A 72,089-nucleotide genomic window follows, 5' to 3' on the forward strand; every position below is an offset into this window, starting at 1 on the left:
GATGAACTGAATTCCAGGAAGAAATAAGACTTTCACAAGTGAGCAGAAAACCATGGCAGCTTCTATACCAGGAGTAGTTTCCTGGTCCAAGTGGGGTGAACGGAAGAACCAGCCTGACACCGGTAGACAGACTCTGCAGGGATAATGAGAAATCAGCTGAGCCCCAGATGAAAAAGTGGGCCCGAGGGACAGATTGGAATCTGAAATAGTCACAAATACAAAAAAATAAATTACTTGACCTGAAAATTTTCTCCCCACCACAAATTTTGCCAAGAAAGCAGCAGTGAATAAAGATTTAGAAAAATGGAGAGAAATGGAAGACTTCTGCACATTCTTGGGGTCTGAATTCTAGGACTTGCTTACGTTGAATTGAAGGAGAACCAAAAGTATCTTAAACCAAAGCCCAACTTCATCAAAGCTAAAATATTGACAAGATCAAAAAATTAATTTTGGCATAGAAAGTTGGAATTTGGGCTAATCATAGATGAACTCAATTTAATAAAAGCTAAAATCTAGTCCCAGATCAACCTGATTCTATAGAGAAAGTGGTTTACAATCTCTGGAAAATAAGCAAAATAAAAGAAAAATAATTACGTCTCGGTTTTTACTCTACTATGTTCTAAAAATTACAAGCTATGTGAAAAGGCAGGAAAATGTGACCATTATCAAAAGCAAATATGGTCAACAGAATAACACCTGGAGATGACCCAGTCATTTGAATTACCAGAGAAGACCTTAAAACAACTATTACAAAAATGATAAAGGGATTACAGAAAAAAGGGAGATGTAATATTAAGGATATGAGATATTCAAAAAAACAAACGGAAACTCTCAAAAAGAAATAAATGGAAGTGCTAGAAATGAAAAATAGAATATCTAAAACCAACATTTTATTGGATGGAATTTACATTAAGTTGGATAGAAAAGAAGAGCATCAATGAGTGAAACTTAGGATATATCAATTTAAAAAGTGTCTAACTAAAACAGAAAAATATTGAAAACAAACATAGCAATATACTTCAGGGACAATATATACAGTCTATGAAGTCCCAGAAAGAGGGGAAATCGAAAATGGGGGGGGGGGAAATTACTTGAAGAAATAATGGCTGCAAAATTTTCCAAATATGATGAAAAGTAATAATACACAGACTGAATACACAGCTAACCTCAAGCAGGATCATAACCAAATTATTGAAAAATAAAAATAAAAATTTAAAAGCACTTGTAGAAGAAAGACACATTATATAGAAATAGAAATATCATGTTCACAGATGGAAAGGCTAATCGTTGTTAAGATGTCAATTTTCCACAGCTTGAACTATAGGCTTAACTCAATTTCAGTCAAAATCCAAACAGGTCTTTTTGAAAGAGTTGGCAAGTCAAACTTGAAACTTGGAAATACAAAAGATCTAGAATAGCCAAAATAATCTTGAAAGAAAAGAACAGATTTGGAAAATTTGTAGAGTCTAATTTTAGGAATTACTATAAAGTCAGCGTGAAGACAGCATGGCAATGGTGTGAGGATAGACAAATATATATTAATTGACTAGAATAGAGATGTCAAGAATAGTTCTATACTTGTATGGCTAATTAATGTTCAACAAAGTCATTAAGAAATTTAATGGCAAAAGGAAAAGTACTTCAATAAATGGTTCTGGAAAATCTGGATAATTGGTGGAAAAAAATAAATCATGATCTCACACCATATGCAAACTTAATTTGGGATGGACCATAGAGTTTAACAAAAAAGTTAAAATTCTAAATTAAAATTCTAGAAGAACACAGGGAATATTTTCATAACCTTGAGTTAGACAAAGATGTCTTAGCACATAAAAGACACTGACCATAAAAGAAAATAAAAGATAAATTAGATTTAATCATAATTAAAATTATTTACTTATCAAAAATACTCAGAAAATAAATAGACATCTGGAAGAAAATATTTGCAATATGTGTATTGACACAGGACTTGTGTCTGGAGTGTATAAAGAACTTCTACAACTCAATAATAAAAAGAACAAAGAACCCAATAAAAAAAAGAAAAGATTTGAATATATACTTTATAAATGAAGATTCAAAAATGGCTAATAAGCACATCAAACTTTATTTAAGATCACAAGTCATAGGAAAAGGCAAATGAAAACTACGATGAGAGGCAAATTCACACCCACTAAAATGGCTCACTTTAAAAAACTTACAACAGCAAATACTGGAGAGAGGAACTTATCATACATTGCTAGTGACAATGTAAAACAGTATACACACTTTTGGAATCAATGCAAGAGTTTCTTGTAACGTTAAATACCTACGTCTACCCTATAACCTAGTAAGTCCATTCCTAAGTATTTACCCATTAGAAATAAAAATGTATACCCACTAAAATACTTGCATAAGTGTTTATAGCAGCTTCAGTCATAACAATAAAGAACTGGAAACAAATTAAATGTACATACAAATTGTGATAGATTCATACAATGGATTCAGCAATAAAAAGAACAAACTACTGTTATAACATCAATGAATTTCACCGACATATGTTGAATGAAAAAAGTCAGATTACGGAAGAATACATAACATATAATTCCATTTATCTGAATTTAAAGAACAGGAAAAGTTAATGTATGGTGACAGAAATTTGAATGAGGGTTGACTCTGAGGGCTGAAGGTTTGATTGACAAGAGGTATCGGAAAGCTTTCTGGGTGATAGAAATGTTCTATATCCGTGTCTCAAACTGTACACCTATGAAGCTGTGTGTTTTCTGTATTTTAATTATCCCTCAATGTAAAAAAGACTTAATCTCTACCCACATGGAGTTTCATATTAGCATGGAAGAAAAAACATCATCAAAAAATCACATAAATACAGAGTTACAAACCATGATGAATATTAGGAAAGAACCAAACAAAATATTAAGGATTAAAGGGAAACTAATCTAATCTGGAGAATCAAGGAAGGTTTATCAGAGGGAATCATTTTTGAGAATGGAGAGCTGCAGGCTGAATATATGATAACTAGGCAAGTGTATAGACGGGAGGCAGAAACAGTATTCCACACAGAAGGGAACAACCAGCTGTGCAAAGGACCCGAGAAAGGAAAGAATATTGTACATTTGGAAAGAGAGTTGTTTGACTGGAAGGCAGACTGTGAAGGGTAAAAGATGGTAAGAAATGTGGCTGATGTGGCTAAGTGTGCTTTTAAGGTCATGTTGAAGATATTGTTCTGTACTAAGGGCGCTAGTAAATGACTCAAGTGTTTTACACCGGACCCTGGAATGATCAACTGCCATTTTACAATGTTCTCTTTTGTAACATGAAGTGGCCAAGAATGGATATGGGAAAATCAATTAGGAGGCTGCTGCTGTAGCCCAGGAGTCAGCATGCCTACTTGGGCTAGGATAGTGACAATAGTGACAGAGATTTTCAGGGGATCGATCTGGCAGGATTTCTTTGGATTAGATTGAGGATCATAGTGAAAAGTTGTTCCACACATAACTACTAGGTTTCTGGTCTGTGAAACTAGAAGGAATCTAATGCTAGCCACTAAGACATCATGCATAAGAAACTAAGTTGTAGTTACAACACAGGAGATGACATTTGGATAGGTATACATTGATATGGCTTTGAGAAATCTAAATGGCTATTGATTAAGCAGTTGGAATGCACAAAAATGGTCTGGGCTGGAAATATATTTCCTGGAAATTTGGAAGTCATGTACTTATGCTGATAAAGTCACAGGCTTTGATGATGTCACTAGGGAGAGATTAAAGACTGGCAAAGCTTATAGCCAAGTGCTGAGATACTCCCAACATTCAGAGGCTAGCTTGAAAGGGATGAGCTAGGAAACTGAGAAGGAACAGCCACAGGACTAGGAGGAAACCCTACTGTAATATCACACAAGCCAAAGAAAGAAAATGTTTCAAGAATAAAGGAATGGTAACCAGAGTCTAATGCTACTGAAGAATCAAGCAAGAGGAGAACTAGAAAATGCCTATTTGGCATATTGATAAAATGGACAGATTTAGATGACCACAGCAACTAAAAAGTTCCAATGTAGTAGAGATTCTAGCTGACATTGTCTACAAATGAGTTATGCAGGCTCAGGAAACTCCAAGAAATTGTCTGTAAATGTTTGTATATAGGCACATGCCTTTTTTACTGTGGAAAAGGGTTGTAGGTTTCATCACATATACTTTAAGAGGGTTGACTATCTGCTTCCTCTTGCTTGGTATGTAGGGACGTGTGTATTCATTTTTAGATTCTGTCTCCTGCAGATCTTTGCTGGGGAATACTGATATTTAATGTATCTTTCTCACATTAGCAGAGAATGAATATGAAACTGGTTTTATTTCTGTCTTCTGATGAGCAGCATGAAGGAATTCTGGTAACTGTTCAAGTAGAATCTTTGGCATTGGGGAAAGAGTGTTAAATTTAGGCTCAGAAGAACTGAAATTTTAGATCCTTCCTAGCTATGAAATCTCCAGGAGATGCTTAAATGCTCTATATCTCAATTTCTTTGTCTGTAAAATAAGCAAAATAATATTAATATAGGAGGGTTATTGGGAAGGTAAAATGAGATGATTTAGGAGGTGCTTTACAAATTATAAAATGATATACTGCCATAAAATTATTCTTTACTACATATACTTTATGTGAAGAGATGTGAGAAATGGGAGAGAATATCTTAACTACTGTTGTGGTAGATACAAGGAGATAGGTAAAGTAGAAGGCACTTTCCTTACACCTTGAGAAAAGTAGTCTCCAGGGCTTTTCATCCTACTAGTATTCACCACACTGACTCCAATAAAAACAAAGTAAAACATTACAAAACTCCTTCTATTTATGGGGTCGATCAGAGTACATTATAAAAACTATGAAGTCAGGTCAAAGGTCTTCATTTTTTTTTTGGTAAATAGAACAATCTAAACAGAATCAAATATAATACATTTTACGCAAAGCGGAGTTCCAGGTGAAATTTAGTTTGGAGTAAAATCTTTCAAGGTCTAAATATTGCCTCCTCTTTTTTTTTTTTTTTTTTTTTTTTTTTTTTTTTGCTAAATATTGGCTTATCAGTTTCTCATGTTTTCATTTTAGAAGAAGTTTGTATTCAGGAATAATGAGGGTGAGAAAATGCATTTTCTTTTCTCAATAGTAGAGTGATTTTTCTGTGCCTACCTGTCCATGTAAACAATGCACTCTTCAGTGCTGGAAAGTCTAAAATGCTGACTCACATCTTGTTCTTTTCTAGGGGGACTTGTTTTCATTAACTTTCTTCATTATAGTACAAATCTGTTGCCTGATTGATATGTTCTATGAAATTGCCCTATTCAACTCAAATCTGGAAGTCCTCCCCCACAGCAAGTGTTTTGAGATATTGCTTCTGATTCTGCAAAATAAAATATGATTCAGATTTGACAAGTCAAGATGGAGTGGGTCCCTGGCATCCCCTCTCTTCATGGCTGAAGAGAAGCCCAGGATATTGTGGGCTGAGCAGGTTCTGTTATTAGAGAAGCCATCAAAATTATCTTCCCACTTGTTGAGCTGTCTTTGGCTTGTATAATTTGTTATTAAAGCAGCTAAGGAAAGTTCTAGAGGTCGTAATGGGAAATGATCTCTTAGACAATATTAGTTCTGAATCACAATTAAAAATCAATGCAAATTTGCTCAAAATTGAAATGCATTTTTAAAAATTTCAAATGTAGATAGGCTTGAGAAAATCTTGCTATTCAAAGGAATTAAACATAATTGTGTTAATTATATTAATTGTATTGACTTTTTTAAATGTTGGTTAAACTATATTAATTTTTTAAAACATGTTGGGTTGTGCCTATAAACTAGCAAGTCATTTTCTTTTTTCTTTAAAGTTTATTGGGGTGACAACTGTTAGTAAATTTACATAGATTTCAGGTGTACAATTCTGTATTACATCGTCTATAAATCCCATTGTGTGTTCACCACCCAGAGTCAGTTCTCCTTCCATCACCATATATTTGATCCCATTTACCTTCATCTCCCACTCCCCACCCCCCTTACCCTCTGGTAACCACTAAACTATTGTCTGTGTCTATGAGTTTTTGTTTCTCATTTGTTTGTCTTGTTCTTTTGTTGTTTTTGGTTCATATACCACAGATCAGTGAAATCATATGGCTCTCTGCTTTTTCTGTCTGATTTATTTCACTTAGCAAGCAAGTCATTTTCCTTTGCAATTATTTCCTTTCAAAGTAGTCTCAGGAGAGGATTTGTCTTATTTCAACAATGTTATCAATGCTTAAAATATTTCCTGAAATATATTTTAGGTTTGGTATCAGAGTATTTTCCTGCTTGACCTTCTTTATCAGACTTATCTCCAAACAAGTCTTGACTATTTAGAGAAATGAAATCTGTCTTCAAAGATGATTTTCTACTACAAAGGACATTTTCATAAATCAACTCAGGCTTTAAAGGCTATATTTTAAAACCCTATTCCAAACATGGTTTTAGAATTGTCAGTAATACTCTTTTACTGTGTCAAAGGTAGGGTGATACCTTACCCTGGTTCACCCAAATCTTTCTCATTTTTAATACTGAAAGTCTTGTATCCTAGAAAACCTCTCAGTCCCAGGGAAACTGAAAAGTTAGAACACCCTAGGAAGGGGACTATTTTTATTTGGATAATGACGATTTTAGAATCTCTTAGACTCTAATAAGGTATATAGAATTTATAGTTACAAAACAGTCCAGAATAAAGACTGTATCTTCTAGCTTCCTTTCCAGTGAGGTGTGGTCATATGACTAAGGACTAGACAGTGAGACATAAGTGTAATATATGGAACTTTGGGGAAGTGTCCTTAAAGGGAAGGGATGTGCCCTACTTGTCCCTTCCCTGCACCTGTCACCATAGTGGATAATGAGATGATCATGAGGAGGAAAGTCACATCTAGTGGGACTTGGATGGTTGTCACAGCACAGTGCCATAATAGTCCTGGATTGTTTACCGCTGTACTTCCGATCAAGAGAGATGAAAGTAAATTTCTATCTTTTTAAAGCTGCTGTTATTTGAGGTTTTTCCATTACCCAACGCAGAATCAATTCCTCTGGTAAGATAGTAAGAAGTTTTAACAAGAAAGGTGATTTTCTCAACTCCTTCAGTGTCAGAAGAAAACCCAAACCTGAGATCACAATTCCTCATCATAGTTTTACAATGTTTGTTTATCCTTAGAGTTGCAAAGTTCTAAATTTAAAATTAATTTTAATTTATTTGTGTTTAAAGTATAAAACACGGATCAGAGGGAGGTTTTACAAAGGAAGGGGAAATCAAACCAGACATTCACTTTTTTGATGTTTTTGTAGCAGCCTCTCCCATGAGCTTGTTGGAGATGGCAATTTTGTAGAGTTTGGGGGAGTCTTGAAATTTTACCATCCTAGTCTTTAATGACAGATCACTCTCATAGCTTTCCATGTAACTCGCTCATTATTCCTTTTCAAATTGCTTTGTGGATACTTCTTGCTTCACCTATTTTTTTTTTAATGTACCTCAGTGCCTCATCTTTAATCTAATTCTTGTTTCCTTTTATACCATATTCTTAATTGATTTCATCTACTTTTTTATCACAATAAACTTAAGGCCAAGTTCTATACACATTGACATTTTATGTATGTATGTATGTATGTATGTATGTATGTATTATTTATTTATTTTTCTTTTGCTTTTTGTAGTTCCTGGCTCTTCTCTTAACCCTTAACGTGTTTGCTTCTGCCTTAATTCTGTTTCCCTAAATACAAATGTGAATCCACTATTGAATATTATCTTGATATTTTTAGAGTTCTCCTTATTTTCTCTTTCCTATGTAAAAGAGACCGCTTTGAATTTGAATTTCTGCAGTCTAGTGCAGAAATTTCAAATATTTTTAACCACAATACACATATACAATTACTTACAATATGAGATGCACTCTGTTTTCTAACCTCTTCTTTTCCAGTCTATTTTACTTGGTTCATAATGAATATTTATCAAATCAGCAAAATTAATTTCAAAATCCATTATAAGTCATGACACTCAATTTGGAAAATAATCACTAAAATATTCTTATCAGAAGGGAGGAGAAATGTTCCTGATATTTTTCAGGGACCAAGAAGTATTCTAAAAGGTCAGCTAAAATAACAATCATTGGTGGCTGTGTTTATGGAAATAAAACTATATTTTCATTGTCAAAATGAGGTAGAAGGTTGAGTCTCATTTACTTTTGTATTTTAAACTACTATTATAATGTTGATCATTTACACAATTTTATCTTTCGCCCAGACTTTCTGCTGTTTCAAGTTCTTTCTGGTAGTGAGATACTCTCTGTATAACTCATACTGTTCAAAAGTCAAACTAATTGAAAAGAACACGTTCTCCCTAAACCTGTCTCCCATTGTGGATTCTCTACTTATCTGTTTGAGTGACATAAGCAGTCACCCAAGTTAGAAACCTGTCATTCTTGACTCTGCCCTTTTCCTCACCCTCCAACCCCAACACCTATTTTTCATTACTCACTAACTCTAGCCAATTTCAGAGCTTAAATATTTATTGAATCCACCTCATGTTCTTAAACCCTATTGCTTCTGTCCAGCTTCTGACTATCCCTGTGTCTCGACTGGAATTACTACCACAACTTTCGAATCACATTCGCACTAGTTTTGTCTGCCTCAAATCCCGTTCCTCCACGCAGGCAAATCTGACCATGATGCACTTTTAATTAAAAACTTTCCATGACTTTGCATCACCTACAGGACGTAATCTAAGTTCCTTGGTGTGGCCCACAAGTCCCTGGGGCTCTCGTCCTGGCTTATCACTCCAGACTCATTCATTACAGTTCTTTGCCTCGAAATCAGTGTTCTGACAACACAAAACTGGCCTAACACACACAGTCTGCTGAGTCTCACATTTCCACCTTTGCTAATGTTTGCTCTGCCCCTCTTCATCGTCAACCTTTAAAACTAATATCAGGGGTCTCCCCGTTTAAAAAGGCTTCCCGATATCTCTCTCCAGGAAGAATTAACTACCTTATTCCTCTGCTCCCAAAATATCTTGTGATTTTTCTCCCATTTTACTCATCATATTGTGCTAGTTATCTCTTTAAATATGTGTCATAGACACATAGTAAGCCCTTAGTAAATATATGTTTAATGACTTCATGAATTAATTGATGCATTAATGAGTGAACTAACATAGTAGCGACAGTGCATGGAACAAGGACACACAATAGAAATAAATTTTATTTCATTCTGGATATGAGATGAACTAGAAAGGTCCTCTGCTATCTGAAAATTTTAACTCATCTGATTTTGCTAGCTGAATAGGTGTCCTTTGCCTTCCATTCTTCTACATATGATCTTCCTGAATTAGAGAGTCAGATGGTGGTGTTTGGCTTGAGGAGACAAAAATCCCAGTACACATTGTTTTCAGTAGACTTTAAGCAGGGTTGATTCAACAATATTTCAGGAGATAGTCAGTGATCATATTATTCCTGACAAAGGAACTCATTCAACCAACTTGACATTTTGTTACATTATACAAATTACATAAATTCTTAAAAAACTCATCCATTTGAATGGTTCAAAGATTAATTTCTGATGGAAAAGAAATTGGGTTAACGCACTGTGTATAATATCTGGCAGGAAGTTAGCTAGCTTCAGAATGATATATATATCCCTAGCAAATATAAAACACTCTTCTAGAAATCACTTTAACAAAATGTTAAACAACTTTCACTTTTATTCACAATAGTATAATTTGCTCCAACCTCTTTATTCTTTCTGCATAACTATTCAATTAGAGTAAAATCTCTATCACATTAAAGTATCTTTTCATTTTCTTTAAATTGTGTCAAGACATAGGCCAGGTGTTACTAGAGATAACGTTTAATTAGAAGAAATACTCATGTATAGGAACAGTAAAACCTGTATATTACTAATGCTTGAGGTATTTGGGTTTCTAATCCTCTTAGCAGACCTCAGAGCTAGGGCCACGTGTCACAGAGGAGGTAGATGGATTAGCTCTTGAGCAGGCTACAGAGGACAGTTTCTTTGTGTGTCAAGGCTAATTTGGCTAAAGCAATAAGAACATGGGGACGTTTGGAATGACGTGAGGTTGTAGAAGTATCTGCCTGAAAGGGTAAGAGTGATTTTTGAATGGGAGATGTAGTAAAATAATTATATGTAGAAGAAGACTTAGGCAAATAAGCTCATCCATTTTGTTTCTTTGGGTCACTTATAGCGAGAACAGTATGACATGGCTAGGGTAACATCTGTCTTGGAATGAGACGAGGCTACTCTTGAAAAGCCAAGTAAGAACTAGAGAGGGGCCCAGTTTGGGGGACACTAATGCTTGAAGGGACAAGAAGAGCCTGTAAAAATCACATATGGTCTGGTCTATGTCACTAGGATAGAAATTTCTACAGTGAATTGAAGATAAAGGTATAACTAGTTATAAAGAGTATATGTTTGTTTGGAGATTCCTTTGGGATTGAAATTTAGGATACTGTTATTCTTTTCACCTGTTGCAGCTAAAATTAAACACAACTACATTTACCATTTTAAATAACCATGTCGTCTTTTTTGACATAGCTACGGTGTGAGCAAGAAAAGGTGAAAGAGTGCTAGATATATAAGAGTGCTTTGATTATATATACAAATCTCTACATACTTATATATTTAATATATATTTGACAGTGAGATTTAATATTTGTTGGCATTTACTCCAGTGTTTTTCTTTCTCTTAAAAAGGACTGCAGTTGATTTTCAAAATGATTTATCCTTATGGCTCATACTAATACATCACCACTTTAAAATTTTGCTTCATACAGCTGTAGCATTACCCATATGCCACAGGAAAACAAACCTCTTTAATATATGAAGGGTGTCAATGCTAGTCATGTGATTTGTAATGCTTTTGCTTAAATATTGATTTTTTTCAAATTCAATTTTTATTGATTTCTCTTAAATATTAATCATTTCTAATGACAGCTTAAAAAATAGGCTGAACCCCTTGAACATTCTAGCTATCCACTCCTTTTAGAAATAGAGTACAATTTTAGTACACTTCAAATTAAGTCAAACAAAAACATACTGCTTTTTCATTTAAAGGTTTAATGTTATAAATCAAAATTTTATTTGTGCCAAATCAACAGATTTATGCAGAGTGTTAACTGTGGCTATTCAGTTTCTCCATGAACACACCAATGCCATCTGCAATCTCTAGTCAGTTTATCTGTAATTTGCTGCCATCCTTGCTTCATGGAAAACCATTCCTGGCCTTCAAAACATCAGTGTTCTGTCGTATTGGTGAAGTTGACTGGGCCCCAATTTAATATGATGACTAGAAAGTGGCAGACCACCAACAGTTCCAGGGGATTAGACTTCAAGGATATTACTGTGTGGAAGAGGCTCTGATTCTTTTAGAAAACAAAAGAAATGTCACTTCCTCACCCTGGCTATGTTTTAAATTTTTGATTGGAAATCAACATTTCTGACTGAGAGAGTTAAATTTGGCAATGATTAGCTGTGAGGCTTCCGAACATTATTTAAACCCCTCTGACCTTGGTTTCCCCATCCAGAACATGGAGAAAATAATGCCTGCTTCTGGCTGTCAAGGACTCAGCATGGACAAATGAATTACCATCAGTGGCCCCTTGAGAGAAGAGCAGGACAGGCAGTTAGTTTCCAACTTGAGAGGTTTTGTCTTCAGAGTTTTTCTTTTTACATGAATTGAGATTAGGGGATATATTTATCCATACAAGCAAGTTGTAAGTGGTGGCTGGATTTCAATACAGTTTCACAAAGCCTTTTAAACTCCTAAAGCCACTAAAAGTAAAATATTTTTATATGAATTGAAGATGAATGAATTAAAATATTTTGACCTTTAAGGTTAAAAAGGCAGAAATATTGTTGAAGTATTAGAAATTAAAGAGAAATGCAATAAAGCAAAATAGTTTTTTTTTGTTGTGTTTTCAGTGGTGATGTTTGAGAATAATAATTAAGGGACAATGAGGGTGGGGGTTAATGACAAAATGAAAGAATATTCTGTACTATGAATTCTTTAAAGTTGACAGCAGGTTTTAAGAAATACTTTTTTCTGAATCTAATGTTTATTTACATCTGGTATAGAAAATTTGGAAAATAAAGATAAACCTATAAAAGCATATAAAAATCATCCCCCAGCAGTCAGAGATACTTGTTATGAACACTTTTGGCTTGGTTCTTTATTTTAACTAATCACAACATTTAATTTGCCCTACTTGATACAAGAGCTTCACCAACACTCCTTTATTTAATCATCCTGGTAAAACTTGTTTTGTCTCACAAATAAATCTAAGCTAAAATACAGCATAATAAGTAATGTATGAAAGCATCTGGTGTGGTGAAGGAGGAATCCTGATTGGTGAGAAGAGAATCAGGCAAAAGTCTGGAGTTGGTGAACTGAGGAAAATAATATGGAAGAAGAATCATGCAGCAAGGATGTACCAAGGGCCAGAGTTAAAAAGAGAGCGCTATGTATTTGGAAATACAGTTAGTTCTGTATTTGAACCACTAATGAATTTACAGACTTCATCTTTAGTCATGGGCCTGATTTAACCAAACCTGGGTTCCAGTCTAGGCTCTACCATTCGCTAGCTATGTAAGTCTAGACAAATTTTATTTAACTTCTTGTTTTTCAACTGGGGTAAAGTTTACATAACATAAAATTAATCATTTTAAAGTGTATAATTCCATGACATTTAGTACATACACGTGTTACCATTACCTCTAGTTCCAAAACATTTTCACCATCCCAAAAGGAAACCTGTACCCACCCATTAAGCCATCGCTCCCCATTCTACCTTCCTCCCAGCCCCTGGAAACCAGTAACCTCCTTCTCATTTATGTGGATTTACCTATTCTGGATATTTCACATTAATGGAATCATACAATCTGGGACCTTTTCTGTCTATTTAACTTCTTTTTGAGCCCCAATCTGCCCTGCTATCTTCTGGACTTACCATGTAACTTATTGGGTCATCATATGAATTAAAATGAGGTCATATACATAAAATACCTAGCACGACCCTGGAGCCATCCAGGGTATCTAGCCATCCTTTGTTCACTGTTTGATTTTAAATTATTGCGCATATCTCTGTTTGTGTATAGATATTACATTAATCTGTGAAGATTTACTTTAAAATAAGCTTTTCTTTCTATCATAATTAACTGCTTTTAGGTATTTTCATCTTGACCCTTGGTGCTGCCCTGTTCGCTCCCCACATCTCCTGCCTTCTTTTCTAAACATAGTTGTACTTCCATCCATTTGGTGGGTCCTGGGAATTTTCTTTTCATATCTATGAAAACAGCAAGTTGACAAGCTTCTCCTTGGCATGACACAGCATGTGTGAATCTATGTCATGTCCAAGCAACTTTGTTCATAGTTAATTTGTTAAATTCCTTTGGAGAACAGACATGGCATTCCCCACTGAGCAATCAGCACAGCTGCGAAGCCAGGCAGTGACCAAACAGCCCAGTGTGAAATGTGTATTCAGAGCTCAGAGACAGCGGTCATGGCTGAGCCCTTGAAAGTTTACTGGCCTCTTTTGGGGAATATGCTGCATAACTTGCCCCAGAGCTCCACATTACCTCCAGCTCTTAGGTATATAAGATGCATGGCTGTGAAAGTTTAAAGGACAGAAACAAGCAGAAGGGGATGCCCAAGAGTGATGCTATAATCCCCCCGCCCCACTCTACATTCTTCCCTCTTTTGTTCTTTCTTTCTTTCTTTCTTTTTTTTTTTTTTTTTTTGTTATCCTAATATTTCTCTTCCATCTCCACAGCTGCTTTGATCTTGGTATGGTGCTCCTTTGACAATTAAGTGATGGGGACTGCCCCCTGACAAGTCATTACGAAAGGAGCTGGACTTTTAGAAGAAATAAACTAAACTTTAAGCAGCACTCACATGAGTCAGAAGAGACCACGTGCCACTACCTTGTCTTGGGCAGACAGTGGGTGGGCAAAATGACAACGTGTGCACAGTCTTCAGTAAGCACTCCTAACAAAGTTCGCCCCAGCTGAGATGATCAAAGGCTGCTTTTCCCAAAGCTAGCCTGTGACACGTGAAAGTCAGCCATCATTCAGAGGTCAGAATCACACGTCTCCCTAAAATATTTCATACGATCCAAGAACTGATCCTTGCTCTCATCGATTGGAAAACAAGCACAGGCTGGGCATGAGGGTTTCAAGGCAACGGGCCTAGTGAAATCACTAACAAACTTGGTCTCTCTTTGTGTCTACATTTTTTTTTTCGGTTCTCTTAGGAAATGATGTGGCTGAAAAGAAAATTGGACATAGAAAAATGTGAGAATCTCATAAAAAGTGGTCCTTCATCATTCCAGGGGAAGTTCATGGAATTCTCCTGGAATTTTCCAATCTTCCTGCTTGTTTGAAAGAACATCTGCCCACATGTTTGTCCTATAAAGTTGTTTAGGAATATTGTGTGTGGAAAGAAGTTTCTGGAAACTTCTGATTCAACCTATATGGGTGTGTACACATGGGGTGCTCTAAGAATTATGCATGTACTTTGCATGTGATAGCCTTTATTTCCAACAAATGTGAGGTAGGCATTTGGGAAAATTGAGATTCAGAAAGGGAAAGCAACATGCCTCCATTGGCCCTGTAGCTAGTAGGTGTCAAGATCAAATGTCTGTCCACTTTCTACTGTGCCACCTGCCGTTATACTGTCAAGTGAGTGCCAACATAACGCCTAGTTTCCCTTCCTCTTACTGATTTTCCCAGAGCGCACTCATTCAGCAAGTACAGGTTTGATCATTTGTACATGCAAACCTCTGGAAGGCATGAAGGTGAGGAGCACAGTACCTCTTCTCAGGGAGCACACAGTAGTTAGGTGAGGAGATAAAATGTGGACTCACAACTGGAGCACAGGGCAGAATGAGCTGAAGGAGACCCTGGGAGGGAGACAATCCTGTCAAGCTGGGAGCACCCAGGAGGTTTCACAGAGGAGTGGCACTACAGCTTAGCTTTGAAGGGTGGGAAGGATTAAGAAATGGGAACTGGGGGAGAATTCCAGCCTAGAAGAACAGAAAAGAAAGGTGCAGAGGAAGGAACTCATCAGTGAGTCTTCCAGGTTGCCTGGACTGTAAAGTAAGACCAACTACCTAGATGTCAGTCTAAGGACTTTGGGCTTTGTGGTTTTCTTTTTGTTAGATACTCACAAGGGAAGAAATAAATAATGATGACATATTAGGCCAGAGGTCACAAGTGGATGATTGGCAAGCAGATTACTAAAGGTTGAAGTATTTTATTTGACTGACACAATGATTTTTTTTTCATTTGAATAATTATTTAAAACAAAGGGACTTCACATACAAATCTGGATTTCTAAATTATGTTGGAAATTGGCTGGCATTTGATGTGGCAACAATTGGTTGCTACTGAGTAGAAGCTGCCCTTTCTAGACAAGCCATGTACTTCTTCAGTTTATCAGAGGCCCTGCCTAATCCAATACCTGAATTCCTTCATTCACTTATCTAACCTACCTAGTCCCTGTGGACATTTGAGTTGGCAATCTCTGTCTTCGGTGGTCACCTATTAATTGTCTATTGTCACAAAGTAGAAAAGTTAGAGATTTAACTTAGTGGCAATAGTGAGGCTACTATAGTCACTTCTAATTGCCAGACACTATCTGGAAGCCAAAGCAAAAGGCTCTGGGAAATATGGATTGTAGAACCTGGCCCCAGTATCCCAGGGCAGAAAGTAGAAATGTGAGCATAGAATGACAGACAATAGATAAATTACCAACATTGATGCTGAATGTGTTTTATGATACCATTTATTTATACTTACTATGCGGTAGGCATTTACCAGCAACATTTATTTAATTTTATAATCTTGTGAGGCAGGTGTCATTATCTCTATTTTGCAGATGAAAAAATGAAAGTACCCATAAGTGGTAGAATTAAATGGAAATCATCAGTATACATTTACTCATACGTAACATATTCTTTTTCCAATATTCTCTTCACTATGCCTATAAACCCCTCACTAATCTTTTCTTTCATCTTCCTTTCTGAGCTAATTTTGCAACTTGAATTCTATTAATAACATATTTATGGGAACACAGAATCTTTTTAAATAACTGGATGGCTTACTGAACTAAACTATTGTAGTAGCTAAAAGACCATATCCTGGATCCATACGGTATAAGTATCAACAGTGTTTCATTTCTTGCCAGCTATGTATCTTTACAAAATTCTATGACCTCACTGTGCCTCCGTTTCCTCATTTGTAAAATAAAGATAATAATAGTACCAATCTCATAAGGTATTTGTGAAGGTTATGTGTGTTAAAGCATGGAAAAAGCTTAGAAGATTTCCTAGAACTACATGGTAGCCTTTTAAAAATCATTATAATTAGGATCAGTAACAATCCTTAAGAAAAAATGTCTATTTTTTGTGACCCTTCCCCTGACTCCAAACACACTCTCAGCAAACAAATCATTTATATTCCTTGATCGGGTTGATCCTCTAGCTTTGGTCACAAAAGAGAAATGGGGATTGGCAATGGATATGAGCCGTGGTGAAAAAGGATGAATCTAAGCTGACTCCCACATTTTGGCCAGACAACTAGGGTACTCAGTGAGGCTTTCACAGAAATAGGGAATGTAGAAAAAGGAACAAATTTCAAACGGAAGACAGCTAGCCTAGTTGAACGCACGTTGAGTTTAAGAAGTGTATGAGACTCATGAGGATATCTCTTATACTGGTTTGAAGCTAGGAGAAGGGTATGGTCATAGAGAGTGTAAGTCTCTGCCTGTACAGTGCCTTTCATGTAGTTGGAGCTTCATAAATGCTGCACCTTCAAATGCAGTCACTGAAAACAAGTTACCCAGAACTTGAATGCAGGTTAATCTATCTCCAAAACCCACACTCTTTCTGTGACCCATGTTACCAGTTCCCAGGACAACACCATCTGCAATTGTTTATGCTGTTCTTTATACTTAGAATACACTTTCTCTCTATCACAGTGTCCTGAGATCCTAGCTGGTCTTCAAATCTCAGCTTACGTCCCACGTCCTATACAGTCTCCCCCACATTGGTCTGGGCGGCATAAATCGTTCCTGCTCTATTCTTCCATTGTCTGTTTTTACTCCTCCAATAAAGCATTTAGAATCTTAGAGACCTCAGAGGGTCTTGAGGAATCACGTAGCCCCAGCCTCATTGTTGCACGAACCCCTTCTTCAACCGCACCCACAAGTAATCTTAGACTTTCCTAACAATTCCATAAGCAAGCAATTCATGCTTTTGAGAAGCAATCCATTCCAGTTAAAGCCAGTTTCAGTTGCCAGAAAATTCTCCTTCTGTCCAGAGCTGTTTGTTTAACTTCTACCCACTGTTACCTGCTTTGCCCCCTGGGGTTCACTCCCTCTTCTTATGGCAGCGCTTCAGTTCTGTAAAGACATTTATCATGTACCACTTTATTGCCCTTCCCACAACAAAACCTCCTCAGGTCCTAAAACTACTTTTCAGGACACATTTTGTCAGTTTCTTCCTCATCTTTTACTTTCATTTTAAGATACTCCAGTTTTTTTATATCGCTCTTAAAGCACAATACTCAGAGCTCAACCCAATAATACAGATATGTTCTTACCACTACCAAATAGAGCAAAATTATACACTTCATTGTTCTGAATATTTTTACCACTTTAAATATAGCATAAAATTGTACAGGTAGTCTTATGGCCCTTATTATTGACTTATATTGAATTTAGAGTAAATTACTTATTATAATTGTTATGGATCATGGTTATTTCCCCTCTCCTTCTGATTATAAATCTTTACGTTTATCCAAAAGCAGGTATTGTTTTTTTCTGTAATCACTTCCTGGACAGTGCCTTTCATGTAGTTGGAGCTTCGTAAATGCTGCACTTTCAAATTAACGTCGCTTGGGGTGATTTTCTTAAGTGTGTCTCCTTAAAAAGCCACAGCCAAAACAGCTACCCCATTTTGTCTCTGTTACTGAGTAATGAAACTTTTTTGTCTGCTTGAATTATCAAAAGAAGGATTTATTGAAACAATGTTCTGCTAAAAGAAGATGAACTTTAAATTTGAGTTAAAAACAGAGTGAAAAGAAGAGTGGATTTTCTCCATGACAGAATGGAATTTATGCTTCTGCTTTTTCAGATACATGTCTGAACTCAGCTTTGATCTCTCCGAGTCTCTAAGAACCCTGTCTCTGCATTTTTCTATAATTAGTTTCTAAGTCAGCTGAGAGTATGCTCTACTCATCTGTCTTCCTAGCAAGACTTTCTTAATAGAGTACTGAGAATTAATGCAAAGAGACCCAGTTCTGGTTTTCCAAGAGTAAAACGATTGGAGGTTCAAGAAGAACACACATGCCATAATAATTTTTGGGAAAAGTACTCTAGTGAAAAAAGCATAACTGAGTAACTCAAGAGTTTTTCAACATGAATTTAGCTCTTCACTTCAAGCTAAATGACAGATGGGGAATATGACCTTGTGTTTATCTGTAGTCAAAAAACCTAGAGTCTTCAGGTTAAAAGATCACAATAGGCTCTTTAATCCAACATTCTAACAAAAGACTCCTAACATTCTAAACTGTGGTGATCTAGTCTTTGAGAACTGGCAACTCTAAGGACTGCATTAAACAGTATAGTTTTTTTATCTCTCCTACCTCTAGAATTGAGATCTTTTCTTAGCTATTATGGATTCAGGATTATCTCTGACCTGCTTCCTAGCCTGGCAGTACCATCAGAATGAATCATTCCCATTTCTTCTGCTGTTGTAATCACTTCCTACTTTTACTCCATGTGCAGTCTTCCCTAGAGACAAATTATTTGTTAATCACAATGAAAATAGATCTTTTCCAGACTAAACTGGTTAGGGCTTCCCTAACCTTTGTTATGTTTAAGGGCAGAGGCAGTGAGAGGCCAAAGTGAGACCTGGCCAGGGACATGGACATCAGAATACTGATAATCTCCAACACCAGACCAACCACCCTCTCCAGCCACCATAAGTAAGTAAACAATGTAATTAAAACATTGTGTTTGCAATGCAATTTTCCTAGCACCTAAAACATTGCCTCTCTTAAGCCCTTCCCCTACAGAAATTCTGGAATCCTCACTGAACAGAGACTTCTGATTCTTTTATGAATACACAAGGCACTTCCATTCATGTTACAATGTTAGTGGACATCAGAATCAGGTATTGATATAATTGGAGAGCTCACTTAAAAGTAGATTGAGGCCATGTATTTCATGAAGACTCCTTGGCCCTTGTCTACCACCTTTTCTAAAATGTTCTCCATTCACATTAAACAGCTCCCATATTCTGGGTTGTCTCCATGATGCATAAGAAGTCATCCAACTGTAGTGGTTGTGAATGCACCTTAGCTTTCAAAGATAACAGAAGAAATTATATATTTGCTGAACATCCATTATTCCACTACGTATGAAGCTTGCTGTTGGCTGGGTTCTTTACATACATAATCTTAATCCTCTAGAGATCACTTTCCCTCTGAATGAACATAAACCCATGCATTCTTAAAAGAGTAGTCACAAATATGAATCCACCAATCTTTTCTTTAAATTCAAACATTTTCAGCTAACTCTAATGTCTTTGTCTGGGGTTTAATGCCACTGTTGCCTTTGATGGTCTTGACACCATTTTCAAGAATGGGTAGTTATTTGCTTCTCATACCTCAATAGTAACTATAACAAGATCCCTTGCTTTTAGGACATTAGGAACCAAAGGAGGGGGATGGCAAAAAATTCATTATTAAGCAAAAGCAAAGATGAATAGTGTTAGTATCATGCTTATTAAATAATTTAGCAAGTACTGAGTATGTGTGTGTCAGGCCTGGGATGAGGTGTTGGGGTATAGTGGTTTCAAAATCTTGGTCTCTGATCTCATGGAGCTAACAATAAAATACTTTTTAAAAATGACCATTAAACTAAAAAATCAGAAAGATTTGCGTTTCAGTCCTGGCTTTGCCTCCAGCTACCTTAAGTCAGTTGTTTAGTCTTCCTGGGACTCAACTTTCCCATCTATAAAATGAATGAATTAGCTAATACTAATTCTTTGCGGATTTGTAATTCTATGGATTTTATTTTTTTGCCTTATGAAAATTGATTTTGCCTCTCTAATATTAGGTACCTTCCAGTTCTCTAACCTAGAGATTTCAGGTCTATGTTTGAAGTATCTGCCTAGTGAGAAAATGTTATCAATTACAGATATTTTTTTCTCTCTCTTAAGAATCCATAAAAGGAAATTTAAGAATTTGGCTGGTAATTAGAATAGCTCCGGCTCCACCCATTCCTATGATTTCCCACTATTTTTTTCCAACATTACATTTTAATGTTGTTATTTATGACTCTTTAGTTAATTTTGAGTAAATAACTGTAGTCTTTATCCAGCCTATCAAGAATAATTTTGAATACAAAATGTTCATGATATTTAATATTTATATATGCCTACTGTATTATCTGACAGCCTTTTTATTGTACATACAAATTGTTGACTTCTCTGTTTTTGTAATCTTATGAGGTTTCATAAATATTTTTATAAGATTTCTTTAATAAGTGTTCTGTTTCCTTTGGGTTATTAAATAATTTAAATATACATTATAATAGCTAGAATAATTTTTTATGCTTTTCAAATTCTTTCCTTAAATCCATTTATATTTGCCATCTTCCATTTCCCTCTCTCTGCTCTCAGTTTCCTCTTAGGCCTCACAATTCTTGAAAACAATGGTCTGCAGTTTAGTAACTTCATTATTGTGCTCACCTCTGGACTCCAGGATGCATATTTCCAAGTCACCCTGATTTATTCAGGTTTCCTAAGCATTTTTTACCTACCTTATATTAATAGCTATTTTTACAAGGTCTTCATTACTTCCTAATTCTGCAATTCCATTTCCTTATTTATCTTGCCAAAGACAGAGTTGAAAAAGGAGTTCATTATCTCAGCTGTTTTAGAGTCATTATTAATTTCACTCCTTTCCTTATTTGTTAATGGCTCTACATATGCTCAAATATTTCTTTCCCCTGGTACAGTTGTAAAACACCTTCTTACTCCCTTTAATGTATTTGGCCAGCATTAGCTCATTATTCCTTTTGGCTGTCCTTCTCATTCTATTCCTGGGAGTCCAGAGAGATTTTGTACCCTTTGGGAGAAGAGGTAAGGAGCGGGGGCAGATCCAGAACTTTGGGCCACCTTACAAGAAAAGATTATAAATTTAAACATAAATATATTTATTTAGAACAAAGCTGGAAAACAATCATGAAAACTAACAATGATTTTCTCAATTAACTGCCTGATATACTTCTATAATGCCTTCTTTCTTGCACTTTTTGGCTGCATTCCCTTTGTCATCTCTTTATATACTAATGATTTTTTAATTTATAGGGTTGCCAGATGTAGCAAATAAAAATACAGGATGTTTAGTTATATTTGAATTCCATGCGATATTGGGAATATGCTAAAAATTATTTGTTTATCTGAAATTCAAATTTAATCAGGCATCTTGTATTTTATCTGGCAAACATAGTAAGATAATTTTCTACAAAAAAACTTAGAAAACTACTTTAGTCTCTCCTCTGGAATAGTCAAATAATTTTTAATTTAATGGCAGTTTAGAAGCATTTCTTCAGATTCATAACTTGTTACTAGTAATATCATGCAAAACTTTAGAATTTTAAAATTTGGAAAAACCTGTATCAAGATTCTTTCATATATGAACTATAATATTTTGAAGATTTTTCTCCAAAGTCAGCTTCTGATCTTTTCATATTAAACATCCTTTCTCCTTCCCCAGCCATATTTTTCTAGTGCTGGTACCATGGGACATATCCATATGGCAGTATGAACTCTGGCCCTGTGACTGTGAACTTCATAAATATATCCCACTGAATTCAAACCAAAGGTATCTCTAATTTAACTTCCCTTTAGTCTGATACCAAAATGTGCACGGTCCCGCCAGTGTCACTTCACTAGAGAGGAAGATGGAGTGGAAAGAGCCAGTGTTCTTGACTGACTGTGGTTAAAAGATCTTAAGTTTGCAAATTTATATTTTTATAAATTTAATAAAACATGATTAGGAGAACAGACAGCTCGGCTTCTTCTCTGAGTCTTGGAAAGGGACTTAAGCAAGTGAGGGGCCTTAAAATGTAAACTTTATTAGATTCATGGTAAATCTGCTTTTGGATTGATGGGTATATGTGTGTGTGTGGCACAGGAGGGAGCCTTATTGTCTTAATTTGTCATTCCCAGTATAGTACATTCTCATTTCTCATCTGCTCATTTCCCCCCTCTTCTTTGTTCTCTCTCTCTCTCTCTCTCTCTCTCTCTCTCTCTCTCTCTCTCGCTCTCGCTCTCGCTCTCGCTCTCTCCTCTCTCCCTTTTGTTCTCACAATCTCTCCTTTCCCCGTCATCTGCCTTTCTCTTCAATAAACTGCTCATATCTCAGAATATAATCTTACTTTTTCGTGGAAAGAATCTACTGAAACTCACTGATGTTATCTTTGAAGATTCTTCAGACTTTCCCCCAACTTTTGGATTTTAATGTATTCTCTCAATGTTCCTAATGCACTTAGTTCTCCAAACTGTAATTCTTTGAAACTTGACACTCTTCTAGGACTGGGAACTTACTATGCTGAATTCAGGTTGCTCCTTCTCAGGGATATTAAGCTTCCTAAATAGTCTTACATTTTCAGTAGATTTGTTTTAGTTAGGAAGAATCCATCTCAGTGGGGTCCTCCTGTGTAGGCTTTCTACTTATGCTGGTGTGACCCAGATCCATGCATATCTTTAGGGTCAACTGTATAATGAATGTTATCTGAGTCCCAAATCTCCTAGACTGTGGAACTGAGATTTCCACATACTGTGAGGTCTTTAAGAGTTTCTAAGTTAGGAATTAGTGTGAGAACCTCCTGCCTTTATAATTAGGACTCCACAGCACATACTTCACTGTCTCTGGCATCTATTTATTCCTTCTTACCCTTTTCACTCAGTTTCCTTCTGTTGCTCCTTATTGTATGGATTCCAAAATCCCATTGTGAACACACTGTCTTCAAAAATAATGGGACGTGTCTGAAAACTGACTTCACTATCAGTTTTCTTTTTTTAATGAATTAAATGATTAGAATAGATGATCCACTTAGTTGGAAAGGGCTTTCACTTCCTGATAAAGTACATAGAATTAGTTTGAATGAAAGTAAAAGTTGAATTGATTCTAAAACCACTGTGCTACTACCATTAATAACAACTACCACTTATGGATCATTGTTCAATTTAATCCTCACAACAACCTAGTGGAATAGAAATTATTATCTCCATTTTATTCACAAGGAAACTGAGACGGGGTTTCCTCCAAGTCATGTATATCGTAGATGGTAGAGAGGGGATTCAAATTCAGATAGGTCTGATTTTAAAATCCAATCTTCAATCACTAAGTAATATTACATAGGTAACAGGGTTCCCCGTGGGACTGATCATTTCAAACCAGGAAAATCTTTAATTTAGAGAGTTGCAAACAATTTCTGCCTTCTAGGAAGGAAACTGGTACTGGACTTGGGGCAGATTCTCTCTGTTTTAATAGGCATCACGCTGGTGGGGACTTTAGAAATTAAGGTAGGAGGTAAATATCTACCAAACTGGTCTTTAATTCAGTGAAGGTGCCTAACTGCAGTTTATCAGACTAATATATTAAGAGTTCTCTTTAGGAATGTAAATTGGGAGTTTTCCTAAACCACTTTTGAAGAGGTAGAAAATTCACTTCCAGGTCCCTTAATTTGTATTTCGATAGCCCAAATCCCTTGTTTCTGTTTGTCCATCTTGCCTACCTTCTCCTTCTTGGAATAGCACTTCCTTTCTTTTGGCCTTATCTGTCATTGCACTTGTTTCTAGTGAAGTTGCCTAAATCTCTCAACTGTACTGATTGGCCAGGGATGTGCAAGTGACCAATGGTGGATCAGAGTCCTTTCTGCTCTCCCCTTTGGGGGTGCCAAGACGGGATGAAATGACAACTGGTCTGGAGTTGTCCGAAGCCATGATTCCCTCAACTAATGATTGGCCAGGGATGTGCAAGTGACCAATGGTGGATCAGAGTCCTTTCTGCTCTCCCCTTTGGGGGTGCCAAGACGGGATGAAATGACAACTGGTCTGGAGTTGTCTGTAGCCATGATTCCCTCAACCTTGTACCTGCTACATAACTTCATGTAGAATTCTTTCTCAAGTAAGAAAAAAGCATAATCTAAAAGTGAAGAAAGATAGAATCCTTATATGACAATGGATGAGTGTTGACATACTTAGGGATCCCAGGACTTCCTAATTATATAAGCCAATCAGTTCCCTCTTCAGGGTAGTTTCTTATTTGATTGTTTATTTGTTCACAAGAGCCTGGACACCAAGACCAAACCAGCAGGAAAATTAGGCAGGCCTGAGTTCTTTACTTCACGATAGAAATAATGCAAAAGAGATATGGACTGAACCTGAAACATTGCAAACTGGACCAGACTTTGCATATTGCAAATGTCAAAATTTTAAGTCCCAATAAGCCAGGCTTCTGGAAAGTTATTATATTTTAATTATGTGATTCTAATGATAGACCCCAACCTGTACGTAGAGTTTTCCTCCTAAAAGACTGTATCTGCAAATAGTCAGTCTCCTGTGAATAGGCTAGCCCTGGGGTAAGACATAATAAGGGATTGGACTAATGGAGGGAAGGACTCCAGGAAAGGCTTTCTCTTCTGTCTGGGGTTAAGGAAATGGGAATTCAGAGGGGGGCTGGACTCTGAGGTCAGAAGAAGCTTGGAGCATGCTCAGTCCTTAAAGTGAGCTGTGAGCTACGGGGGAAGACCAGGGTCCAGGCAGGAGATTATGCCGTGAGATCTCAATGTTGTCACCAGCAGAGGACAGTACACGAGGATCTCATGAGGCTCATCAAATGCAATCACAGATAATGTGGAAGGCAGGAACAGAAGACTGTGAAGGACCAGTTCCTGATACAGCCTTCTCGGAAACTCAGAAAAATCAGGGGGCTATTTTCTGGAGATTAAGCAAGTAGGGGTTCCAGGAGAAAATAAGTCTGAGTTTATTTTGCATGCAAAGACTATCAAGGACTGAAGCATTTAGGTTTTAGATAGATTGGATCTTCAATAACTAATTGCTGATGGTTGTAGCTAATTGGATTTTCAGAGACCTGCCAGCAGAGAGTTCTCTTCTAAGAAGTGTGCTCATCTCTACAGCTCTGTACCAACCCTCCATTAAATAGACTATTTTCGATGGAATGGTGCCAGGAAATTACTGGTTTTAATACCATCTCCTCTTGGTTGCAGCTTTCATTGTAGGCCATAGTTTATATACTTTAATTAAAATGGAGATGGTGTTCTCTAAACTTGAACTCTGAGTTGGTTCATGTAGCTGGCACTATTTTTTTTTTTAAAGAAAGTAAATAATACTGACATTTTCATTCTTAGTATATCTAGCCCAGATTACAATTCCAAATCAGCTCTCTGCCTAAAACTAGATCTCAGTGGCACACCAATTCTTGGCATATAACAGTGATTATCACATACAGTGTTTGAATACCACTTTAATATTTACAAAGAGTTTGCAGGTCCTTTATCTCTTTTGTTCATCAATAGCCCAGCGAAGGCCACAGGGCCAGAATTATTGTTATTCACAGTGTGCAGATGACACAATTAGGTTTAATGAAGTGCAGTGTCTTGGTTAAGTTCACAGAGATGGGAAGCGGTGTTCCCCTGTATTTTGAATCTGAATTCTACTCCTTTCCATTAGGCTCTCTTATTTTCTACTTAAATTTTGTTGGCTGCACTTATTTTTTATGATATATTACCAATCTCATTCTACCAAGGTTGAGAAGGCCTTTGGGTAGGCCAAGACATTCATCTTGGATATCAGATATTCTCATCAGAGTGAGTGTAGAAATGGGAACCAGATCACAGAATGAAGAGTGGGTAAGTAGGTCTGGATCCTATTTATGTTCTGTCACATGGAAACAAAAATTTTCCTTAATTTCCCCATTTAGAAAATAAAAATCCTTGGCTAAATTATATTGAATTTCCTTCTAGCTCATTCTTCTACCTGTCATCTTTGGTTGTAGAATCCATACGTCTTTTATCCATCCCTGAGAGTTTTACTCTGTACTGTTTACTTGCCTTAAATACTTCTACCTTATTTCTTATTTCTATTTTTGAAGAAATTGGATTCGATGTAGTAGAAATACCTCTAATCACCTTTATAAAATCTTTTTGTATGTCTGTGTCTTGAAAACTTTCAGGACAATCTAGCTATACATGACATAATATCCTTACATTCCTGTGATAAACAATGATTTTATAACATTGTGGATTCTACTGTATCTTTATCATATCATTCTAAATCACATTCGTAAGGAGATTTAGAGAAATCTCCATGAGCTCTGTCTTACTTATTAAGGTCACGTGTACCACCACAAGTCAGGGACCACCAAACAATAATTCCTTTGTGAAAGAGCCTCCTGGAAGCAAAATCCAGAACTGTCTCTGAGGTTAAACAAGCTCATAAAATGGTTTTTGCCACCAAAATGGGGAAAACTGGCTGCTATGGACTGAATTGAGTCCCTCCAAAACTCATATGTTGAAGTCCTAACACCTGGTCCCTCAGAATGTGACTGTATTTAGAAATAAGGCCTTTAAAGATGTGATTAAACAAAAGTAAGACTGATAGGGTGAGGCTTAATCTAATCCAACCAGTGTTCCTATAAAAAGAGGAGATTAGGACATAGGCGAAATACGAGGGATACACGTGCATTGAGAAAAGACCATGTGAAGAAGCAATAAAGTGTGGCTATTTGCAAGCCTAGGAGAGAGGCGTCAGAGGAACTCAAACCTACTGACATCTTGACCTTGGACTTCCAGATTCCAGAATTGTGAGAAAATAAATTTCTGTTGTTCAAGCCACCTAGTATTTTGTCAGGCAGTCCTAGCAGACTAATACACTGGCCTTAGTCATTTTTTTATTTTGTAGAGTCAATGAAGAATATTATTCATACCCACCTGAATGAAGATGAACCCACTGTAATCTAGAAGTGCTATAGAGTATGTGACACATATATACCAGATCACTAGACAATGCTGGTTCTTACATTTTTTTATTCCCACCCTCCTCCATTTTATACCCATTGGCCTGTCCTCAACTTTTCCCGTTATTGAAACAGAGAATAATCTGAGATGGCCTTTTATATTTCCTTATTGGTGGATTATACTTTAGTTTTTTTTTTTTTCATTTAACTAACATTTTATGTGCCAGATGTTAGAGATACATCAAAGAGTGAATCAAATACAAGTCCCTACATACTAGAGATGGGAGACAGACAAAAAATACATAAAATGTCTTAGTGTTTAAGACAGTGATAACTACGTGGGAAAAATAAGGTTAGTTCAGCCTAAGGAGGCCAGCAGGTAGTGTGAACAAGATTGGTTATGCATCAAGGTCTCCATTTTATAAAATAACAGGAAGTATCAACAAGCAGTGAACCCAAAATGTGAGGTGAGAAGGGGCAGAGAATAACCCAGGGCCCATTACAAGTCTGGCCTCAAAGATAAGCCTGATTAAGTATTGTATTTGGTTAGTTGGTAGAGAGAGGTAGTCTTTCACGATGATTTGTTTTCCCCGGGAGAAAGACCAGAGTCCAGGACCACCAAAGCTCACAGCACCTCATGGCTAGCACAGATGAGCTGTAATTTCTTGGTTCTGATGATTTTTTAGACTTAGGCTCACTGAGTCTAGATTAACTATATGGATAAAAGTAGAGTTTTCATGACCCTCCAGCCAAAATCCTACTTGAATATGTCAGTCCCTTCTTATCTTCTTTTAAGTCAGCCCTTCATCAGGATCTGTCCTCTATTTACTAAATATGTGATTGATGTTTTCTGATAAGTTGCCACCATTTTAACCCAGCATTTAATAAATTCATTTTGGCAATAGATAGCTCTAAATTGTGAAGTTATGGGTGAAAATTTTTTCTTTTTACTTACCTGATTGTCTACCATAAATAGGTGATGTGTACGTAAAGGGAAACATTTTAATATACAATATAAATTTGATGAACAAAGTAAGCAGCAGAGATTAAGGCATCATTAATGACTAACAACTATTAACCATAACTCTATCACTATGATCCACTATTTGAATTTTTTCATTTCCTTTCAATCCTCATCAATATGCATACATATTGAAACAGGGCTTCAAGGAGTAGGGGAATAAAAAGAACTAACATTTTTGAGGGTCTGTTATGAAGCACAGATATCTTGATGAATCCTTACACTAACCTTATGAGTCCCCTGTCATGCCGATAAAGAAATGAGGCTTAGATTTGTTGGTTAACTTACCTAAGATTATATAGCCAGAGAATGTTGAAGCTATGATTTGAATCCAGTAGTCAGTGTTCTCACCACTCTATGACATGCCTACCTCACGAACCCTGATATGGAAGGCCCTTGGTAGGGAAAAGACACCTTTGGCACAGATCGGTCTTCAGAATTCTGTAATATTAAGACTCTTGAACAAAGGTGACAAAAATAGTTCCAAGATGGGCAAAAATCTTTTGGGGAGGTTGAATGGGGTTGACATGTCTGCATGCAATCTTAAGACACTAATTGATTTCTCATGAGAAGAGACTTATACTTCCACAATTGGATGGTGGTGTTAAAATGATGTCCAAACTAGCCTGAGGGATATTCGCCATTATCTTCTTACAGAATCTTAGAGACTATTTTGACAAACACTTGTGATTATGTGTTCATGGTAGACAACCACACTGTCTACCATGAAGAACTTTGTGTTCCTGGTTTCTAGCACAGTCTAATACATAGCAAATTAAAAAGTAAAGTATTAAATGAAAAAACAAATTAATTGAGAAAGGGAAGACTAAGGAATGGAAGAAGCAAGGCACAGAATGAAAGCCTTTGAGGAAGCCGACTCCCACCTCCATGAGACATCAGTGGAGATGCCAAAGCAGTGAAGTTGGTGTTGGTGGGTCTGGGAATAAGCATTCCCTGAGCGTAGCTGGGCCAGGGGAACTGTGGTTGTCATTAACACAGACACTGTTCTCATAGGCATCTGGCCTCAGGGCACAGAGCAGTACACAGAACAATGACAGGGAAACTACTACAATCTAGGCCCTGTCCAGAAAGAAAAGAATTTTTTATCTAATAGCAATCTTTCAGATCATGTGATCCAACTCTCATTTTGCCGATACAGAAGCTTACATCTAGGGAATTTAATGCACTCATCTGTGTTTGGAAAATTTGCATCAAAGCATGAAGTAGAACCCACGGCTCTTTCTTTTAATCCAGTGCTCTTGCCACTTTACATCTGTGCTGCCAAGACCACTAGAGAAATACTCACGAGAATGTTTATTTGTGCCATACACGGCCATAGTCCCCAACTTTAGTTACAATTTTCTTGGAAGGAAAAAAAAATACAAAAAATTATGTCTATTAATTTTCACCTCCAACTAGTAACACTGCACATCACAAATGTGGGAGGAAGTACTACAGAGAAAGAGTCGGATGTTCTTGAACTAAAACTCTTGTTGATATAGCATTACTGTGTGTGCTTTGCAAAATCAAACTAACTCAGAAAGAAAAAGTATCCTTTCTTCTTGTTGATACGTTGAAATAAAACATTGGTTTATAAAAGATAAATATTATAGATTAGAGAACAGAGAAATTATCTATTTTAACTACTTTTAAGGCAATACATTTAGCTGGAGGCAAAAATCCATTTAATTTTATTTCATTAAAAAACAATTTGTTACCTTCTGATACTTTCCAATTTTTAATATATTTCTTTTGCTTTCAGATGTATTCCAAATGCCTAGAATATCAACTGATATATAATCACCATTCCACACATGTTTATTTGCTTAACCAAAATGTGGAAAGTTTGTTAAATATTATTTTAAAAGTGATTTCCTGATGGCCTAAATAGGAATCTCTACTTATACAATGCGTAATGTAAGAGGCTAATTGTCAACTTTTGTTTGCATTCTGATATTAAAAAGTCAACTTTTTTAAATCATTGATTTCAAGGATTTTATCTCTAAAAATTCCATTCAGAACAGAAAAGAATGTGGTATAAGCATGATGTTTCTTATCACGTACATTCTCATTTGCACTGATACTACATAGTCTTAGTATATAAAACACTCAGTGTTTGGACTTCAACGCAGCTCTATGTGTGCATTTAAGTAAACATGTGAGAAAGACTTGCTATTTAAACAGTTGAGAAACCACATTTAGAATTAACTTTATCTCCAAACACTTGGTTTCAAAACCTAGTCATGAAACATTGGCACTGGGGAAAAGAGAAATAGAGAGTGATTTATTTCCTTAACTAGATTTCATTAAATGTGACTGTTTACTTGCCTTTTCCATTTGTGATGGACTGACTTTTTAGTTGTCATTAATGGACTCATTTAGATTTTTTCCCCCATAGACCTTTAGCTGCAAATTTCTTTTTCTTTTATCTTGTATTTGTTGTAAAATATTTTCATTTGTACAGATAAAATGACTAGAAATGTATTTTATGAAAGGAGATGTGAGGTCAAAAGTTAAATGTGAGGTCAAAAGAAACCATTGAAAGGACTTGAAGAAAACACACACACACACACATCCCAACTTGCTGCTAAGAAAGTCTTACATTGTTGTCATGCTTTAAGATGCCTCTTATGGTTGGTTAAGAGAAATTGCCCAAGGTATGATTAGAGGGACTTGTGGGTGGTGAAAGCAAGACTAGACTCAGTTTCTATAACTGCTTCTCTGGAACCCTGTCCACAGCATCCACCACTGCCTGTGGTGTCTGAGTGTCAGTTCTCCTTTCAAAGATGGCTAGATTTGTCTCGCCTCCTTTCTCTAAAGCATGCACAGCATCATGGCCATGGCCACCTACAACTTGCATTCTCCCTGCTAGTTACAAGGCTTGAACCATCAATGGGATATATTCAGTGTATTGTGATTCCAGAGGTAATGATGAATTTGCATTTATTGTCCAACACTACTCACCTTTGTGATGACAAGTATGGTTTTATACAATGGTTGACCAGATCAAAAGGTTATAGCCTATGACCATAGAACAGCATGAAGTTTAGCTTATGCTCAGAATTTTCACTTCCTTAACAGTGCACTTGTATTACTTTGAATTCTCTGGTTGAAGGTAACAGAAACAAAGATTCATATAAATATACTGAGTTTCAATGAATAGGAAAGGAACCAGATGGCAGGAAAGGCCATTCAAACTCATCTTTATACTTCATTGCTGCTTCTCTTCATGGGCCTAATATCCCTCTCTTTCTCTCTGTCTTCTTACAGACCTACATTTTCATTCTGAATCCAATAGGAAGGTAGATTTTTCCCTGTGAAGCTCTCAGATTTACATTTCTGCCAATGTAATGAGCTCAAATGGCCTGCCTGCCTTTCAATCACAAATGAAATTTCTAGGATAGAGAATGTCATTTGTCCGACATGGGTCAAGTTCCCACCTCTGCCCCAGTCACTAATGTGGGTAGAGTTTTATACAGTACAGATAATGGCAGCTGGGGATGCCCCATGTTGTGCAGGCAGGCAGTTTCCATGGGAAGCAGGTATCCACTACATTCCTGTGAAACAATCACCCCAAAGTGGTCCTCCGAGAGTGCCACTGAAACAATAATGACAAAGGTTCACATCTATGTGGTGTTTGTTGTAGAAGCTATGGAATGGTTTTGTAATACTTTTTATGTCAGTTTAATGATAATGGAGAAAGGGATTTTTGGGGGGGTGGAAGTATAAAATATATTTATTAAATACTGGCACATATATTTAAAACAGCAGCCTTGGGCCGGCCTGGTGGCTCAGGCGGTTAGAGCTCCATGCTCCTAACTCCGAAGGCTGCCGGTTCGAGTCCCACATGGGCTACTGGGCTCTCAACCACAAGGTTGCCGGTTCAATTCCTCAAGTCCTGCAAGGGATGGTGGGCTGTGCCCCCTGCAACTAGAAACGGCAACTGGACCTGGAGCTGAGCTGCGCCCTCCACAACTAAGACTGAAAGGACAACAACTTGAAGCTGAACGGTACCCTCCACAACTAAGATTGAAAGGACAACAACTTGACTTGGAAAAAAGGCCTGAAAGTATACTCTGTTCCCCAAATAAAGTCCTGATCCCCTTCCCCAATAAAATCTTTAAAAAACAAACAAACAAACAAACAAAAAACAGCAGCCTCTCTCTACTGAGTTTGTATTGTGGTTTAATTAATTATTTTAATATATACCTCTGTGTGTGTGTGCATGTGTGTAAAAGAGAGAGAAAGAATGTGAACAGAGATGCATGGCAGTAATACAAAAAAAAAAAAAAAAAAGAAGATCTCTAGTATCTTCCCAGACAGAACCGTAGATCGAAAACTTGAAGAATAAAAGCAAATGGATAAAGCTTTCACATAAAGTAAGTGATAGAACTTTAAAAAATTGTAAAGATTCATGGATAAAAAATGCTAGGAATTTAGAAAGTAATGAAGAAGTTTTCTTTCACAAACTTAATGTGTAATTGAACTCTGAAGCTACCTAAGAAAGGGATCCCACTGAGTGCATGACTCAGGAATCCCAGAGCATGGAAAGAGCCAAGCTAAAGATGGTCGAATGAGGAAGAAAGGATGCAGAGGGAAATTCAAAACCAGAAGAACGAGGATAGGAAGGACAGAAAACACAGGAAGAGCAGAGCTGAGGGGACTGGAACCCAGCAGGTGTCACCAAACAAGATGGAGGCTGAACTGAGAAGCTGGGAAAAGCTGGTGAGGCATTTCCTGAGTTCAGAGCCTGGGAGACCTTGGCCAAGATGGTGCATCAGGTGGCGGACAGAGGAAATTCTCATTTGAAGTCTATGGAAATGAGCTTCAAGACCAAAAAAGCAAAAATCCACTCTCTTTTTCAAAGGCAAAGACATAAAATAGAGTCCAGCCCCAAGGTTAGGCTCTAAAGGAAAGGCTTGTGACAGGAAGAGGGAGTGACTACATGGGATTCCTGGAAGGGCTCGACTACTGCTTAATTCTGTGTTAAATGGCCTGAATCTTGTAAGAATCTGTTTTTGAGGTGTGTCTATGTTTCAGTTTCTCATCTGAAGTTTACACCCACAGTATTTGAACATTTTATATATGGCACTGAGGTGGACATGATGGCAGCTCTGGAGCTGCTCTGTCCATTGCCACCAGTCACACATACTTACTTCAATATAAATTCAAATGAATTAAAATAAAATATTTGAAATCCAGTTCCCCAGTTGCACAAGCCATACTTCGAGTGCTCAAAAGCCACGTGAGATCACCTACTGGACAGCACACATATGGAACATTTTTATCATTGCAGAAAATCCTATTGGACAGCACTGCTCTAGAGAAAGGGGAAAAAAAAGATCAAGAGAGGCCCTGAAACAAAAATTGTCATCTGAGAGGGGAAAAGGTCTCCTGCAGATTCCTGGGAGAATTCCCAAGTGAAAGGAATCCTGCAGGAAAGAAGATCCCTCCCTTCATTTTAGAGCTGCCAGTTTGTCACAACATCCGACCCCCCTCAGGTTCCCTCTGTCTTCTTTCCTCTCCTCCCCTTTTAATATTCTGTATTGCAGAAGGCAATGAGACAGACAAAATAAACAGAATAGGACACTGCACAGTCCCATCAGCAGGGCTTCTTCGAGAATGCACACAGCATCATTTTTAGTGCCCATTGTTTGCTGCAGACTCAAAGCTTTGTAAATATGTGCAGATCTGGTTCATGGATCCTTAGGGAACACTACTTTAAAAAAATCTTACCAGTCTCTCAATACGTGTCCCCGGTAACCATAAATAGATCACACAGTTAGCATTTCAGTTTACTACCTTGGTTATAATCATTTAATCGACAGGATTACTCATCACTTCTTATTGACAGCATTGGTGGGCAAGGGTGGTGGCTGTGATGAGGACAGAGAAAACTCATACATGCAAAGTGATGCTGTTCTGTGGTTAGAGACACAGGGACGAGAATAATTACCAGCAAAAAAATAATAATATTTCCACTGACAGTTGAGGGCAGTTAGTTTCCCAGGGAGAAACGCTGGTGGCAAAGGGCTTTACACAGGGAGGCCTTTGTCATTTTATGGATGCTCATCTGTCAACTGTCAGCATGTTTCAAAGGGACTCAGGCCATAATGTTTTCCTCTGCACCTTTCCCATCCCGGTGGCCCAAATTTCCCTGACTAACCATCCGTCTTCCTATTTGCCTAGTCTGGTCACTTACAATGAGCAGGGATGTAGTGGTAATTCTGCAGCTGCAAGGAGTGCGGAAGAAGGGCGGGTAGCCTGAGGGGAAGGCTGGAAGAAGGAGGAGGCTCACAGAATCCCGCTTAGCATCTCTATGGAGGCACTTCTGCCCAAGGAGGAGGCTTTTTGTCTGTATCCTTTGCCTTTGGAAAAAAGGTTGAGCCAAGTGTAAGGTCGGCAGGACAGAAGCAGAGACTGTAACAAGGCACAGTAAATAATAACACCCACACACCCACCCCCAAGGTGCCGGGGTCCCACCCAAGTGACAATGTCATTCTCCACAATTCCAGCAGGAAGTTAAGTGTAATTGTCTGAGACGTGATAGTACATGAAATCAGCTATGATGGTTGTGAATTGTAAGTCACAGTTCTATTTGTTCTATGGCAGTGTAAATACCATAAATATTTTTGGCAACTAAAACAGCGATAAACAACAAACATCAGTAGGCTCAAATTCTGGCTCTTCCACATGTATGAGGTATCTTGGGCCCCTTCCATTTTCTAAGCTTTTACTTCTTCTGCTGTGAACTAGTAATTATAACAATATCTACTTTGTAGTTATTTGAGGATTAAGTGAGACAATGTGGAGAGAGCCTCTTGAACCTTATAACTTGGTTTTGACTGTTCTCCTTTGCTAATTTTTCACTTTATATCTCAGACTTTCTCAGTGTCATTTCTCTTGGACTGGACTCTCCCAAATTCTCCTATTTTTCAGTATCATTTTCATCTTGCATGGCAGGCTGGGCTCACAGACAGCCACTCACCGGCCTGATGCTGACACCCCAGCAAGTCCTCACAGTTGAGATGACACAAACAACTAGAAAGGCCAAACATTTCTCACACTTATTCTTTACTTCTCCACTTATTCCCCTTTTCCATTTCTTTCACAGGGTGTTTTTCATATTGATGCTTGAGAAATTTTTATACGATAGGCTTATTAGAGCTTTATTTATCTTATGTGTGATCCCCACCCCCCCAATCATTTCCTCACCTTATAATTTGGGAGTTTTTTGACATAAAATTTGTAATACTGTGTTGCATGTATCAGGGTTTTTTTGGTGTTTTTCTTTTTTTTCTTTTTTTTTTTTTGCATGTATCAGTTTTTGACATTACAGTTTCTTCTGTTTTTCTGTTTCTGAAGTCCATCATCCTAAGATCTGATAAATATTTATTTTAAAAAAATAACATTTAACTAACTGGTATTAAATTTTGGCTTTCTATAACATGGAATATGCTACTGTGTGTTTTGGGAAGTCAACAAGACAGATACTTGTTTACCCATATTCCATATAGGTTGCTGAGACAAGGCTTAAGCTGGGCCAGTTGGCCTCTCCCATTCAGGATTTCAGAGTTGTTGAGGTAAAAACGGGAAGAGTTTTCAATTCACCTCAGTGGTTGTGGCTTTATGTTGGGTCCGGGGGTGTCAGCTGTGGCATTCAGTATTTAGGGTCAGAGGCTACGGGCCAACCAGGTTAGTTCTCTGACCAGGTCACGACTAACCTAGCCAATACTCTTGCAAAAATTAGAGAAAGGTGTCCCTCCAGGTCAACCCAGGCTCTTGGATACACAGCCTGATAAGTAGATGGAGTTTTTGTGTGAAGACACATTGCATCTCAAAAGATGCTTTGGCTGTGAGATGATGTGGACAGACCAGGATATTTGGCTTGGTGAACAGAAGGTGGGCTGGATTTCAGCCCTTAATTATCCACTCAGCCAAATGCTTTTGGGCAGTGTACAACTTGTTTAACCATAATAGGTGGCCTTATTTCCCAAGACGGCTGCATGGGTTTCTCATTAATTGTGTGATCTACCTAAAATCCTTCTGATAAATTTCTTTTTAGCTAGAATTATACAGAGTCAGTTTCATTTATTAGCAACCAAGAACCTGGATTGGTACAATGGTGATTTAGCTGTATGTATGTATATATGTATATTTTATTTATTTACTCATACATAAAAAGTTGTTAGTCAATAGACCTAGCAATGTTTATTTTCATGTATCTATTTTTTCTACTAATTTTAAATATCGTCTTTACAGTCTACTATTTTTTTATATTCTAAGGAATGCTTGTGGATTTTCTTCCTTGTGCGTTGATCTGTTTATTCTTGTACCAGCAGGTCCCCCTCCCTCAGGACACTTTGTAGAGGCCCACCTGAGACTGGGAAACAGGAAGTACGTAGATTTATGCACTGGAGAAAGGAAACTGGAGGCAGTTCCTGCCTGATACCATGAGAAGTAGGAAGCTCAGTGAAGGATACCTACCAAGTGACTTCTAAGCCCAAGCAGACCTTTTGGGGCCACCTTCAGAAGGTACACTGAGTGTACCTCTAAATGCAAATCCATCAAGCACAAGCATTCTGCCTTTCTTTCTTTATAGTCTATTATAAGATCTACAGTTGTTTAACACATGAATCACAGAAATAGTTCTCTATGACAATGTCTGAGTAGTTTTCTTTGGTGTTTTCGTAAAATAAATTTTGAAATAAATAAGAAACATCATTAAGCTCCCCGTCAAGATGCTGTCATTAAATTTCAACAAACTTCACGGCAGAAGAGAAGTCACAACAAAGAATGTGTCATGTCCCAGGCCCCATCTTCCTTGGCTTTTGGCCTTGAATGTGAGTTGGGGTGTGAAAGCTTCATGTGTGCTCAGAGCCCCGAGGCCTGCAGAGCATCACTACGTTTCCTTTGGCCAAAACAAAGTGAACATTGATTTTCCCAGGAAAAAATAGTAAGAGAGGGAGAAAAACCAAATAGGAAATACTGCTACACATTTACATCCAAATTGACTGACTGTTTCTTGAGCAGGCCAGCCCAGGCAGCCGAGTACATGGTACATAGAGCATTTAAGAACACAGAAAAGAGGGCCTAGTTTAATCCTGGCTCAACAACGTCCCAGCTCTGTGACCTTGGAGACATCCTAGCTGTGTGCCTTGCTTTTCTCCTGGGTAAAATAAGTTGGTTTTGAAGCTAGATAAAGCTCTTAGAACAGCGCCTTTCATATAAATGCTACACAAGTGTTAGCTTTTACTTGCAAGTGGGCACAGGTTGAGATAGAGGTATTGTCTACGCTAAACCTTTGTTTCTGTGAAGGGGAACCAGTTGTGCTCTAATATCTATGGATCCCATGGAGACTCCTGATAATTGATTCTCATAAATAACCTGCTCTGTGATGCACTGAGAATAGGAACCTTTGGGCTAAAATGGTGCTAGGCTCTACCATCCCATTTTTAACCACTACTGGAAGATTTAAATGCACACTCTAGAGACCAGAGACTACTAGAGGCTATAGAGATAAGCAGTTTTCATTTGATGAAAAAATTGTAAATTATGATGACCTCATTGCATCACAAACTAGGTGTGGTCTTTATCGACAACTGGCTTTGTTCTCTAGTTATTGCTAGAAAGAAGGGCTAAAGTTCAACTTCTCCAAAACCAAAGTCGTTGTTGTTGGCAAACTGACTTCAGCTTCAATCGGATCATCCGTTGTAACAACTCCATTTAGAAAAGTGAGAAAAATTGCGTTGCTCATTTTGTTGAATGCACAAGAAGTTACATAAAAGTGCAACAAAAATTACATGTGACATGAGTGCTTTACTAAGATTTTTTAATGGTCAAGGTAGAAAAGTCTGTTATGTAAATTGTCCAATTAAAATTCTCACCACCCACACTCAATGGCAGAGGATATCAATGTCTTATTATTGGTTCTGTGCGTTCAGGTAGATTTAAAGAGTTACTTCCTGAAGAGAATCTTGGCCCTGCCTTAGGTCTTGTCTGCTCATCTTTAAAAGGAGATGAGATGGCTTCTATCCAAAGCTGCTTAGCTTTTATTCATTCTATCCCTAGCATAGATGGCTTTTAAAGCATACAGTTCTGTACTTAATTTGCCACATAAAATAACTGCACTCCAAGGACTTGTTAGGAAATGTATTCTCAAAATCACTGTCAATCAATAGCTATTTAAGTCTGTTGAAGGCAAAATTATTGGTCCTGTTGGTCTGAACTCCAAGGCATTTCTCAAATCCATTCTCCTCTTCATTTCCATCACAACACTGTGATCTTAGCCACCATGGTCTTTTGCACCACAAGAGCATTCTAACTCTTCTCTCCACATTTACTCCTATCCTAACCTTTCTAGGCTCCACACCTCACCCTAAGTGATTTAAAAACACAAATCTGCTTGGGCCACCCGCTGTTTCAAAGCCTTCAATAACTTCCCACTATTCTTAGGTTAAAATCTAAAATCCTCATGCTGCCCTACAAGGTGCAGTATAGTGTGGCTTCTGTCTGTCTCTCCAGCCTTGGCTTATCTCACTCTTCTCCTGCCCTCTAGCCTTGCTGGCCTACTCTCCATCTCCTCAAGTGTATCCAAATGTTTCCACCTCAGAAACTTCACATATGCTGTTTGCTCTGCTGACTGTTTTTTGACCCTTCCCCTCCCCTCTCCTTTTTTCCCCTCCCCTCCCTTCCTCTCCTCTCCTCTTTTCTCCCCTCCCTTACCTTCCCTCCCACTGTCCTCTCTTTTCTCCTTCATACCACAACCTTCACCCATGGCTGGATAAATCCTACTCACCTTTTCTCAGTTTGTCCCTGACTTTCTAGATGTTTCTGTTAGCCTACTTATCATAGTTAATAATTATATTTTCATTTTTGAGATTATTTGATTAACATCTGTCATCTTCCTCCCCAAATAAACACAGATACTAAAGCCATACTTGAAGGGCTCTATCCTCTGAGCTTAGCATTGTGTTTTGCACATAATGGGTATTCAATTAATTCAATTTCTTCCGGAAGGAAGAAAATGATAGCCACAAGCATATGCAGTTCTTCCATTCTTCTAGATATTTCAGAATCTATCCTTGGATAATGTCAATGAAATATATCCTCACTACCCCTACCCACCAAATAATTAACCTGAATGTGCATTGGAATGATTTCATCAGTTTATAATGGGGGATGTTATAAGAGATAATCTTATGAAAAACATATTTGCTATAAAGCAAATGAAGGACATTATCCATTCTATGAGGATACATAGGAAAACATGTGCCTCTGAAATACTCATGCTTCTTTGGAGTTGCTGGTTGGTTTTTATCTTAAAAACACTATAAAAAATCTGATTAATGTGATCTTCTTCTTTAAATAGACAAACTAGTGACTGACTAGCAAATATATGATTTATATACTAAGCTTATTACTGGTAACATCTTACTTTCTTACACTTCTTATTTTGCCTCAACTTTCTCACTTCTTGTGAATTTGTATTACCATATGCATCTTCATAAGCCATTGTAAATCCTTTCTGGAATAAGGTGGGGTATAAATAAACAAGAAATGTATAATATATGCTTCTCAGCAACACTTTTGTGCATTTCCCCGGAGGCACCAAAACAATTGTGAAAATAACGCCAAGGGTTCTTTTCAGTTTCCTCTATGGTCACAGAGAATCTCTTAGGGCTCATTGAAACTGTTCCCTAGATGGAGTCAAGTTGCTTCTTTAGTAATTCCATTCATAAATACACATTGGCTGTCTAGTAGAACACTTGAAATCTTGATAATCAAAAGCTTATTGTATGTTTGAGAAGCTTGAAGAGGAAATTGAAGCTAATACCAAGGGAGAATAGAATAAAGTTAGCTGTTTTCCTTCAAAACCAGCAGGAGGTCATCTAAAGTATAATGTCGTGCACAGCTTTTAACTTTATGAACCTTTTTCACTTTTCTTCTCTTTTTGTTTGGCATTTATAGTAGTAAGGTTACTCTATCATATGTCATTAACTTGCCATCTATAAAAGGAAAAACAACAACAAAAGAACCCAGGGCTTGTACTGGTGCTGTATGATAGAACAATAGTCATGTTTGGTGTTGTAGATTTCTTATTTGAAAAGATATCCAAAGTTAAAAAAAAAAAAAAAAATTAAGGACTTAATAGAATCATACCTATCTTAGTTATTTATGTTCCCCACCCACCCACCCAATATACAATTGTGAAATAGAAACATAATCACTGCAGTAAAAAACAGCCATTTAATGAAAGAGAGAAAGGGAAAACGAAACAGTCACTAGCTCATAGCAACAGGGAATTCCCTCTGGGCAAGAATCGGAAATAGTTTGGTTAGTCCACCTGATTGCCTTTCCTTCTGGTCCCTGGGAAGCTCTCCTTTGACCTCTGTCCTCTCTGGTCCTGGCTCTGCACTCTGGGACTTCCTTCTCTGCCATTTTCCTCCAGCCTACATCTGAGGTGGGCACTGATGACTTTGGGGGGGGTAGGGGAAAGGGGGGTTCACAGTGTTTATATCCTGGCACAGGCTCTGGAGCCCAGGGATTATTTTATGGGTGGAACAGACTTTTGCAGATTGAGTCTGTGGTTTCTTTGGTCATATAATCCCCTCAGAAGCTTAGTAGGTTTCCGATCTGTTTGTGCCCACTCTATTCCATGTGTGGATGATCCTAGCCAAAGATGTAGTCTTGATGTAGTTTTTAAGTATAAAAGCTTTTGACTATTTCCTCTGTGAGGACTCCTTTCTCTTTCACCTAAAGAGTAGCTACCTTGCAGCCATCGGAAGACAACCTCACCCGTTTCCTAAGTGCCTCTGAGCTGGCTCCCACTGTCTTAGGGAACAATTATTAGCAGGTGCTTAAAAAGCATGTTAGGGCAGAGTCCTATCTGTGGTTGGGCAGTCCTTCCTTTTTACTAATCCATTTAGGACACAAATGCAATTAGGTTTTTCATCCCTGCAAGACTCCATGTTACTGGAACTTGGTAGTTTGCTGGCCATAGCCAAGAATGTTCCTTCTACATTTATTTGAGATGAGCTAGTTCTGGCCTCAGTTTATCTTTCTCCTTTGGGACTTTTGCTGAAAGTGTCATGAAGTGACTAACACACACCAACATCCTGAATTTTCTCTATAGCCCCAATCAGCACATGGTTTGCTGCTGGAAATGATTTAACCAAATATTTTGCAACATTTGATTAAATCTTCTACTACCATATTATATCCACTAAGCCAATGACTCATTTTAGATGTATTTAGGTGTAACACCCTACTCCCAGATACCATGTTCTGAATCAATTAGGATTATGTTTAGTTGAGAGCGACAGAAATCCCCAAATAACCATCTCTTAAGTAACATGTTGTAGTTTTCTCACATGTAAACAATACCTGAGAAAAAGCAGTCCAGGCTCGTATGGTGATTCTCTTCCTAAATGCTTAGAGGCTCAGGTTCTTTGCAACAACCACTGTTTCCCCAGGATGTTGCCCTCTCTTCATGGTCCAAGATAGACTACCTGGCATCAAATCTACAATCCAAGCAGCTGCCACTTTAGCAAAGTCCCACAGGAAACAAGGAGGAAATGAAGAAAGACATGCTCCATCTCCAAAGTTGCACAGACCACTAGAATTTACTCTCATGGCTCGACCCAGGAGCAAATGTCATCTTTATTTTGGGTAGCCCTGTACTTAGCTAAAAATCAGAGGTTCTATTATGATAGAAAAGAAGATGAGACTAGATTTAGGGAGATCATAAGAGAAATTGTTCACAATGGAATAAATTGGAGGGTAACAGGAATCAAACACTAAGACGGCAGCAGACGAAGGTAGCATTCTCAAGCAATACCCTCTGTCCCCCGTGACAGAAGCCTGGTGGAGGGAGGCTGTTATAGGGGTGGTCAAACACTTGCAGGCAAGACTCAGGGATTAGAAAACAAAAGAGTGGCCTGGTTGGATGTGCCATCTAGTGGAAACAGTTCTCAGAGACTTAATAGAAAGCCTGATGAGATGCATCAAATTATTATCTAATTTTGATGAATCATGTGGAAATGAAACATGCTGTTTGAAAAAGCCTACTAAGAAACTCTAAACAGCTTGGGAAACAGTAGTGTTTCCTTTAGCAGAAAATTGACTTTGAAAGAGAATGGAAGATGTAGGAATACTGGAATTGATTGGTGGATAGTTTTCCCTGAAATTAAAAAAAATAGCTTGGAGAAAAAAAAACCGGTATTGACCTGATCAAGAGCTTAACATGAACCTGAGAATAAAGATCAGACAAAATTGAAAATTCAGACAATTGGAGGACTATATATAACAGGAAGAACAATTTGAGACGAATACAGAGGAAAATATTAAGGAAGAAGTTTGATGACAATCCTTGTGTTCTTGGATATACACATCGACTGTGTGTTCGAGGATACATTTTATACAAATACTTAGAAGTTGAACTTAATATTTTGATTTAAATTGTATATGTCATCTTGTAGGCATTTTCATGGAATGGAGGTTTTGGAATAATGATATATCATGTTATTGAAAAGATTAACTTTCCTCAAAAGAAGTTGATCTGATAACTGTGACAGGCGAATGACTATATATTATAATAAAAATGAGATGGAAATCTATAAATCTGATAGTAGCAGCTCTATATAAATTTCTTTAAGAAACAAAAGAAGAAATAGAGGAGGTTGAATAAGTGGGACATAGAACAGTGGCTCCCCAACTTAACTAGACTTAGGGGAACTTATAAAAATACTGATTTCAGGGCCTCACTAAAGACCTGTCAGATTACAGGTCTGGACTCAGGGATCTGTATTTATAACTTAACTACCCTCAGACTATTCATCCTGCAAGTGGCATTTGGGAACGCCTGCTACAGACACTCAGGGAGAGGAACAGTAGGAATGACACTTTCTGATGCAAATCACAAAACTGGCACAGCTCAAAAGTCTAGCAGTCCTGGGAGCAGCGCCCATCTGCCATCATCTGCATGTTTCATTCTCATGAAGCAGAACACATGATACTTTCTGGACTTATTTTGAAGCCTCGATGGGAATGCCGCCTCCTTGAATGTTGAGGAAAATGTGTGTCAGGACTTAATTCCAAAGAACAAGCAGATTTAGACGGCAGTGTGGAAGAGTGTGGATGGCAGTGTGGCAGTTTAGTCTATGTTCCTGAGACACTCACAGACCAGCAGCAGAAGAGTGCCCTCACTCTCAGGCTCCGAGAAATAAGAAGAGGGATAAGTTACCAGACCCAAGAGAGAGTCCTGTAGAGAGTATGACCTTCCTAGGAGCAGGGTCCTTCCAACTAAGATGTTGCCAGCCCCTTAGACATCACAGGAAGGTGCCGGAGGCATAAATACCTGGACCTCACTTTTCCGACTCTTTCCAATCTCCTATCCAGATTCCTATCATTGGCTAAATCTAAAGGAAGTCAGAGAGTTCAGGAGTCTAGTATGTAACCCATCTGACTCGGCCTCTGGAGAGGAGAGCAGGGTGATAGTGGACCCAGGGGCACATGAAGATTTCAGTGGCACTGAATGAGTAGGAGCTAGCTCAGCCCCAATACTGTGAATTTGTGTGGCCATTCCTCATACCACAAAAAAAAAAATCTGTCTGCTACCCCCAACACTTCCCTGGAAAACCTCTTATGAAGCTTCATTGCCTTTCATAAAGACGGAACTGGTCTGGCTAAAGAAAAGAACGAGCTATAAAAAGAAAGTGGAGATGCCAAGGCGAGAAACATCAGCATACCTGCTACTGCAAATACATTCATTTAAAATGGATCATTCATTCATTCCTTTTCTCAGTGGTCTTTCTATCATTTAGTGCTATTTTTGCTAGCAGATCACACTCAATGTACTCTGGGAGGATAGGTGAACTTCATCTCAGAGCAAACGACGGTTGGAATGGATGGAGGATACAGAAGTCTAGATTAGGCCCATTTATTCACGTGAGGTTCAACCCTTCTTTTGACATTCAGGCATTAATCTCAAGTAGAAAGGAACAGAAAGACTTTATTTCAGTTCTATTTGTTAGTTTCTCCTTAAAGCCATGTCTGCAGTTATTATGTTGACTTGAACTTGGTTTGGAAAAAGAGCTAGGGGGTTATTTCTACCTCTGGAAAGCACAGAAGCGTTGGGGCATAATGAGAATTTATAAGATCCGAAAATTGGGCATAAGTGGTTTCATGGAGATAAACCAAAGCAAGGGTTATAAAAGGGTTAGAGGAATTGTATAATCTATCTCCGATTTGGGGCAGAATAAGTTACCGAGACTGTACTGGTCTTGAGCTAAATATACCCAATTTTCCAGTTGGCATGACCAGCAAAATTAGACGGTGACATGGGACAGGTATCAGAGACTTTCAAAAGGCATTTCTGTGAGATCTCCCTTACAAAGAATTAGCAAATCCTGTTTTTTCAAATTCACAACTACTCTTGTTATTGGTAGTTATCACAGTGCTGGACACATAGAAAGAAATCAATACGTCCTTTTTTTGTTTGATTAAAATTTGCCAATGTACAAACACAATTCTGTGTCAATATTTATTCAACAAACATATATGAATTTCTACAAATATATATTAATTCCTTGCCAGACCAGGCACTAGAGATAAAGTAATGAAAAAAATAAACATAGTCTCTCCTCTCTAGGGGCTTACATTCTAGTGGTGGAATCTGGTGTTAATCAAATAGTCTTGCAAATAAATATATAATTATAAACTGTGATGCAAGCCATGAAAGAAAAACTTAAAAATGTCAAGTGATTTGAACAGGTGCATGTTATTTGGTCTAAGGATCAAGACTATCTTCTCCAAGGAAGTGATGTTTGAGCTGACATGTGAAGCGAAGTGGGAATCAACCCCTTCAAAGAAGGGAGTATTCTAGATTTTTTAAAAAAAACAACAAAACGTAAAAAATATTTTTAAAATGAGGAAGGATAAAGGCCGTGAGGTGCGAAGAAGCAAGGTGCGTTCTAGGAGATGAGCATTTAAGAAGCAAAGAGTGGATAAGAGATGAAACTGAGAGGTGGGCAGCAACCAGATTGTGAAGAACCTCGGGAGTTCTTAAGAGTCCTTATACTTTAAGAATAATTGAAAGTCATGATCAGAAGGGGTCATAATCGAAGCTATTTTTAAAAACATCACTTTGCACACTGAGTAGAGGACAGTGTGAAAGGCTGCTGTCCAGGAAAGACATGATGTTAGTTTGGACTAGGATGGTAGTAGCTAAACAGAAGGAAGTGAAGGGATTTGAAAAAGATTTAGAAATCTACATGTACCGGACTTGACAATGTATCCGATATATGTGTGTTTGCTTGTGTGGGGGATAATAAAGAGAACTCTCAATGATAACAGTCCTGGTTCTCTACTTTTATAACTGGAGGAATAGCAGAGCAGTTTTATGAGAAAACACTGGTGGAAGACCAGATTTAGAGGAAATATCATGAACTAAGTTTTTAGTATGTTGATTTGGAGGTGCCTTGAAAACATCCACGTGGACAAGCTGAAGAGATAGTGGGGAGCTCAATGGAAAAGTCTGGCAAAGTGTGGAAGAACTTTAAGTTAGCTTACCTATCCTATACAGGATGAATAAGCAATACTCTGTTTCCTTGTCTCTTTTGCATATAGGGATGGCCATGTTACAAAGATTTGGTCAGTGACATAAGCTTGAGTTTGTTAAGGCATTGTCAGGAAAGCATTTTTTCCTGATGCAGATACTATCTCACCTTTGCCGTATTCTATCTGTTTGAATATGGATATGATGTCTGGAGCTTCAGCAGCCACATTGCTGCCATAAGAGAAAAGGCAAGAGAATCATAAAGACTTTAGCCATAATGCTATTCAACTGGTGATACATGCCAGCAAAAGCTACTACCTCCAGACTTTATGAAACAAAAACAAGCTATATTCATTTCAGCTACTGTTTTTCTTTTTTTTAATTAAAGTTTATTGGGGTGACAATGATTAGTAAAGTTACATAGTTTCCAGTGTACAATTCTGTAACACATCATCTATATATCACATTGTGTGTTCATTATCCAGAGTCAGTTGTCTTTTTACCCTCATCTAGATGTAATTAATAAGAAAAACTGTAGCTCTCGTCTACTGTTTTTCTTATTAATTACAGCAAAATCATTTCTAACTGATACAGGTAGGGATATAAATTTGACAATCATCAGCATATGGATAATAATTGCAGCCAGGAACCAGAAGATGACTCAGCACAGACTTGAGGAAATCCAACAATGAAAGTCTGGGTAAAGAACAACGAGCAAGAACAAGGGACTGAGAAAGAGTATCCAAAAAGGTAGGAAGAAACCCAGGAGAGTTTATAAAACAAAGAAGATGTGTTATGAAATCCTGGAAGATGGAAGAGGGTGTTATAAAAGGGAGTGAATTGTCAATGGTGTCAGATGCTGCTGTTAGCTGAATCCTAAAATATCTAGTGGGTTCAGTGGTGTCATGGTCAATGGTGAGAGCCATCACAGTGGAGTTAGTGGAGAGGGTTAAATAGAAAGGGTAGGCAAAGAAATGGAAATAAGATACACAGATAACTCTTTTGAGAGGTTGGGCTGGAAAACAAGAGAAGGCGGCAAAGGAGTTTGAATGGAGAAGTTCTGTTTTGTTTTTCACGGGAGAGATATTCTAAACATAGCCACGCTCGTAGGAGGTAGTCAGTGTTGCTTTATGTCTTACCATGGGGTATACAGCAGTCGAGAATCTAACTCTCCGTCTTAACTTGGTGAGTGTGGTGGTCAGTTGTATATGTGAACTTGGCCAGGCTACAGTCCCAAATTAGTCATTCAAATACTAACGTAGGTGTTGTTGTGAAGATATTTTATAGATGTGACTAAAGTCCATAATCAGTTGAGTTTAAGTAAGGAAGATTACCTTAGATAATCTAGGTGGGCCTGGTCTAATCAGTTGAAAGAACCTAAGAGCAGAGTTGAGGCTTCCCTGGATGAAGAAGAAATTCTGCTTGCCGGCAGCAGCTTCAACTCATGCCCGAGAGCTCCTGCCTGCCCTTCCTGATCACTTGCTCTATGGATTTTGGACTTGCTTTGCCAGCCTCCACAGTTGTGCCACCAATTCCTCGTAACAAATCTTTTAAGACAGATCTCCTCCTTCCTGGTTCTGTTTCTCTGGTTGCACCCTGACTGATACACTGGGCATATCACAGTGTAGAAAGTAGCCCACAGTCTTACAGAAAGCTGATCTTTCAAAAATACCATGGGTGGGCCTGACTCTCAAAAGCAAGAAGATGAAATGATTAACTCACATGCCGGAAATGCCTGTGTACAGTAAGAAGATTGGGTTGCAAACACCAGAAATACTCAGAGTCCACATAATTGGCACATTCTGCCCCTACAGACACACATCATCTGAGGATCTATGTCTGTCTGGAGTCAGACATAGAATTTGGGGCCGTCGAATGTTGAAGTGCCTCATGCATCATCTTGCCATAAAGGCACTTTTTTTTTGCCAAAAGAAGCTGAAATAAAGTCCTTTTGATACAGTTTTCTCCCCCAAGGGGTATCAGGATGGCCATTAACAATATCTGCTTCCCTGACTTGCCCTTTTCTAAACTTACCTGCCTAAGTGATCCCCCTTAATAGATATCCTTTTTACATATGTTGATACTTACTCTTATGTGTTCAATCCCGTGCCTCACCAGCCTGGGCATCTTTCTGTCTCCTTCCGGTGGTCCTTGCACCTCCCTTCTGATCTCACTCTGTGTTGATGTTACAAACTGGCACCCCGTGGGCAATGATTTTCCCCTATTTCATGAAAGCCCACCAAAAGCTTCTGTAAAATTAGCACTACCATTCTGGACAGAGGGGTTGGGGCAGTTGAGGGAAGACGCTGCCATAATCCAGAAAGTGGCAGAAGAGAGTGTGGCTCTCAGACTGGCCTATTGTCAATCTTCTAGAAACTAGTTAGACTCCATCATATAATCCATACACCTTCTGCTTTTCACTTTTCCCTCCAGAATCAGTGTTCACAGCAGGCCAATCTCTTTGCTAACGGCTTTGCATACATTAATTTCTATATTCTTTATAGCAAATCTGTAAGCTTATCCTTATGCTATGGATGGGAAATCAAGGCTCTGAACTTAAGCAAGTTGCCCGATATTACGCAGCTAGTAAAGTACAGAGATGGGGTTTGGGCCCACGCCTACCTGACCCCAAACCTGGTGTCCTCCATCACACCACCGTTTACATTTGTTCCTTTAATAATTCGATACATTCACTGTGAGGCAACATGTCAACAGAAAATTGTTTTTTAATTCCAAAGCAGATTTCCTCCTACCATCCTGTTGAAACTGATATGCTTATGTGAAATAGTGTTTTCATTTCTGATCTCATTTTTTTCACTACACTATTACATGATGTTGAATCTACTTTTTTCTTTGATGGGGCAAAACGTATACCAGTTCTTTCTAATTTCTCATTCTCCTCTTTTGCCACATGTCCCCTATTCCTATCATACAAATTCAAAAGATAGTATGTGATGCTTTGAGTTTCAAATCACTTATCAGTGTACAAATGTTTTAATCTATAAAAAAAAATTCACAATTTTGTCACTAGTTTTAGTTGATGTTTCACTTTAAAACTCACTTTACAATTGTAAAGCATATTTATTCTATTAAAACATTTTTCATATACACCGTACATAATTTTTTATGTTCTTTATAGTATCTTTAGGAACTTAGTAAGATAGATCTTATTTTTCTCATTTTGCAGACCAAGAAACTGAAACATCAAATTTAAACAACTTTTCCTTTTTGAGCAAAATAGATTAGATGTGCATAAGTTTACCTAGTAACGCCTACTAAAACTAGTTCATTGAGTTCATAGAATTGAATACATGGAAAAATCAAGAAATTTAAAACAACCACACAGTGGTGAGAACAAACAAATAAAATTAATGTGAATAGCCCCTGAAAGGAAAATGTTAACTCTCCAATTAGAACAATCTAATCTTGGTTAAACAAAATTATACTGGCCCCAAATTACCATACATAATTATGTCATCTGACCTTAATTCTTGGATTCTTCTGCATGCTTTTGTGAGGGTAGGTGTAGAGGGACAATTAAAGCATAGAATGCATATATTTTTCAAAAAGTAGATTAAAAATGTCACCAGATAAAGGCATATTCTGAAATTCCCCATAGTTTCATTTTTTTCTTCATTTTTGCCTCTTTCTCCCTGCCTGCCTAACTAACCCGCGTCATACCCCCATATACTCATACACACTCTCTCACACACACATAGCTGCATACTCTATAAGTAACTCAGCTACAATACAAGCACCAAACGACATTAGAACAGCTAGCTCATTGACTTTCTTGGGTATGCTCTCCTCTCCTTGCTATCGAGTTTTCTTTGCTGATGAAAAGAAAAGACATTTAGTTTTCCTCAGCCCCACCTATCAAAGGCTTTTATTTTAAAACATTGCTAAAGACACCAAATGTCTAGGAGAATGATATACAGTTAACCACAAACTGCACCACATTCAGATTCTAAAATAGCATCTTCCAAAAAGCAATTTCTGACTGACATGCAATGCTGACATGGAGCCTTCCAAGTGTGTGCTGGACTTCCTCTCCCATTTAGGTGTGGATGTGAGCACGTCTCTGTGTGGAAATGTGTCCGTGTGTGCTTTCTTAATAATGTGTGCAGATGGCATTATTGGGGTCACAAAGCTACTTACCATATTGTGACCCATTATCTGGAGACAACTTCAATAACAAATTCTTAGGTTTTTTTATTTTGGAAATTAGCGAAAGATGAGGAAGAAGCAGCAGCTAAAGAAGATGAAGCAAGAAGAAAAGAAAAGAGTAATGAAAGGGAAGTCACCATCACTTCAGTCTGATCCGGATATCCAACCTTAAAAACAAAAAGTTCAAACCCCAAACTCAACAACCAAGAAAAACTCCAAGAAAACAATAGATATTTTAAGCTGAAAGTGTTCCAGATCTGTCTGACAAAGAGCCTCCTGAGGATTACAATGCAGTCAATGTTGCTTTAATTAAATTTAATGCTGTGTGAAATGCACTCCAAGAAACTTTGATGAATGACTGGGGCAATTCACGGAGCTCACTAAAGGGCATCCAGCCCTTGCCGGGGTGTCAAGCCACGATGAATTGGTTAGTACAGGCATGTTTATAGACTGCCTCGGGAACCTTGTATCTGTGTGGTAATGTCAGAGATAATGTTATGATTCGCTGGACCTGAGGGGGCTTTGATGACACGGTTAATGAGATGTCCCAGAGAGCATCCCAGCAGGTTGTGCTCAGACCTCCCACATCAAACGAGGCAGCCTGGCCCCTCCAGAGCTGCTGCCCTCCAAATCCCTCAGCTGGCCTTTTCTTTCCTTAGGGTCCCCCCCCCCACCACCACTTTTCTTTTCTTTTTTTTTTTCCCCCTGCTTCTTAGTCAACATTCACTTTGTCTAGCTGTTGAAATTCAAAAGTTGTTAGTTTTTAATTTGGCTTCTTGTTGCCCTGACAGTGAACAAAAGATTTTCTGGGATTGTGTGGAAACTGGAAGGAAAAGAAAAAGATGCTGGGGAAAGGGTAGAGAGAAAAGAAAAAGGAGTCCTGGTGAGAGAGGTAACACACAAAACCACCCTACTCAAAAAAAAAAAAAAAAAAAAAAAAAAAAAAATTTTTTTCTTCCCGTAGACTTTGGTGATAAAATTTTGTTATATGGTTAGAGGTTGTGATAGGGGAATTGAAATGTCATTTGCTTTACTCAAAACTAAAAAAAGAAAAATTCAGAAAATCAGTTGATAAAAATTAAAAATATGTTAGCCAAAGCAAGCATATAAGCAAGCGATTCATTTATGATTATAAGGGATATAGTTGTATTTTTAACAATTTTTCTCCTCATTATAGTCTGTGGGTAGAAAAGAGTCCTGCTGGGAATTGAAGAAAGTAATAGTAGCTGGTAAATAAACATGCTTAGAATATATCTATCTCTGCAAAAAGTCCCCAGACAGGAAATGAACAGACAGTATTACCTCATTATAGAGGATATGCATAGAAGGGGTAACAGAACTGTATCAAATAACCTTTCCCGAGAAAGAAAATTGTTTTGTTTATTTTATACTTTAAAGACATTCTGAAATGTTTGCCTGTCTAAATGTAGCCAAATATTTCCCCCTTGGCGAGAAAGCAGTCTTTATTATTAATATTTTAATTTTTTTTCATAGAAGAACAGAAGGAAACTACAACTCTTACCTTTAAATTTCATAAATATACTTGCTACTACCATTTTTCTCATATCTATAGAAATCGGTTGAAAATTCATCGAAAAAACAGACAACAAAAGCATTTCCCTTTTTGCTATTGTACCCTTTCTTAACTTTTTATAAATACTACCGATATATTCTTAGCTCTTTATCACTGAAGGGTGAGTGAACTATCTAGGTAGGAAAGCTCTTATGATAAGTGACATTTATTTAAAAATATACTTGCTTTTGCCTAATACGTAGCACTATAATGAGGTTGAAATTAGATCACAGGGACAAAAGTGCCACACATGGTTTGCTTTGTTGTTTCCTAAAGAGAACAGAAAAGAAGCAAAAAGCTAATATATTTTAAAATAAGTTTAGCTCCAAGATGGAGTGACAAAATCATCTTTGTATTCATTAAGGATAAATTAGTGTTTCCCCGAACTGGACTCTTTCCCACAATTATAACATAAAGGACAGAAGATTCAGACTGCTGGATGAGAAACTTATTGCTTCTGTTGTAAGTTGGAAAGAGTAATTTTTTAGGTGAGGCAGTATTATTTATGACAACAAAATTGATGTATGGGTTGGTATAAAAAATAATAACTAATTGGTGGTTGCTTTAGTAAAGAAAATTATTTCAAAATATTAAATGTTTCTTAAAATGGAAAGAAAAAAATAAATTTCATTGATCAAAAGAGAGGAATGTTTAATAGAACTAGAGGTAAATATGATGTCTGCCTTACATAAGGAGCAGCTTATTAGAAGTTCTCCGTGAAATATATTCACTTGTTATAAATCTATGCCATGCTCAAAGCCCTTATAACGGACAAACTACCTGTGTGTTTAAACATAGCACAGAGTGTCAGACACTGTCAAACAAGACTCTTTCTTTTGTAAGTGACAGAAAACCCAACTTAACGTGGCATAAATAAACCTTTAAAAATGGAAATATATTGGCTTATATTAGTGGAAAGTCTAGGGAAAGTAGGGCTGCCTTCAGATAGAGCTGCATTCAGATTTCAGAAAGTAGCCTCAGAACTAGCTTTCTCCCTGCTGGCCTCTATATCGTATATTGATTTCGCTTTTAGTTCCAAATGATCACAAGATAGATGCAATTGTTCCTGTCTCCTGTTTTTTTCAGGTCCAAGTTCAAGGGGTTAGTCAGGCCTGAGATTCACTTGGACTTCATGGGCTTAGATCATGTGCCTACCTCTGAACTTACTGCCATCACCAGAAGAATTTGGTGCATTAATTGATTTAGGTCTGGGTCACATGTACCACCCTGGGAGCTTGGGGTATCATTCCACACAGATCACATGGACTAAAAAGAGGGAGTACATACCCAAATAAAAAATTACTGTCTGCTGCTGGAATAAGGGAATCTCTATGGTAAATGAGCAAATACAAATTGACTCCAATATGCCATATCTTACCTTTCTTACAGTAAATGTTCCACCCTTTTCACAGCTTGAGAAATCTACCCATATAGATTTGGGCTGATAGTAATAAAGGATAAAGAGGCAATGTCTCCTTAAAATGGTTTTAGGAGAGAGTGCAAATTTTCTAACATGTTTATTACCTAAGTACAGTTGTACAAATGCTCAAAATACATCAAAAGTAGGTAACAAAGCTCATGGTGATGTTGCTATGGTAAGAAAAGTTAGCGTTAGCTCGTAAGCCTCTTGTCATAGTTTGTGTATATTCTTTTGAGCTTTAGATGGTTAAAGCCACAAGGAGGAAAAGACCCAGGTGGTTGCCCCTGGGTCTTGCTAGAGCAGGAAGCTGGACTGGGAGAGGAGGAAGAGTGTGGCCAGCCAAGTGGCAGAGCACCAGGACAGTTGCATTACTGATGTGCCACGAAGTGACTCTATAATGCAGAACAGGCCAGTGGTGAAGGCAAAAAGAAATCACAGGCACAGAGGGCGCGAGATGAAACAAAGTCACACTGCACTGCATGCGGAGGGAACACATACTGTAAGTGTTTTAAAGCTTTCACTACAAATCCACAGAGTTCGAGAGTTTTCTCGATCTGGACCAAGACCAGGAAGGCCTTTGACTCTAAAAAGTGAAGTCTCATAGTTGCAAAAAAAACAAAGGACAAGTTAAGAAAGACTTAACGATGTCTATGACTACATAGAAGGCATTGATCTAAGACTAGGTATCATATTAATTTATATCTAGCTTCAGATAGTACTTTTATAAATGTTAATACATAAACAGGATAGCAATTGTTTATTAAAATATTAAAAATTGTGAATTGTAGTGACATAAAAACTAGAAATAAAAACTGTGAAATAAAAACTAGAATTGGTTCAATCATATTCATTCATCTCACAGCTCTCCCTGGAGCAGGTACACTATAGCAGGCATTGTACCCTGGAGAAACTAAACGACCTCAGGGCAACAAGCGTTGCAAACTCAGCACTAATTCAGCAACTGTAAATGTCACAGGTTTATCCTCTATACTACCAGTTTGGGCTGCCTTGCTTTTTTCTTAAACACTCTAGACCTTCAGTATGAACAGATCTCACATTTTTTTCGTTTTAATACCATTAGTTTCTATTCTTAGGAATAAGATCTTTGATGTGTAATAATAATTCTATAGTCTTTTTATGTGATAATCATGATAACTAAGTGAGATAGCATATATTCCATAACAAAACACCTATCACAAGGGAGTGAGTCACTTGGCAAGTGACAGGGACTAGCCAATAGCCCAGCCTGCAGTCTTAGTGGTCTTCCTGAATTTGTGGGTTGGTGACAAGAATAAATATATACACCCTGGAAAGGCCAGATAGATTTCATAAATTAGCTCCAAATTTTGACTGTAAACTCCTGAAGGCACAGACTTATATCGTAGTTGAAAAACTAGAATTGGTTAGATTATGTTTATTCATTCTAACCCATAATCCAAGCTACACATGATGAAAGCCTGCCGAGTTCTGTTTATTTTCCTCAAAGCTGACACCATAAATACATACACTGAGAGCACTGGGGGCGGAGGGTGGGGGGAACAGTGTGGAAACTAGAAAAAGAGAAAGATGAGAATTTTTCTTTAAAACAATAGAAAGAGGAGAACTTGGAGTTTCTGAAAATAGATACTTTATTATGTGGTTTCAAAAACATAGTCGTCTCTTGGTTATCTTATGTTGGTACAAAGGCTCCCCAGAGATGGTGGTGCTTGAGTAGGATTTTAAAGAAGATTAAGGACATACAAAGACAGGCCTTCCAGGTAGAAGTATCAGTAAGCACAAAAGCACAGAGGTAAGGGTTCTATATGGCTGTAGAATGATATGATATATAGAATAGCATTACAATATTATTGTGGAAGCATTGATAATGGAGGGGTGGATTGGTGGGAGAAGAGCCGGACAGGTAGACAAAAAAGAGATTGTAGAGAATTTGCTGTATGGGCAAAGGTTCTTAGTGTTTTATGCAGCTTCAAAAAGGAACCATTGAAGAAACTGGAGGAGAGGAAACAAAATGGTTTTCTGGTAAAAGAAGGGAGCGGGAACAGAATGGAGAAAGACCACAGGTGGGGTATCAGTGAGTGAGCCTCAGCTGTAATCCAAGCCACCCATGCTGAAGGCCTGACTGAGAAGGACAGAAGCAGTAGGAGGTAGAAGAGGTTATGGACACAAAGGATAAGTGTTAAAGTTTCCAAGAAATTGCCGTCACAGTGGAATTCTCTTTGCCTACTGACATCTTGCAGTCTTCCATGGAACTATCGTAGGGTGCTTTTGTTAAAGTGGAACCCCTCCCTGCCCTCTACCTTCCACTCACCCCATTGAGCATTATTTGGAAATCACTGTGAAACCGCCAAGCTTTAGGAACAGTCTGAAGGTGGGCCTGAGCAAGTCAGAGTGACCTAGCAGGACTCTTGGTTTACTGATTAGGCAACTTGGAATGCGGAAGGGCTCTGCCACAGGGAGGGGACACAGGAGGAGCAAAGGACCACGCTCAGTTCTACCTGCTGTACTCCCTTCTCCTTGTCTGCAATTTGTTCTTGGTTCAATCTTCCTAGTGAGATTTTACAGCGAAAATTGCTACCAGGGTAGGAACTTTGGGCCAGTGAGGAAAATGAGGTTACCATGAAATCTAATGACCTCACAGTTTAAAAACTAACACTAGCAATAAATGGCTATCCTACTCGACATAGTTTCTAGAAGTACATAGATCCTAATGTCCGAAGTTCAGTTCTTATTTTCACATACTTATCTGTTTTCAATATGTGGTTAAAATTTTTTTTTAACTAAGTTCTAGTGACAGTAATCACTATGGTGTGTGTGTATGTGCGTTGTATGTAATATATAGTAATTATACATAAGTATATATTTACTTAATATAAATTTTATATGTATAAATAAAGACTTGTTTAGATTGTATTCGTTAAATCAATCATTTACCCATGAAATGCTGTCTAAGTACCTACCGTGTATCGGAGATACGGCAGTGGGCAAATGGAGGTTGATTCTCTTCTCTCAGGCAGTTAACATTCTAGTGAGTTGAAAGAGAATCTTTTCTTGACTGTACTTTAAGGATAAGGTCTGTAAGAAGAACGAAGCCCATTATCCACTCTACCAGTCCAATCTGGCAGTGCTTGATTCAGTGTTATAACTTGCAACGACATGATAGGGATCACAAGGGCCATCGAGTTGGGCGGTGACACCAGAGAGATGCAGTAATTTGGCCTTTATGTTTCTCATCAGCATTGCTTTGCACTTTGGATCAAATCTTGACATGTATTGTCGGCCTCTCTTCAACATCAAAAAAGTAATGTATGCTTCAGTTTTATTGAAACTTGGGATGTTGGGCAGGTAAATGATTACTAACTTTGGCTAGAGGATGATTGAGTGACAGTGAGAATGACAGTGAAATTGCCTCCCACTGGACTGTGTTTTACACAGAAACACATGGAGTTGCACACCACCTCTCTCTCTCTCTCTCATGTTTCCAGATTAGTACACCTATTCTGCCCCTTTTTGCCTTTTTTTATCATTGTTTGTGGAATTAGAGCTATGTAGGTAAAGTGAAAGGAAGCTCAGTAAGTACTCAGAAATTCTACTGATTATTTAAACAGGATAAAGCCCTACAAATTTAAGAGAAAACCATTCCCAGGGATAGGATTCACAATCCATTTTGGCTTAAAAACAAATTTCATGAGACTCTCCAAAGATATTTCTATCTTCCACAGCAAATTGTATGAAGAAAAACTTAAGTCATGTCTCATATAAAGTTTGCTTTGGGTCTTTTTCTCTACAGAAATCTGTGGACTGGCTTAAAAATCTGCAAATTTACTTACTTCATATCCCATTTTAGCTTTCATGAAAAATCAGCCAGATCCTTAACAATCCATAGGAAGATTTGTTCTGTGTCAGAAACAGAGTTGACTGATGAGCCAGAGACTTATTTTGTCTTCAGTGTTGCCAATGGTAACATCATTGAAATAATTTCTGCACTTAACAGGCTTCCTGAGCTTGCCTTCCCCACCATGGGGCTTTTTGGAGCGTCTCCCTCATCCACTTCCCCAGCAAGTTCTATCCTGGGTGCTTCAGTTTTCACTTGGCTACACTGAAAGGTCTAGCAAGTGTCATGTCTGCTGTTGCCTCAGGGTTCAAATTCAGGGAATGTTTCCTTAATTAGCAAATGACATCAATCTGAAATAAGACCAACAGACTCTCTGGCAAGAAAACGAGCCAGTATCAGGAAGGAGTAATATTATGAGAAAGTTGGATAGTCATCAGATGTAATGCAAAGAATGAGAGCTGGAAAGAAAGACAGAAACTTCCATGTATGATGCAGAATCCCTTGGTCCTCACTCTGAACAATGGCGTCCCTTTCTCCTACTTCTCACAATACCAGACCTGATATAGAAGAGTTATGGGAGAAGGAATGGTGGAAAGGGAGTACTGAATCTCCCCACAGCCCCAACAGCAGTTAATAAGAGATAAGTAAAATATTGTTGAGCAGCCACTGATGTCAGGCAACATGAATTCCTGGTGAAGACAACATGCAGGATATCATGACTTCCAGCAAGGTCAGGATAAATGAGTGGAAGTGTAGTAGCGGAGGAAAGTAGATAAGGAGCCTCCTTTAGGCTAAGAGCCTGGCAAGGTGGTTGTAGCTGAAATGAATGACCATTAGGTCCAGGCTGGGTTGGTGGCCGGATGGCTGTACGTAGTGTATGGGTCTTGAAATAGAAATTCTGAGTCTGTAAACATTGTGCTCACTGTGTTTCAGGATAAACAGAGAGGGCTGGTGTCTTAATTTTCCCAGGTCCATATCAGCCTGACTCAACACTCTTGAGGAAACTGTTTGCTGCGCCCCAATTTCCTCATCTTTTAAAGAAGGTTAATATTGCTGTAGAAGCAGTTTGAAACTTGTAGAAGTAGTTTAAAGTGTGAAGGAGAAGTAATGCACAAATGCAAGTATTATGGTTTTCAAATTTGTTATTTTGGTATTTTGAGTGCTAAAAGGAGTTTCTTGGCGGAGTCTTTCTCTTTCATAAATCTAATCAGAAATGTTCAATTTCTGCACACATGAGTAGGCAGCTACAACTGGGAAAATGATTCTGTGATTCCACACATTTCTTTGACAAGTCACAAATGGGTTTTAGTGACCAGCTGCAGCTTGTGTGTTAAATTCAAATAATTCATTCTTGGCACAGTTATTTTTTACATTCCCTTGTATTAGAAAAAAAAATTAAATTATGCTGCCTACCATTACACATTGTAAAAGCAATAGATTATATCTATTTGGAGAGGATATTGCATGCTAAATGCATAAAATGAAATGTCAATAAATTCAACAATATGTTTCACCTCTGATCAGTGGGGGCAAACCTTCTCTGGATCTTTAGTCAGCAGGTCTGCTAAGACCTTCAGGGAATTTTATCTCATAAACTACAGGAAACGGAAAATGGAGATGATTGTTGATTACTTTCCAGGTACTCAAATGGAAACTAGCTTTCAGAGCTTAGGTTGATCTGGAATTCTTTCCCCCTCCTAAGGATCTGGAGCCAATAACAGGAACACAGGCAGACGGTCAATCTGCTTAGCACACGTCTGATTTTCAGAAGGGACATTTTCTAAGTCAGAGGATGTTTTCACACTGGATTGAGTTCTTGTGTTGAAGGGACCAGTTTATCCATTAGCATCCTGAGATCCATTCAACAAAGAAATACATTTTAAACTTATTTTATCTCTATACTTTTTCAAGTTCATGATCATGTAAATACACACAAAGTACCAAAGGGGGTTAAAAAAAAATAACGTGTATCCAGAGTGAGAGATGTTTCAAAATTGTTATAATAATGATGAGTATTATCACATTGGAGGTAGTTCAATGGAAAAGGATCCTTGAATGTTTGCATGTAGTCTTTGACTAAATAAACACAGCATTTCTACCGACCTAATTAACCTTAAATTAAGCATGCCTACTGTTTACTGTGATTACCTCATCAGGCAAGCTGTTTCAGCATCTGTTTTTCCTCATGGTGAAAAAGGTTCTCTTTTACTTCAAAAGTGAGTTTTCCTCCTCTTAAGCTCAGTTGTTTGGCCAATTCTATCCAAAATAAATACTTCTTTCTCACCTATTAGCTGTTTAAGGCTGAGTTGTGTCTTTAAATGCATGTGCACGACTCTCAGGGCAGACTTTTGACTTCAGTGGGAGCTTGGAGTCTTTGAGGGCCTGATTTGACCCTGTGTTTGTGTTCAGTATATAAGTATTTATGTAATGTTTTCATTTCCTGACCCGCTCAGTATCATTTCTTTGGCAAAATATATTCACTTCCCTCACATTTTCCCCATTTGTTATATTCTTAAATCTGGCTATTACTTTGCTTATTTTCCTTTGATCTTTTTTAGTCTGGATATCATTTTTCCATGGACAATGCGTGGACACACACACGTAAACCAAAAGAATGCACAGCATTTGTTTTCTGCTATATAAATATGCACATTATCTAGAGTAGCATTTAGCTTTACATAGAATAAGCTATGCAGTCATATACAGATTTTACCTTTATATATATATATTTTTACATATATATTTATGTGTATATATGCTGACAAAATGAATTGATCTTTTTCTTTTATAAATAGAGACAATGAGTTCCCTATTTGTTAATTTTATGAGAAAGAACTTGATATGTTAGAGAACTAATTATCTAAGTTTTCTTCATTTTCCTTCTCTAGGTCTAATTCTGGGATATCATCTAGATGGAGAGGTTTTCAGTTTTTCTATTGATGCATTCCTGTTTGTTTTCCCTTTGTTCCCAGATAATATGTTTTGAAAGTATTGCTTGCTTACCATCCTGCAAAGCTTTAACATTCAAGAAAACAGCAGAGTATCAGGCATCTGTGGATTCATTCTGGATTCCAAGTGGCTATTGGAGACACAACAAATGAAGAGTCCCATTTTAGTATATTTGCCTGCTCTTGTTTTCTCACTTGACTTCCCAATCTAATTTCTTTGCTGCCAAGGGTTCTCACTCATATCATCATTTAAAATTTAAAAGCAATATATATTTAAATGCAAAGCAACATGCTTACATAGATAATGCCACAGTGGAAAGTATAACAGTGGGTTTCATTTCAGGGAGTTCTAGATGATCCCCCAAGTGGTAGAGCCAGAAGTAAGAAATGTTAGATTGTTCCAAATGACTGGAAATAAAACAAATCGTTTTTCCTGTTTAATCATGGTCTGCATCTTTCCATGTTAGGGAATTTTTGTTTTTATTCATTTGCTCTTTATTATCTTCCTTTTGGGTGACCATGGTTGCTGTGAAGAGCAAAAAGAGCAACCTCCAAATTTATTTTAACAGTAGGAGAGGTTATAAGTCACCCATTCTCACACTTTGAGAAAACTGAGAAATTCTATTAGTAATATGCATGAATTTTAAGTTTTCTTTACTCAAAGAAAGGTTTTCTTGACTCAAAACACCCCTCCAAAATCTTACTGTAGGATCATATAATTCAAATGGGGAATTTTCGACTCAACATCCCATCTTATCAGTCCACTCGGGAACACCCAGGAGAGTGATCAATTCCATGGAGCTTGCTGCTTGCACAACCTTCTGTCACAAAGGCCAACAATGAAGCAAAAATGGGAAAAGCTCAATAAAAATGGAAAATATTTAATATCATGCGGTATGAATATTTACCAAGAATGTTTGTATGTTTTGTAATAGTAGTTTTTCGAATACATAAGGAAGTCTATGTCTGGGGTCAATTGTCAAAAGTGTGCTCCCAGAGCAAATACCAAATTATTCTGGTAGTGAAACAAGAGAGGAGACTATAGTAAGTGTAACTTTGAATTTATCCATTGCAACTGCTTCAGTCTTTGTTTCGTTTTAATGTGCCTTCAAAAAAATTGATATTCTGCTCTTTTCTGTGGAAACAACACTAGTAGTTAAATGAAATAACCCTTTTTGTCTGGCATAAATTTTTTCCCTTCTAGAAATTTCAGAAATGAGATGTGTGTGTTTGTGTATGAGTACGGGGCATATGTGCATGTGTGAGCCCATACAGTGTGTGAGTGCACATTCCTGAAAAGTTATGTAGATGGGAATAAATAGAAATGAAATCATATTTTCAATGTTCCATGGAAAGTCAGTGTAATGGAACTCCTCTGGGAATTACTTTTCAGTGAAACCTACTTTAATAATGTAGTCACCCCACAGATATATAGATGGAGGTTTTTTGGGTTTTTTCCTGAATACTCTATTTTCTGTAATTAGGTGTAGCCATATAGAAATACTAATAAACTTTGAAACTGAAAAGAGATATAGAATACTTGAGATAACTTTCTAGAATGGGCATCAATATTTCTGCAGCTTTTCTGAGGCAGGCATTAAAGGAAAGGATAATGAACATGAAGCCCAAGTACCTGAGAGAGAACAAAAATGTGCTCTTCTCTCCCTTTCCTTCTTTTTCTCTGTCTGTCTATGGCTTCTGCCTTTGTATTATTTCGGTAAAGAAGAGGATAGGCTTTAGTACTAGCAAATCTCTACTGTGTCACGTGGCCTGCTGGGAGAGCTGAGCAATCCAATGCAGGCAAGCAGGAAGAGAACAGTAAATCCACAACTTTGTGGCTGAAACTGTCTACTTGGGGACTAGAATTTCCTTGGGATCATATCTTCATGATCTGGAGGTCCATTCTATAGAAATTGGACAGTATCCATCATCAGCATGAATAAGTTATATATGGTGATAGCTGGTCCTGGGTATCCAGGTTCTCTATGCCATCCAAAAACACGAGCCAAAAGCTGAAATATCATTATCTATCCTTTAACACCCATTTGAAGACATCTTTAAGCTCTTGTTTTATGTTAAGGGTCAAATAAATGCATGTGAGTACCTATATGGAAAAATAAAAAAAGAAGACAAATCTTCACCCTTATGCCTAACCTATATAAAATGTTAACTAAAAATGGAACAGGGACCCAAATATAAAAATTTTAGAAGAAAACATAACAGGAATTCTTAGTGACCTTAGATTTGGCAAATATTTCTTAGTTATGACACAAAAGCATGAAAGTAAATAATAAATTGCACCTCATCAAAATTGAAAACCTTTGTTGTTTGGAAAATAGAAAGCAAGCCACAGCTTGGGAGACTTTTTTTTTTTTTTTTTTTTTTTTTTTTGTAAATCATGTATCCAACGTAGTACCTGTATACAAAATATATTAAAAACACAACTCTAATAATCAGACAAGAGCACCCATTTACAAAAATGAGCAAAAGAATTGAAGAGACCCTTCACCAAAAAAAAAAAAAAGGATACATGAGTGGCGAATAAGCACATAATGGATACTCAACATTAATTATTCCTAATCACGAGGAAATATCAGACAAAACCCAAAGGAGGGCATTTTACAAAATAACTTGCCTATAATCATTAAGTATTAAAATCATGAAAGTCAAAGAAAGAATAAGGAACTTATCCAGATTGAAGGACCTTAAAGAGACATGACAAGTAAATGATACACTGTAAAGAACGTTATTGAGACAATTGGTAAAACTGAAATGAGGTTTAATAATTAGATAGTATTAATACATCAGTGGTAATTCCTTAATTTTTATGCTTGCTGCTTGCTTTGTAGTTATGTTGAAGAATGTCTTCATTTGTAGGAAATACACACTAAATATTTAAAGGTGATGATGCTGCATGATGTCAGGAACTTACTCTCAAATGATTCAGATAATAAAAAGTCCTTTATACTGTACTTGCAACTTCTCTGTAAATTTGAGGTTTTAAATGTTTTTTAAAAACGTAATACCTACCACTGGGGAAAAATAGAAAACATATTTGTACACATGTATGCATACATTATAGATATAGACATGTATAAATATAAGACGTGTATATAAATATATGCAATATAAACAGTAATGTTATGCAGATTCTTAGACCTTAACTTAAGAGGTCTTAATGCAGCTATTTTTACATATTTTAGCAATTTATTGTTATTTTTACAAAGCTCCCAGGTGATGCACATACATACTTTGAGAACCATCTAGAAATAATTTAATCTATCCCTACTCCTCCATTTGGCAGGAGAGAAAAATAAGTTCTAAAGAGGTGATATCATTTGTTCAAGGTTACATAATTATATACTGGTAGAGCCAATATATGTTGTTGACACCTAAATCTTGTTAAGAACTGGTACATGTTATCTAAAGAAACAAATGAAAATATATTATTGCCATTTTACAGAAAAGGAAACTGAGGCTTATACCGAGTGAAAAATTGCCAAAGGTCATACAGCTAGTAAGAGACAGAAACAGAACTTGAATCCAGGTCTGCTTGAGTCCAAAGCATGAGCTCTTACTCTTGTACCATGATATACCTAGTGCATAGTAGGTGGCCATAAATGTTTTTGAATTAATGAATGTTGAATGGTGCCTCAAGTGTATGTTCATGGATAACTCTTTTCTGTAAGCTTGCAAGTCACAGGAAACAGCTGACAATTTGATTTAAGCTTTCCAAATAATGGTTTGATTATTACCATCTATGCTCTTTCTCTTTTGTCTTAGTCCTTGGTACCAAAATGCAAGTTTGGGTGGAGCACGCCTTTGGCACAAGTCACTTAGTGTTAACCAAGCAAGTATTTAACATCGAAGTATTAGATGCTAAAAAGTATTACATGACTTTCTCAAAGTTTTTAATTCTATCAAAGATATATAGTGTTGTATTGATTTTCAAAAGTCTTGCTTCAATTTAGTTAGAAAAATTAGCAGAGAGATAGAAAAGGAAGGAGGAAACTGAGATGAGACTTTTCACAACTTACGATGTGGAACTAAGGGTAAATAAAGATGATAAGCAGAGAGATCATAGAGAAATTCTTCGTATTTCTTTAATCATTCTCTGTAAGAATGGTATCACATGAAAAGAAATTGTAATTATGGGATAAGAAACTGTACTTTCAGCCTTAAATATGAAAGAGAAACATATGTGTGGATATATTGATGAAGCAATAGGCATTAAAATACTAATTAAAACTCATTCAAGGAAAATAGATGTAAATATTATTAAAATAAGATTATCAGCACATTATCGTCAGCACAGTATCTATAATCAAATTCAAATCATAAATAAGTTCAACTATTATCATAACAAAACTAATTAAATAAATGTTAAAAGCATTCATCTTCATGTTAAAACTATACACCACAAATCACACTAGAAACACACTTTAACATTAACTTTAAATTTAATTCCTAATGCAAAGTGAGTGGTACATCTTTGCTCTCTATAGTTCTTTTACCTTTCCTCCTCATTTTTAATATTCTATTTGACTACTAGCAGAAAAGAAAGAAGTGTCATAATGTATACTGTTTCAGTCTCACTGAAGGGTGTATCAGACATTTAACGTTAAGGACTAAAGAGTGCATATAATATACTAAGTAGAAGTATCATATAATATTATACTCATAGAAGAAACTTATATGGCAAATAATTCTCATTTAAAGAGCACTATAGTTCACTATTAGTGGATGGATGCAGCTGGAACCTAATTGGCAATTAGATGTGTGGGGTTAGGTTCATAAGAAAAGACCTGCTGGGTTCCTTGTAGCAAACTCTACAAAATAAAGCATAATCAAGGCTGTATGAAAAATGCAGCCAAACTAGTGCCATATAAATCAATAAGACTACTCAGTCAAATGTAACTAGATTATTACATTTAATTTAGACAAATCTATTGCATTCTACATACAATCTAAGATTTGAAACCTAGTCCTGTCTGCTGGACCACATTACACCCTGAAGGATGAAATGCAGTCATTTGCAGATTCTTTAGGTTTATGTTGATGTAAACTCTCCTGTATTCTTCTAAAACCCGGCTGAAGGCATCAGACAACTGGATGTGTGCTAATCAACACTGGGTTATAGAGTAGATAGCTATGAGGGCTGAGATAAGAAAAAGCCAATTGAAGATCTTCCTGCATTTGTTATTACTAAAGACATTGCTCATATCACTTGGTAATCCATGTACCAAATATCTAGTGTAAGGCTCATTATACAATTCTCTTTAAGGATAGCAGAGCTTCCAATCAGATGCCAAAAAACTAATGATCTTAAAAATGTGGTATTTTTAATACAGTGAAATACTATTCAGCAATGTAAAGGAACAAGCGACTGATAAACTGTAGGTTAATCTCCAAAACATTGCACTGAGAGAAAGATGCCAAAAGAAGTCTACAAAAAGTATATATTGCATGATCCCATTTATATGAAGTTCTCGACCAAGTAAATCCATGTTGAAAGAAGTAAGAGCAGTGAGAAATTGACTGGAAAGGGGCAGAAAGACCTTTTTTGAGGTGATGGTTATGTTCTACATCTTGACAGGGATGTTGGGATATGTGGGTGTGTGCATTTGTCAAATCTCCTAGAATTGTAACACTGAAGATGTGTGCAGTTCATACTTGATAAATTATGTCTTTATAAAAGATATTAAAAGAAAAAAATATAGTGTTATTTTATTTTCCTTTTTCCTTTTGATTTCAACAAGGTCAAAAGCTAATTTTTTTTTTTTTACTTTCTTAACAACATCTTTATTTCCAGTTATCTTAAACAGTTCACAGTAAGCATTACAGAATTAGTATCACTTCCATTCAATGAAATATCACTATTTTGAATACAGGTTGCACGTACATGTTTTCATGTGTATGAAACAGCATGCAGGAAAGCAAGAACCATGGCAGATCTTCTAACTGCCTCCATGGGATGTAATATGAAAAATCCCCTTAATAACAGGACAGCAATTTGAACAGAAGAGTACTAGATTACCTTAAAATAATCTTTTCCATTCATAAAAAAATAACATGACTGTGAAAAGTATGCACTTTATATGTCCACCTGGCATGATGGGCATACTGAAAGCGACCAAGAAAATACTATAGCTCTCAATTAACTGCCTTCAGTAATTTAGAAATTGATGCACTTTCATTTTCCTGCTAAGGCCCCAGACTTTTGACATCTTCTTTCTTGTTTAGTCTTGATTTAATTTTACTGCACTTTTCATTGTTCTATATTCTTCATACCCTTATGTCGCTACATCTCATGTAAACAATTTTTCACATAATATGTTTATAGAATACAATAGGATGCAAAGCACATATGTAGACTTAGGCTACCCGTAGACTGTAAGGGGCAGACAGGATACATAAGACGGGAGTGAGGAGAGTTTGTTCAAGAGAATCAGAAAAAAGATGCAAGAGTTTATCTGAGAAGGAAGGTAGAATCAAGGAATATATAAAGTGTTACAGTGCTTCACTGATGCTAAGGCAGTAATTGTTTTTTTAGAGAAAGGACTGATATAGGTGAGCTCTCTAACATTTTTATTATTTGAGTTATTGTGTCTATCTAACTGAATTTTAAACCTAATGTAGGATTTTGGTAAAGATTGATTAGATAATAGGTTCATTCTACAAGGTGATTAAGCTATTACCCTGAGGGAGGCAGGCAGTTTGGAGAGACGTATTATTTCTTTCAGACCCTTACAGTGCCATTTAATCCAGCTGTTCAAACATGAAGCCATTTACAGTGCTTTCTACCACTCAGAAGGAAATTCTAGATAATATAGATAATCAGCGTGACAGGGGATCTAGATGGAGGTAGAGATGGTAAAGGGTCAGAACTGGGCAGCACAGCACAAGCAAGGAGCAAGTTCCATCATGGGGCTGAGAAGCTGTTTTACGGGGGGGATTGCTCCATAAATAATGAGTCCTAAAACCCCAGATCATCAACTGAAGGGTACACTTAGGAACAAGGGAAAATGGGTATTTGCTTGCTTATAAGGTGATTCATTGATTCCTGCCATCACATCCTGCCTTCAGTTTTTGCTCAGAGCTGGTGGATTTCACACTATTATTTTAAAGGCATTACTTCGCTCTGACTATTCTTTTATCATTAGGCTCTTCTACCTTCCTTGGTCTAAGCAGAATGCGGGATTTAGAGGGTGTGACAGTGGAACGTGGGCATCACTTTGAGGCTGGTTCCTATTTGGGTCCACAATTCTTCCAGCCCAACAGACATTAGCACCTTCACTGGAATTATCAGGCTCAAGTGGTATATTCAGTCTCCCCATCAAATCCAGTGGATATAGGTGTAAGAAGCATGCATGGTTCTTTGCCAAACCCTGCACTGAATGAAATTGAGTTCAGGATGTCCTTTGTGTACAGAAGCATGTGTAGGGAGAGAGCTATACAGTTCATAATGGCAGTGGCTGGTCAGAGTGCCAGTATGCCCTTCTAGTTGGTTGTATCTAGTATTAGAGTTCAGACAAGGAGATATAGACCTGATACCCTGAATGAAAGAGCCTCATCTGCAAATCCGTGTAGCAGATTTTTGTACCACTAAGCTGGGCCTGCAGATTCTATCATTCACCAAGTTCTGCTCAATCAGTGTTTCTCAAACTTAGTAAACATGAAAATAAACTGGGGACGGGGTGGGGGCTCGTTAACAGTGCATATCTCTGGGTACCACTCCCGAAGATAATATTTCAGTATATCTTGGATAAGGTCTCAGAATATGGATTTTTAACAAGCGTAACTACCGACTTGGATATACATGGACTGTAAAACACACTTTAAGAAAGCTTCTGATGGGGAGTCACTGATGAAAGTCACCCAAGTGGTAGACGAGAGCGGAGGGAGATACTGCGGTTGAAAAAGTAGCACTTTTTACATGATTGCATGTTCTGGATTGAGGCTAAGTTTGAACTATAGCAGAATTCGATAGTAGGAGAGAAAGCAGGATAGTAGATCTGCTGACAAGTCATAGAGCCCTGGGTTCTGGTCCAGCTTCCCATGCTGGTATTTCATGTGCCCCTCAAATCGGAGATAGTGTGTTAAGGACTGGAGGGCAGGGACACTTTAATTGCTGGAGCATCTTGGAGAATCCTCCAGAAATGTGAGATGGACTGAAGACTGCCCAAACTGAGGGAATGTATCAGCTGAATATTTCTGGAAATCAAAGGCTCCCTTGGAATTGGGGCTTGGTTTCTTCCTTGATCTCTCTACCGCAGTTGATGCCATTTCCAAAAGACCAGAGTTCGGTGAGTGAAGCTACTGCACTTGTGCAACTTATTAACTCTGTAAATTAGGTGAAGTAAATTTGTCTCTTTGAGCCTTGGTATCCTCATGTGTAAAATGGATATAATAACAGCACATTGGATTGTTGTGAGAATGAGGAGAATAAATATAGTCATTTTGAATGGAGTCTATGTATACAGAGACTCAATAAAAGGCACTTCTTGTAGTTTTGCTTTATGAATATCATGAAGTAGTAGAAAGAATGTGGGTTCTATAGTCGGGCCAGACTTGAATCCAATCTCTATCACTTCCTAGCTATATGACCTCAGGCAGGTTAATTCCTTTCTCTGCATCAAAATTACTCATTTCAAAAATAGAATCGTATTGCCTGTTGTGCAATGCTGTTGTGAATATTAGCAATAATAGAGGGAAAACATCTGGCATCTTATAGAAGTTGGTCAATAAATACTACCGCTTCTCTCCCTCTTCCTTTCTCCTCTTTCTGCAACTCCTTTTTCTACTTCTTACATTTTGAAGTTGTGAGCTCATAGAACCCATGGAGAGGGAGCTGGTTTGCAGCCCTGATTTCAACTATTACCTTCAAAAAATTGCACAGGAAAGCTAGAGCTGGAAGGAATATGTATTAATAAGTCAACATGACCAAAATCTTCCTGAATTGCTACCCTAGTCGAGACCCAGAATTATTTTTAGAGGCTTCTCTGATTTATTAGGCCTCCTGCCAGTCAGTTCCCAGGTCTCCGCAAAGGAGCTGTATCAGCACACTTTCCGGTGATGACCTTCCAGGCCAAGAGTCATCTAGGTTGATGTCCAAAGGTGCCTTATTTCAGGTTCTGGATTCTCCCTGGTGAGTATGTGCAAGAGTCCATTCTCCTTAGTTCTTCTAGTCAATTCGCCCCTACTAGACAGGATCAAAAGTGGTCAGTTTCTGGGCCAGAAAGCAGGCTTTAAAGTTTTGGAGAATGAAATCATACACCTTCTATTATTTCAAAACATTTGCTAACTGTCAGCAAAACGCACACCTTTTGGACCTCACAACCTCACGAAAAACTTCCATTTGATGAGTAAGGAACTCCAGTATGTACCTGTGAAGCTGGTGAGTTTTCTTTTTCCAGTTTGGAGTGTGACTGTGAGGTCAACTCATCTTCATCTTGTAGATGACAAGGATCCTGCATGTAGGCAATTATCAACATGTGGAAAACCTAAAATTCCCAAAGATTGCCAAAAGGGATACTCCAATAGGAAGGAAGGAATGAGAGACTCTATAATCTCTCCAAATGGAGGTATTTCCATCTGCAGGGCAAAGTCCTTCACTGTATTACCTCAAAATAGAAAGCCTCCAGCAGAATAGTGTCATCAGCTTGGTGTGATACAAGGCATGACCAGGGCTGGAAACCAGAGTCCTGGGGAATTGGTATCAACCATGTATACACAAATGGAGGACTAGCTTGGTCTGAGATCTGAGGAACAGCAATGGAGGTTGTTAGCCATAGCCAGTTAAGAAAATGTACAATTAAATACTAGAGCTGAAAACTTAGATGCCAAAAGTTAAGCTGAAGAGTGTTGTTAGGAACTAGAAGTAAGGGCCACGGTTGGGTTGTTGGCTAACAACTTACAAGATTCTGCAAGACAGCACCCTCCTTGCTTGGAGCTATTCTTACTGGGCCACTTCCATAAGTTATGCTGCTCTGACTGTGACAATTAACACATTATAATCATGAACAAATCACCATTCAAAGTCAAATTCAAGACATTTCCCTTGAGTAGCCCTGAGCCAAATACTGAAGAATACCTGTCAAACAGAACCATATTCCCTACCCTGTGATAATTCATGGTCAGTTGAAGAATATGTACTTTTAACAGTCCACTGATCCAGGAGCAGAAGATATAAAGATGTAAGATGCCTTCCTTTCCCTCAGGCTTAGGGCAACCACGTTAGATAGAGATTCGCAGGTTAAATGAAGAGGCTAGACTGTAGAGAACTGCATGTAATAGAGGGGGAAACAACTAATTGTTAAAACTACTCTTGCCTTCTTAGAAGCGGCTCTGGTTAGAGAAAAATCCAGAGATAACTGCCAGTACTGTGTGCTCTTAAGGAGTAGAGAGCTCAGTGGAGCACCTTGACACATTTCTGACATGGAAAGGTGGTGGAAGATATGAAAGGAACTGAAATTCTCTTCATAATCAGTGACTATAATGTAGAATTCTATGAGCTATTAGGAGGTAGGACATGAGAAGAGAGGAGGTGGGAGAAGGAGGAGTAATGAAGTGGCAGGAAGGTAGGACGCCTTTCAGGATAGTTTGACTTGAGGTAGGATAGCCAAAAGATATTTTAGGGATAGGATATCTATTATTTTATTTTATTTGTATCTCTCTCTCTCTCTCTCAACTTTCTGTCCTCTATATCTATCTATCTAGAGAAGAGAGATATTTTTTGAACTCATAGAAAAGTGCTGTGTTCCAAGTTTGGGATGATGCTCTGTGGAACCAAGTCCACACGTGGGATGGCAAGACAATTAAAAAACTGTCCAATAGAAGCAGAATCTCAAAGCCAGAAGGGATCATGAGATCAGAAGCCTTTTCATTCTCCCCTTTCTTCTTTCTTCACACACAGAGGTTGAAGGTGAAGAGGGCGGTAAACGTTCTAAAAGAAGTAAATAAGTTTGAGCCAATCTTATCAGTATCTTAAGATATAAAGTAAGCCCTCTTGGTATTTGGATTATATTTAAATTCGAAGCTAAAAGGTGTGCACTTTCTATTATATTCAGAGTCAAACCATTGAACGGTTTTGAATCTTAGGAGTAATTTATTTGAACACTGCCAATAATTATATCACAATTTTGGCTAAGGCATTTTTAGAAGAATTTTGTTTTTAAGTAATAAGAACTTTTAAAATTTGACTCTTTTTAAATGAGGCCAGAATTTGGGATATATATATGGTGAATATATGATTTTTTAAAAATGACAGGACAGTTTAGGGAAAACATTCTTTCACAGGGTTTGGGTTTTTTAAGAATATTTTGTACAGATGCTGGCTCTGTAGATTCTTTTTTCTTTTGCACTTACAAAAATCTTATGTGCGTATATATGTATATGTGTTTTAATTTATGGTCAGTAGCAGAATTTTGAGCAAGAAAAACTTCACTTAATTTTTGTTGCTGAATGTAAAACATCTGACAGTATTTGCCGAGAAAACCCAAGTCGCCTTGCTTTGTTTGCATAAGCAAAAGGAAAAGTCCAGGGCATCCATCTGCAAATCAACATCAAAGGGTTTCCAGAAAATGCAGCGAGGGTGACATGTATTTAGAGAAACAGTATGAGATCCTTCTGTTACTAGGGCACACTGCTGGCTGCGGTTTTCTACACTAACCACTGCCAAGGGCAACTGAGGTTTATGTGTCTTTATTGCTGAGGTAGCTGGTCGTTTAGAGCCGAAGCTCACAGCTCTGTCTTTTGCCTACTCCCCTACCCTTTAACATCTGTTAATGATGGAGATGCACAGCACATTTTCTATGAAAATAAGCCATTCTGAAATCTTTCGTGAAGTCAAAAGTTTTGGAAAAAGTGAAAGAAAGTCATTAAGTAAGCACATCTTTCCTGAGACCTGATGCTAAATATGCCAACACCTGATATGAGTTATTCAGTGCATGTAAAATTTACGCCACAGAATTATGGTCTTGACACTTGACCAAAAAGTCTCCATTTGTTTCCCATTATTAATTGGATCAGGTTTGTTTTTTTTTCTCATAGTGAGATGGCCACAATCATGTATTGTAGAGATAAGGAGATAATTTAGATCACCCATGCGTCCCAAATTTCTAAATTCAACAATTATGTATTCTAAGCAAGGAATATATCTTTGCAGGAATTGATCATGTTAAATTATTTAATATTTTGGAAGACAGATGATTCACACTGCCCTGATTCTATGATGCTATTATGAGCTATGAAATTCTTCCCTCCCTTCTCACCTTCCTCCTTTCCCCTTGCTTCTTATCTCTCCCTCCCTTTTTCTTTTTTTCTTCTCTTTACCCCTTTTCCCTTTCCTTTCTTTCCTTCTCTCTCCCTTCTTTTTTTCCTCCTCCTCTTCTTCTTCTTCCTCTCCTCCTCCTCCTCCTTCTTCTTTCCCTTCTCTCTAGATTAGTAAATTTTTACAAAGTGAACAGCCTTG

The sequence above is a fragment of the Rhinolophus ferrumequinum genome, chromosome 5, assembly GCF_004115265.2.
Source record: "Rhinolophus ferrumequinum isolate MPI-CBG mRhiFer1 chromosome 5, mRhiFer1_v1.p, whole genome shotgun sequence".
In the NCBI taxonomy this organism is placed as follows: domain Eukaryota; kingdom Metazoa; phylum Chordata; class Mammalia; order Chiroptera; family Rhinolophidae; genus Rhinolophus; species Rhinolophus ferrumequinum.